Source organism: Nycticebus coucang, chromosome X (assembly GCF_027406575.1).
Source record: "Nycticebus coucang isolate mNycCou1 chromosome X, mNycCou1.pri, whole genome shotgun sequence".
In the NCBI taxonomy this organism is placed as follows: domain Eukaryota; kingdom Metazoa; phylum Chordata; class Mammalia; order Primates; family Lorisidae; genus Nycticebus; species Nycticebus coucang.
In genome coordinates, this window is record NC_069804.1 from 48,305,625 (window position 1) to 48,377,713 (window position 72,089).

The window sequence follows — 72,089 nt, forward strand, 5'->3', positions numbered from 1 at the left end:
TTAGGAGGCTGAGGCAAGAGAATCGCTTAAACCCAAGAGCTGGAAGTTGCTGTGAGCTGTGATGCCACAGCACTCTACTGAGGACAACAAAGTGAGACTCTGTCTCAAAAAAAAAAAAACCCAGAATGTAGATGGCTCTAAATCGTTACCCTGCACTGCCTTGTTCCATGCTATCCTGCCTCTAGTGTGAAGTGACTTAGCAGAAATAAAAGGGCTGACAAGGAAGGACAGTCTCTTATTTTCCATAGGCCAAAAAGATTTTGCCTGGTAGTGTTTTCATAAACTCATCTGGGGAAAAAAATTGTGTGAATCTTCAAACACAGATAATTGGAACAATTTGAGTTCTAATGAGAATAATAATTAAAAAATAAAAATACCCTTTCTCACTTTGTTGGTTGTTTCTCCTTTGTAGTAGATCACATTATGGTCACCATCCCCTTGCCATGTAATTTGGCAGTTCTTCCCGCTAGACACGAGGTTTTTTCTCTACTCCTAGAGTCTAAGCTTGGCCATGTGATTTGCTTTGACCAGAAGTTCATTAGCAAAAGTGATGCAATCTGGGCCTTGACATGTGTTTGCACAGCTAGGCTGCTTCCCTTTTGCTTGCCATTGCTTTGGGAATTACATATTTGGCAAGCTCGCTGGTCTAAGGATGATGAGCACCATGTGCGGCAGCCCTATATCCAGCCTGGGCTTTCAGCCAACCTCAGCTGATCCCCAGCCAACCTACCAAAGTGGGAGTGAAAATTAATGAATGTTGTTTTAATTTTCTGGGTTTTGAGGTGGTTTGTTTTACAAGAAGATTATGGCAATAACTGATGAATAACCCACTCCATTGCTTTCCTCTAATATTTTAGATACCAAGTCTTTCTACCCACAAATGTACCCTGACATACTTGCATGTTTAATTATAGCAAATCCCCACTGCCCTCTTTCCCTCTTCCATCATCTTTCTCCTTATTATAGCTTCATACTACCACATTCATCTATTTTTTTTTCTCCTTAGCCCTTTTGACACATTTCCATCTGATCCACAATGACCTCTGTGATTCTCTGTGCAAGGCAGGAGGATCAGTTGAGCTCAGGAATTGAGACCACTCTGAACAAGAAAAAGATGACATAGCTACAAAAATTACAAAGACTAATCAGGGGGGGCCACATGAAGCAGTGTGATTGTATTTGTTCCAGTTTTTTTTTTTTTTTTTTACTTTGAAATAAGCACACCTTTCATCCCAGCTACTCAGGAGACAGAGTCAGGAGAATTGCTCAAGTCCAGGTATTTGAAGTTGCAGTGAGCTCTGGTGGCTCCATGGCATTCTAGCTTGGGCAACAGAGCAAGGCTGTCTCAAAAAACTAAACTAATATGAAATAAAATGAGAAAATTTAATATTAGTGTAATGCTATACAATCTGTATTCAAATTTTGCCAACTGTCCCATTAATATCCTTTATGGCATTTCCCCCTTTCTTTAACTACATGGTCTGACAATTAAGTTTGGGAACTCATCCTAGAAAAAGTGCTAAATACGTCATTGCTGAATATCATGATAGACCCTTGGGAAGCTATGCACTAATGCCAGTGACTTATCCACCCTTTAAAGCAATTTTGGAATTCCTTTTCTGGAATGACCATCAGAGAAAAGGAGAATTGCACTATGCAATCTATATCTGAAGATGCTATTATTTTTCTGTGGTGTATTCATGGAGATCTAAAGGGAGAGTATACATTAATAAGAGCATACTCTAATTACTGTCATGCAGAAATTACAAGAAGATTTTGGCTTAATATAAAAACTTTCTAAATTTTAGAGCCACATAAAGAAGCCTTCAATTTTATGAAGTTGCTAACTCTGAGCAACTCAAGGACTGGACTAGATGACTTCTAAGTTTCTTTCTAACCCTGATCTGTGTTCCTGAAAGGTTAACATCTGAACTCACTCCAGCTTTCTTTCTTTCTTTTTTCCCCCACAACAGAAACAAGCTTTATTTGAACCAGACAAGTGAATTCTTCAATTAGCATCAACTTCTTCAAGACTTGAAGAGATGGAAATTAAAAATGGTGCTCAGAAGGCAGAGAAGGAAAGATCCATCGTGGAGTAATTATACCGTTCTTCAAAAATCCCTTTCAACAACCACAAGATCATTAGACCTCATGCGTTCCAATATTGGTACATGACCCTCATTTGAAAGTTAACTGTCAGTTTTAATGGAGTCTTTTAAAAGGAGAAAATATATAGATCAGTATCATAAATTATTTTTTAAATTTTAGAAACTGGGATTGAAGTACAATTTTCAGTTTAAAATATTAAAAATGAAAAACTTAAACATTATTATTTAAGATGTCTTGTTATAAAGTTTCTAGGTACATATATATACAAAACAAATAGATATTAATTACTACCTGACACCTCAAGCCATGACTTACCGTAAATCTCCTGATACGAATAATGCATCAACTGGGAGACTTTTCTCAGTTAGTTTCAAACTTCTTGCACAAGGATTTGCTGTCATTGATATGCTGAGCATGAATGAGGACACTTTATCATAGATTATTTAAATTTAACATAACCAAGCATAAAATAAGCGCAAACACACACTATATTTATAAGGGATAAGACAAAATTGCATATAATTTGCAACTTTTGCCAGACTTATTAAATCCATTAACACTTTCAAAGTCTTCCCTTCATAGGCATTTTCCAGCGCTTTAGATCTTATGCTTAACTTTGTATTGGGCCGGTCGGCACCCTGACTGATATAAACAATTACATCAAAGAAATGTTATGGGATGGGGAGGCAGACCATTGGAGGACATAAACAGGGGGAAGGATTTTCTTTTTTCTTAAGACATCCAAACAGGAAAACAAGACAAAGAAGGGCAAACAAACAAAGTGTTCACAGTAAAACAAGCCAGATTTGTAGTTTCATTTGAAACCAATAGCAAATCATGAAACGTTACGAAAAATATAAGCAAAGGTAAAATCTCCTAGAGTAATTACTAAATGAAGTTAAAATTACTACACAGATAAGTAAACTGCAGAAGAAAAGTGAACATCACTTATATATCAGGTCCTTTTAAACATTATACAACTTTTCAAAGTTAATGCATAAAATTGGTAGGTTTGGCCACACTGCACAAATTAAAAAAAAAAAAAGTATACAGAAAAAACTCTTATATTCCCCATTTTGAATCATTAGCTCAAAACCTAAGTAAAAGATCAGCTAGAAGGATTTTAAGTTATTTACAATTCCAGCAGGTGCTTCTGCCACAGTGACCTGGCTTCCATCCCATAGGGCCTTTCACCTTCCCAGCAGCAGTTTTCAGTTCTCTGTCCCCTCAGGAGGCTGTTCCCATGACTGCTCATCTCTTTGAATAGTTCCAACAGTGCCCCAACAGCTCCAAAATAACCCTCATGTTCCAAAAACAGAGCTTTTAGCTGTCCTTTGGACCAAAAATCCACGGCATATGCTAGGAGCTTTGTGGAGACCATATTGATTCTGAGAAAATTCCCAACAAACACAACTATATCTATATTCTCATTCAATGCACACATCCCAGCAATGGAGCCAACATTGTTGGTGATGGTGACCAATGTGGCCTGGGCAAGGTCTTTCTTGCTGATAGAATCTCACTTTTCTTTACTCATCATGTTGCCAAAGCTTGATGCTATAGCAGATCCTTGAAGGCCAAATCGTTCATAGTCTCCTCCGTAAATCTCCTTCACCAGCTTATCACATTGGTGCTGTCACCTGTAGCTGCCATTTCCAGAGCTTCTTCAAAGGTCTAACAACCAGTCAGCAAGCAATATAGGCCTAGGAATGTTTCACCTCCAAGACTGGTCCCTGTAACTCTTTTACAGTTGTCCTTGCAGTACACTGCTAGGATGCTGACACCAATGTTAAAATGAGCCCATGTTAACCAGCAACATAGGGTATGGATGTCAAGGCAGTATGGCTTATTTTGACACAATTCAGGATATGTGTGATTTTCAATCTAGGAACATTCAGGCTTGCCGTTGAAGCCAACAGAGTCGAAATAAAGCAGCCCCTGAAACAGACAGTCCAACTCGAACAAGATGGCGGACTGAAGCCAGCTTTCAACAGAGGCTCCCATCCAGAAGGAGAGTTAAGGGACAGGAATTTAGTAAGTATCCTGGTGGATATGAGCTGCACCAAGAGAGAAGGTTGAAGAACGCACATCAACACCGCTGAGGCAAGCTGTGATCACAAGGACACAAACAAAAGGTACAAAATCCACCACCAAGCTCATGGGAGTCCCCCTCCCCCATGAGATGGGCTCAAGAGCCCCACAATTAAACAAATGAGCAGAAATTAAAGGCCCTCCAACTACACTCCATGGGACAGACCTTCTAAAAACTGGACCTACCTCCCCTATTAGGGTGCCAGGGCATTCTCCTGCCAGGCATAAAACTGTATAAAACTTTAAAAATCCTTTGCTGGCAACCCTGAGCCCCCAAAACTCCCCTCCCACTCGCTGAGGATTGGAGGTCTGTCCCCCAGGAGTTCGGATTCTTGGGTGATTTCTCAAGGGTAGTGGACAGTCCCTGAGCTGCAACTGGTCAGCGCTGACTCTGAGGCACGCAAGCGAGGAGAGGGCACCCGGCTAAGGGGGAGTCATGCCTCGGTGGCGCTTCCCTGCGGTGCGGTGCAGCAGCCCTCCCCATGCATCAATATGGCCAGGCATAAAACTGAATGAAGCTCTAGCTTCCCTGCTGAGCTCTCAGCACTCCCCCCAACTCTCAATCAGGGTCTGGGGGCCTGTCCCTCAGGAGTTCAGATCCTTGGGTGATTTCTCGAGGGGAGTGCACAGTGCCCGAGCCGCGACTGGTCAGCGCTGACGCTGAGACACACGAGTGAGGAGAGGGCACTCAGCTGAGGGGGAGTCACGCCTTGGAGGCACTTCCCTGTGGTGCGGTGCAGCGGCCCACCCCGGGCATCAATACGGCCAGGCATAAAACTTAATGAAACTCTAGCTTTCCCCCACTCTCACTCGGGGGTCTGGGGGACTACCCCCCAGGAGTCCAGATTCTTGGGAGATCTCTCGAGGGGTGTGGACAGAGCATAAACTGTGACCACTCAGTGCTGACTCTGGGGTGTGAGACAGAGGAGAAAAGGGTCGGCTGGGTGCCCACACAGGAGCGGCAGTTCCTGGAGGCAGATCAACAGCCGTTTTTTCTTTAACAGCAAAACGGCTCACTTCTGGATATTCTTAAGCCACACCCCCTGTCTCCCTGGGCAACCAGAGAAGGCCACCAGTGAGCAAAGGATTTGCCTGACACTGCTCACAAACCCAGGAAGCTTCCAGGGCAGGGCTGACTCAGAGAGGTAATCAGACACAAACCTCCAGGAGCAAAGATGTTCGAACTCAGAACAGCCCATCTTCTGTAGGCGATTTTAGAAGAAACAGAGACAGAACCCCGCAAAGTTGGCTGTTCTGTTATGTTCTGTTAGCAACATCAATCAGGGACGGGGCTAAGCCTGAGTGAACACCTCCCTTCCACGACCTGCATCAAGCACTCAAAGACGTCAGGCCCCATCTCCTCCTGCTAGACAGCGGCAGACTGCGGGGGCCTGGCAGACTTCCTTGCAATTCAGGCAGGTGCAAACTCCTGGAGTATCTGTTCGCTACAAGCAACTGGGTTAGCCATCTGCAGAGATACCAGTGACTGGGTCTGACGGAGGGGCAAATTGGGGAAGGAGACATCAACCTTCCCAGACTAGGGAAGACATCAACCTTCCCAGACTATTTGCTAGGTGGCTCCTCCTGACTCCACGCAGCAATGGAGTAAGCCATATCAGAGGAGTCACCAGACCCCCGTGATCCAGGTCCCAGAGACCTCTTGAACTCTCCAACCTGAGACAGGTGCCGATTGAGACAATCAATTTGGACCTCTTGAACCGAACTAAGAGACTTAGGATTTTCCTGGCGGTGCCCTGGGTATGCGGTTGTAGGAAGGTTTGATTTTCCTTTTCCTTTTTAAATTGGTGCCAGAGGTGGGCGGGCTGGGTGACTTAATTGCTGGTTTTTCCACACAGCTGAGACTTCAAGCCAGAGTAAATGTTACAATAGGATCAAACAGAAACCAACTGAAAACAAGACAGAATAACATCGCCCCACCAAGCAAGACAGGGACCCAGTTTCTCAGGCCACAACACTGTACAGGCTCTCGATAAAGCCCCAGGGCAAAAATCAAAGGGAGTAAAAAAACATGGGGCAGAATCAGTGGAAAAATTCTGGTAACATGAATAACCAGAACAGATAAACTCCCCCAAGAAAAGATACAGCAGATGTGATTGAAGATCCCATTCATAAACAACTGGCTGAGATGTCAGAAATTGAATTCAGAATTTGGATTGCAGACAAGATTAATGAAATAGAATTACAAATTCAAGGAGAAATTCAAAAGTTGTCTCAAGAATTTAACGAATTTAAACATAAAACCACCAAAGATTTAGACACACTGAAGCAAGAATTTACACCGCTCAAACATATGAAAAATACAGTAGAATCCCTCAGCAACAGAATGGAGCAAGTAGAAGAAAGGATTTCTGACATTGAAGATAAAGTCTTCGAATGCTCCCAATCTTTCAAAGAGGAAGAGAAATGGAGAGCAAAAACGGATCACTCACTCAGAGAACTCTCGGATAATTTGAAGAAAAGCAATATACGAATAAATAGGATTTCTGAGAACGGTGAAGTGGCCTCAAAGGGCACAGAGACACTTCTGCATGAAATTATGAAAGAAAATTTTCCAGACATGCCTAGAGAATCTGAAATTCAGATAGCAGACAGCTTCAGAACCCCAGCACGATTCAACCCCAATAAGTCACCCCCCAGGCATATCATAATTAGCTTCACTAAAGTTAATATGAAAGAGAAGATTCTCAAAGCAGCACGGCTAAAGAAACCCATTACATACAAAGGAAAGTATATTAGAATAACTGCAGATCTCCCTGCTGAAATTTTCAAGCCAGAAGAGGGTGGTGATCGACTTTTAATTTCCTAAAGCAAAAAAACTTTCAACCCAGGATCTTCTATCCAGCTAAACTGAGTTTCATTTATGATGGAGAAATTAAATACTTCAATGACATTCATATATTGAAAAAATTTGCCGTAAGTAAATCAGCTTCTCAGGATATTCTCAGACCTATCCTACACAATGACCAAACCAAACCTATACCACAAAAGTAAACTCACTCACAAACTTCGGATCAAACTCCAACATCCACACTGGCGAAAGGATTAAAAATGTCCACTGGACCTTTGAAAAACTTGATACCCAAAGTTACACCAGACTTATCAATACTCTCCATAAATGCGAATGGCTTAAACTGTCCTCCACAGAGGAAGAGATTAGCTGACTGGATACAAAAACTCAAGCCAGATATTTGTTGCATACAAGAGTCACATCTTCACCTAAAAGACAAATACAGACTCACGGTGAAAGGGTGGTCATCCATATTTCGGGTAAATGGTAATGAGAAAAAAGCAGGTTTTGCAATTTTATTTGCAGATACAATAGGTTTAAACCATCAAAAGTAAGGAAGGACAAGAATGGTCACTTCATATTTGTTAAGGGTAATAATCAATATGATGAGATCTCAATTATTAAAATCTTTAAACCCAACCAGAATGCACCTCAATTTATAAGAGAAACTCTAACAGACATAAGTAACTTGATTTCCTCCAGCTCCATAATCATCGGAGATTTCAACACTCCTTTGGCAGTATTGGATCGATCCTCCAGTAAGAAGCTGAGCAAAGAAATCTTAGATTTAAACCTAACCATCCAATATTTAGATTTAGCAGACATCTACAGAACATTTCATCCCAACAAAACAGAATATACATACTTCTCATCAGCCCACGGAACTTACTGCAAAATTGACCACATTTTAGGTCACAAGTCTAACCTCAGTAAACTTAAAGGAATAGAAATTATTCCTTGCATCTTCTCGGACCATCATGGAATAAAACTTGAATTGAGTAACAACAGGAATCTGCATACTCATACAAAAACATGGAAGTTAAATAACCTTATGCTGAATGATAGCTGGGTCAGAGATGAGATTAAGAAAGAAGTCGCCAATTTTTTGGAACAAAACGAAAATGAAGACACAAACTATCAGAACCTCTGGGACACCGCAAAGGCAGTTCTAAGAGGGAAATTTACAGCACTGCAAGCCTTCCTCAAGAGAACTGAAAGAGAGGAAGTTAACGACTTAATAGGACATCTCAAGCAACTGGAAAACAAAGAACATTCCAACCCCAAACCCAGTAGAAGAAAAGAAATAACCACAATTAGAGCAGAATTAAATTAAATTGAAAACAAAAAAATAATACAAGAGATCAATAAATCAAAAAGCTGGTTTTTTTAAAAGGTCAATAAAATAGATATACCTCTGGCCAACCTTACAGAAAAAAAAGAGTAAAATCTCTAATATCATCAATCAGAAACAACAAAGACGAAATAACAACAGACTCATCAGAAATCCAAAAAATCCTTAATGAATATTACAAGAAAATTTATTCTCAGAAATATGAAAATCTGAAGGAAATTGACCGATACTTGGAAGCACGCCACCTTCCAAGACTTAACCAGAATCAAGTGGAAATGTTGAACAGACCCATATCAAGTTCAGAAATAGCATCAACTATACAAAACCTCCCTAAAAAGAAAAGCCCGAGACCAGATGGTTTCACGTCAGAATTCTACCAAACCTTTAAAGAGGAATTAGTACCTATATTACTCAACCTGTTCCAAAATGTAGAAAAAGAAGGAAGACTACCCAACACGTTCTATGAAGCAAACATCACACTGATCCCCAAACCAGGAACAGACCCAACAAGAAAAGAAAATTATACACGAATATCACTAATGAATATAGATGCAAAAATATTCCATAAGATATAACAAACAGAATCCAGTGAACACATCAAACAAATTATACATCATGACCAAGTTGGTTTTGTCCCGGAGTCTGAATGCTGGTTCAATATAAGTAAATCTATAATTGTAATTCAGCACATAAACAAATTAAAAAACAAAGACCATAAGATTATCTCAATTGATGCAGAAAAAGATTTTGATAATATCCAGCATCCCTTCATGATCAGAACACTCAAGAAAATTGGTCTAGAAGGGACTTTTCTTAAACTGATAGAGGCCATCTACAGCAAACCCACAGCGAATATCATATTGAATGGAGTTAAATTGGAATCATTTCCACTCAGATCAGCAACCAGACAAGGATGCCCATTGTCCCCATTGCTTTTTATCATTGTACTGGAAGTTTTAGCCACCGCAATTAGGGAAGAATAGCTGATCAAGGGTATCCATATAGGGTCAGAAGAGATCAAACTTTCGCTCTTCACAGATGATATGATTGTGTATCTGGAAAACACTAGGGACTCTACTACAAAAATCCTAGAAGTGATCAAGGAATACAGCAGCGTCTCAGGTTACATAATCAACATTCATAAATCGGTAGCCTTTATATACACCAACAACAGTCAAATTGAAAAAGCAGTTAAGGACTCTATCCCATTCACAATAGTGCCAAAGAAGATGAAATGTTTGGGAATTTACCTAACAAAAGACGTGAAAGATCTCTATAAAGAGAAGTATGAAACTCCAAGAAAATAAATAGCTGAAATTGTTAACGAATGGAAAAACATACCATGTTCATGGCTGGGAAGAATCAACATTATCAAAATGTCCATACTTCCCAAAGCAATATATACTTTCAACGCACTCCCTATTAAAGCTCCACTGTCATATTTTAAAGATCTTGAAAAAACATTACTTCGTTTTATATGGAATCAGAAAAAACCTCGAATAGCCAAGACATTACTCAGAAATAAAAACAAAACAGGAGGAATCACACTACCAGACCTCAGACTTTACTACAAATCGATAGTGATCAAAACAGCATGGTATTGGCACAAAAACAGAGAAGTAGATATCTGGAATAGAATAGAGAACCAACAGATGAATCCAGCTACTTACCGCTATTTGATTTTTGACAAGCCAATTAAAAACATTCAGTGGGGAAAAGATTCCCTATTTAACAAATGGTGCTGGGTGAACTGGCTGGCAACCTGCAGAAGACTGAAATTGGACCCACATCTTTCACCATTAACTAAGATAGACTCTCATTGGATTAAAGATTTAAACTTAAGACATGAAACTATAAAAATACTAGAGGACAGTGCAGGGAAAACCCTTGAAGAAATTGGTCTGGGTGAGTATTTCATGAGGAGAAACCCCCGGGCAATTGAAGCAGCTTCAAAAATACACTACTGGGACTTGATCAAACTAAAAAGCTTCTGCACAGCTAAGAACACAGTAAGCAGAGCCAGCAGACAGCCCTCAGAATGGGAGAAGATATTTGCAGGGTATAACTCTGACAAAGGTTTAATAACCAGAATCCACAGAGAACTCAAACGCATCAGCAAGAAAAAAACTAGGGATCCCATCGCAGGCTGGGCAAGGGATTTGAAGAGAAACTTCTCTGAAGAAGACAGGCGCACGGCCTTCAGACATATGAAAAAATGCTCATCATCTTTAATCATCAGAGAAATGCAAATCAAAACTACTTTGAGATATCATCTAACTCCAATGAGACTAGCCTATATCACAAAATCTCAAGACCAGAGATGTTGGCGTGGATGCGGAGAAAAGGGAACACTTCTGCACTGCTGGTGGGAATGCAAATTAATACATTCCTTTTGGAGGGATATATGGAGAACACTCAGAGATCTAAAAATAGATCTGCCATTCAATCCTGTAATTCCTCTGCTGGGCATATACCCAGAAGACCAAAAATCACAACATAACAAAGATATTTGTACCAGAATGTTTATTGCAGCCCAATTCATAATTGCTAAGTCATGGAAAAAGCCGAAGTGCCCATCGATCCACGAATGGATTAATAAATTGTGGTATATCTATACCATGGAATACTATGCAGCCTTAAAGAAAGATGGAGACTTTACCTCTTTCATGTTTACATGGATGGAGCTGGAACATATTCTTCTTAGTAAAGTATCCCAAGAATGGAAGAAAAAATACCCAATGTACACAGCCCTACTATGAAACTAATTTGGGACTCTCACATGAAAGCTATCACCCAGCTACAACTTAACAATAGGGGGAAGTGGGAAAGGGGGGGGTGGGTAGAGGGAGGGGAATCGGTGGGATCACACCTGTGGTGCATATTACAGGGGTATTTGCGAAACTTGGTAAATGTAGAATATAAATGTTTTGGCACAGTAACTGAGATAACGCCGGAAAGGCTATGTTAACCACTGGGATAAAAATGTGTCAAATGGTTTATGAAGTGAGTGTATGATGCCCCATAATCATATCATTGTATACACTTATGATTTAATAAAAAAATTAAAAAAAAAAAAAAGAAATAAAAACAAAACAGGAGGAATCACACTACCAGACTTCAGACTTTACTACAAATCGATAGTGATCAAAACAGCATGGTATTGGCACAAAAACAGAGAAGTAGATATCTGGAACAGAATAGAGAACCAAGAGAGGAATCCAGCTACTTACCGCTATTTGATTTTTGACAAGCCAATTAAAAACATTCAGTGGGAAATGATTCCCCATTTAACAAATGGTGCTGGGTGAACTGGCTGGCAACCTACAGAAGACTGAAATTGGACCCACACCTTTCACCATTAACTAAGATAGACTCTCATTGGATTCAAGATTTAAACTTAAGATGTGAAAGTATAAAAATACTAGAGGAGCATGCAGGGAAAACCCTTGAAGAAATTGGTCTGGGCGAGTATTTTCTGAGGAGAACCCCCTGGGCAATTGAAGCAGCTTCGAAAGTACACTACTGGGACTTGAGCAAATTAAAAAGCTTCTGCACAGCTAAGAACACAGTAAGTAAAGCAAGCAAACAGCCCGCAGAATGGGAGAAGATATTTGCAGGGTATATCTCTGACAAAGGTTTAATAACCAGAATGCACAGAGAACTCAAACGCATCAGGAAGAAAAAGACAAGGGATCCCATCGCAGGCTGGGCAAGGGATTTGAAGAGAAACTTCTCTGAAGAAGACAGGCGCATGATCCACGTATGGATTAATAAATTCTGGTATATGTACACCATGGAATATTATGCAGCCTTAAGGAAACATGGAGAATTTACATCTTTTTTTTTTTATTAAATCGTAACTATATACATTGATATGATCATGCGGCATCATACACTCGCTTCATAGACCATTTGACACATTTTTATCACATGGTTAACATAGCCTTTCCGGCGTTATCTCAGTTACTGTGCCAAAACATTTACATTCTACATTTACCAAGTTTCACAAATACCTCTGTAAGATGCACCACAGGTGTGATCCCACCGATCCCCTCCCACTACCTACCACCCCTTTCCCACTTCCCCCTATTGTTAGGTTTTAACTGGGTTATAGCTTTCATGTGAGAGCCCCAAATTAGTTTCATAGTAGGGCTGAGTACATTGGGTAGTTTTTCTTCCATTCTTGAGATACTTTACTATGAAGAATATGTTCCAGCTCCATCCATGTAAACATGAAAGAGGTAAAGTCTCCATCTTTCTTTAAGACTGCATAGTATTCCATGGTGTATATATACCACAATTTATTAATCCATTCGTGGATCGATGGGCACTTGGGCTTTTTCCATGACTTAGCAATTATGAATTGGGCTGCAATAAACATTCTGGTACAAATACCTTTGTTATGTTGTGATTTTTGGTCTTCTGGGTATATGCCCAGCAGAGGGATTACAGGATTGAATGGCAGATCTATTTTTAGATCTCTGAGTGTTCTCCATATCTCTTTCCAAAAGAAATGTATTAATTTGCATTCCCACCAGCAGTGCAGAAGTGTTCCCTTTTCTCCGCATCCACGCCAACATTTCGGGTCTTGAGATTTTGTGATATAGGCTAGTCTCAGTGGAGTTAGATTGTATATCAAAGTAGTTTTGATTAGCATTTCTCTGATGATTAAAGATGAGGAGCATTTTTTCATATGTCTGAAGGCCATGCGCCTGTCTTCTTCAGAGAAGTTTCTCTTCAAATCCCTTGCCCAGCCTGCGATGGGATCCCTTGATTTTTTCTTGCTGATGCGTTGAGTTCTCTGTGCATTCTGGTTATTAAACCTTTGTCAGAGATATACCCTGCAAATATCTTCTCCCATTCTGTTTGCTGTTTGTTTCCTTTACGTACACTGTTCTTTGCTGTGCAGAAGCTTTTTAGTTTGATCAAGTCCCAGTAGTGTATTTTTGAAGCTGCTTCAATAGCCCTTGGTGTTCTCCTCATGAAATACTCACCCAGACCAATTTCTTCAAGGGATTTCCCTGCATTCTCTTCTAGTATTTTTATAGTTTCATGTCTTAAGTTTAAATCTTTAATCCAAAGAGAGTCTAACTTAGATAATGGTGAAAGGTGTTGGTCCATTTTCAGCCTTCTGCAGGTTGCCAGCCAGTTCAGCCAGCACCATTTGTTAAATACGGTATCTTTTCCCCACTGAATGTTTTTAATTGGCTGGTCAATAATCAAATAGCGGTAAGCAGTTGTATTCATCTCTTGGTTCTCTATTCTATTCCAGATATCTACTTCTCTGTTTTTGTGCCAATACCATGCTGTTTTGATCACTATCGATTTGTAGTAAAGTCTGAGGTCAGGTAGTGTGATTCCTCCTTTTTTGTTTTTATTTCTGAGTAATGTCTTGGGTAATCGAGGTTTTTTCTGATTCCATATAAAACGAAGTATTGTTTTTTCAAGATCTTTAAAATATGACAGTGGAACTTTAATAGGGAGTGCGTTGAAATTATATATTGCTTTGGGTAGTATGGACATTTTGATAATGTTGATTCTTCCCAACCATGAGCATGGTATATTTTTCCATTTGTTAATATTTTCAGCTTTCCTTTTCTTAGAGTTTCATAGTTCTCTTTATAGAGATCTTTCACGTCTTTTGTTAGGTAAATTCCCAAATATTTCATCTTCTTTGGCACTACTGTGAATGGGATAGAGTCCTTAACTGCTTTTTCAACTTGACTGTTGTTGGTGTATATAAAGGCTACCGATTTATGGATGTGGATTTTGTAACCTGAGACGCTGCTGTATTCCTTGATCACTTCTAGGAGTTTTGTAGTAGAGTCCCTAGTGTTTTCCAGATACACAATCATATCATCTGTGAAGAGTGAAAGTTTGATCACTTCTGACCCTATAGGATACCCTTGATTGCCTTTTCTTCCCTAATTGCCATGGCTAAAACTTCCATTACAATGTTGAAAAGCAATGGAGACAATGGGCAGCCTTGTCTGGTTGCTGATATGAGTGGAAATGATTACAATCTAACTCCATTCAAGATGGTATTGGCTGTGGGTTTGCTGTAGATGGCCTCTATCAGTTTAAGAAAAGTCCCTTCTAGACCAATTTTCTTGAGGGTTCTGATCATGAAGAGATGCTGGATATTATCAAAAGCTTTTTCTGCATCAATTGAGAGAATCCTATGGTCTTTGTTTTTTAATTTGTTTATGTGCTAAATTACATTTATAGATTTACGTATATTGACCCAGCATTCAGACCCTGGGACAAAACCAACTTGGTCATGATGTATAATTTGTTTGATGTGTTTGCTGGATTCTGTTTGTTAGATCTTCTTGAATATTTTTGCATCCATATTGATTAGTGATATTCGTCTATAATTTTCTTTTCTTGTTGGGTCTTTTCCTGCTTTGGGGATCAGGGTGATGTTTGCTTCATAGAACGTGTTGGATAGTCTTCCTTCTTTTTCTACATTTTGGAACAGGTTGAGTAATATAGGTACTAATTCCTCTTTAAAGGTTTGGTAGAATTCTGACGTGAAACCATCTGGTCCCGGGCTTTTCTTTTTAGGGAGGTTTTGTATAGTTGATGCTATTTCTGAACTTGATATGGGTCTGTTCAACATTTCCACTTGATTCTGGATAAGTCTTGGAAGGTGGCGTGCTTCCAAGTATCGGTCTATTTCCTTCAGATTTTCATATTTCTGAGAATAAATTTTCTTGTAATATTCATTAAGGATTTTTTGGATTTCTGATCAGTCTGTGGTTATTTCGTCTTTGTTGTTTCTGATTGATGATATTAGAGATTTTACTCTTTTTTTCCTGATTAGGTTGGCCAGAGGTTTATCTATTTTATTGACCTTTTCAAAAAACCAGCTTTTTGATTTATTGATCTCTTGTATTATTCTTTTGTTTTCAATTTCATTTAATTCTGCTCTAATTTTGGTTATTTCTTTTCTTCTACTGGGTTTTTGGTTGGAATGTTCTTCCTTTTCCAGTTGCGTGAGATGTCCCATTAAGTTGTTAACTTCCTCTCTTTCCGTTCTCTTGAGGAAGGCTTGCAGTGCTATAAATTTCCCTCTTAGAACTGCCTTTGCAGTGTCCCAGAGGTTCTGATAGCTTGTGTTTTCATTGTCATTTTGTTCCAAAAAATTGGTGATTTCTCTCTTAATCTCATCTCCGACCCAGCTATCATTCAGCATAAGGTTATTTAACTTCCATGTTTTTGTATGGGTATGCATATTCCTGTTGTTACTCAATTCAAGTTTTATTCCATGATGGTCCTAGAAGATGCATGGAATAATTTCTATTCCTTTAAATTTACTGAGGTTAGACTTGTGACCTAAAATGTGATCAATTTTGGAGTAAGTCACGTGGGCTGATGAGAAGTATGTGTATTCAGTTTTGTTGGGATGAAATGTTCTGTAGATGTATGCTGAATCTAAATATTGGATGGTTAGGTTTAAATCTAAGATTTCTTTGCTCAGCTTCTTTCTGGAGGATCGATCCAACACTGCCAAGGGAGTGTTGAAATCTCCAACGATTATGGAGTTGGAGGAAATCAAGTTACTCATGTCTGTTAGAGTTTCTCTTATAAATTGAGGTGCATTCTGGTTGGGTGCATAGATATTAATAATTGAGATCTCGTCAAATTGAGTATTACCCTTAACAAATATGAAGTGACCATTCTTGTCCTTCCTTACTTTTGATGGTTTAAAGCCTACTGTATCTGCAAATAAAATTGCAACACCTCCTTTTTTATGATTACCATTTGCCTGAAATATGGATGACCATCCTTTCACCCTGAGTCTGTATTTGTCTTTTAAGTTGAGATGTGACTCTTGTATGCAACAAATATCTGGCTTGAGTTTTTGTATCCAGTCAGCTAACCTATGCCTCTTTAGAGGACAGTTTAAGCCATTCACATTGATGGAGAGTATTGATAAGTCTGGTGGAATTTTGGGTATCGAGTTTTTCAAATGTCCAGTGGACATTTTTAATCCTTTCGCCAGTGTGGAAGTTGGAGTTTGATCCGAAGTTTCTGAGTGAGTTTACTTTTGTGGTATAGGATTGGGTTGGTCATTGTGGAGGATATGTCTGAGAACATCCTAAAGAGCTGGTTTACTTATGGCAAATTTTTTCAACATATGAATGTCATTGAAGTATTTAATTTCTCCATCATAGTTGAAACTCAGTTTAGCTGGATACAAGATCCTGGGTTGAAAGTTTTTTTGCTTTAGGAGATTAAAAGTTGATGACCAGCCTCTTCTTGCTTGAGAAGTTTCAGCAGAGAGATCTGCAGTTATTCTAATATTCTTACCTTTGTACGTTATAGTTTTCTTTCGCCGGGCTGCTTTGAGAATCTTCTCTTTCATGTTAACTTTAGTGAAGCTAATTATGAAATGTCTGGGAGATGGCTTATTGGGGTTGAATCGTGCTGGGGTTCTGAAGCTGTCTGTTATCTGAATTTCAGATTCTCTAGGCATGTCTGGAAAATTTTCTTTCATAATTTCATGGAGAAGGGCCTCTGTGTCCTTGGCAGCCACTTCATCATTCTCCGAATTGCCTATAACCCTTATGTTGTTTTTTTTCGGATTATCTGAGAGCTCTCTGAGTGAGTGATCCGTTTTTGCTCTCCATTTCTCTTCCTCTTTGAGAGATTGGGAGCATTCGAAGACTTTATCTTCAATGTCAGAAATCCTTTCTTCTGCTTGCTCCATTCTGTTACTGAGGGATTCTACGGTATTTTTCATATCTTTGAGGGCTGTAAATTCTTGCTTCAGTGTGTCTAAGTCTTTGGTGGTTTTGTCTTTAAATTCGTTCAATTCTTGAGACAACTTTTGAATTTCTCCTCGAATTCCTAATTGCATTTTATTAATCTTGTCTGCAAACCAAATTCTGAATTCGACTTCTGACATCTCAGCCAGTTGTTTATGAATGGGGTCTTCAATCACATCTGCCGTATCTTTTCTTGGGGGGGTTGATTTTTCTGGTTATTCATGTTACCAGAGTTTTTCCGCTGATTCCGCCCCATGGTTTACTCCCTTTGGTTTTTCCCCTGGGGTTTTATCGAGGGCCCGTACAGTGTTGTGGCCTGAGAAACTGGGGCCCTGTCTGGTGTGGTGGAGCAAAGTGGTTCTGTCTTGTTTTCAGCTGGTTTCTGTTCGATCCTATTCCAACTTCTGCTCTGGTTGAAGTCTCAGCTACGTGGAAAAATCAGCAATTAAGTCACCCCGCCTGCCCACCTCTGGCCCCAGTTGGAAAAGGAGAATCAAACCTTCCTACAATCGCACACCCAGGGCACCGCCTGAAGAGTCCTCAGTCTATTAGCCCAGTTCAAAAGGTCCGAATCAACTGTCTCAATCGGCACTTGTCTCGGGTGGAAGGGTTCAAGAGGTCTCTGGGAACTGGATCACAGGGGCCTGGTGACTCCTCTGACACATCTCACCCCAGTGCAGCGCGGAGTCAGGAGGAGCCACCCAGCAAACAGAGCAGTCTGGGAAGGTTGACGTCTCCTTCCCCACTTTGCCCCTCCGTCGGACCCAGTCACTGGTATCTCTGCAGATGGCTAACCCAGTTGCCTGCAGTGAACAGACACTCCAGGGGTTTGCACCTGCCTGAATCGCAAGGAAGTCTGCCAGGCCCCCGCAGACTGCCGCTATCTAGCAGGAGGAGATGGGGCCTGACATCTTTGAGTGTTTGATGCAGGTGATGGGAAGTAGGTGTTCACTCAGGCTTAGCCCCGTCCCTGATGGATGCTGCTAACAGAGCAGAACAGAACAGACAACTTTGTGAGGTTCTGTCTCTGTTCCTGTCGTCCCCTACAGGAGACGGGCTGTTTTGAGTTCAAACGTCTTTGCTGCTGGAGAATTGCGACTGAACACTTCTCTGGGTCGGCCCCGCCCTGGAGGCTTCCGGGTTTGTGAGCCGTGTCACCGGTGGCCTCCTCTGGTTGCCCAGGGAGACAGGGGGTGTGGCCTCAAAATATCCAGAAGTGAGCGTTCTGCCGTTAAAGAAAAAACGGCTGTTAATCTACCTCCAGGGAACTGCGGCTCTGGTGTGGGCACTCAGGCGACCCTTTTCTCCTCTGTCTCGCGCCCCAGAGTCAACACTGAGCGGCCGCAGTTTGTGCTGGGTCCACACCCCTTAAGAGATCCCCCAAGAATCAGAACTCTTGGGGGATGGGCCCCCAGACCCGGATTGGGTGTGGGGCGGGGGGAAGCTGGAGTTTCATTCAGTTTCACGCAATACTACGGTCCGGGGAGGGCTCCTGCACTGCACCGCAGGGAAGTGCCGCCAAGGCTTGATTTCCCCTCAGCAGAGTGCCCTCTCCTCGCTCACGTGTCCCAGAGTCAGCGCTGACCTGACGCAGCTCAGGCACTGTGCACTCCCCTTGAGAAATCACCCAAGGAGCCAAACTCCTGGGGGATAGTCCCTCAGACCCCGAGTGAGAGTAGGGGTTCTCAGCTCTCAGCGGGGAGGCCAGAGTCTGATTCAGTCTTGGGCCCCGTATGCCCGGGGAGGGTTGCTGCACTGCACCGCAGGGAAGTGACGCGAGGCGTGACTCCCCCTCTGCCCGGTGCCCTCTCCTCACTCGGCGCGCCTCAGAGTCAATGCTGACCAGTCGCAACTCGGGGACTGTCCACTCCTCTTGAGAAATCACCCAAGGATCCCAAGTCCTGGGGGACAGGCCTCCAGACCTCAGTGGGCGGGAGGGGAGCGCCGGGAATTCAGGGTTGCCGGCAAAGGATTCCCAAAGTTTTATTCAGCCCTATGTCCGGCAGGAGAACGCCACGGCACCCCAGTAGGGGAGGTAGGTCCAGTTTTTAGAAGGTCTCTCCCGTGGAGTGTAGTGGGAGGGCCTTTAATTTCTGCCCGATTGTTCAATTGTGGGGCTCTAGAGCCGGTCTCATGGGGGAGGGGGCCTCCCGTCCGCTTGGTGGTGGATTTTGTACCTTTTGTTTGCGTCCTTGTGATCACAACTTGCCTCAGCGGTGTTGATGTGCGTTCTTCAGCCTTCTCTCTTGGTGAGGCTCAAGTCCACCAGGATACTTACTAAATTCCTGTCCCTTAACTCTCCTTCTGGACGGGAGCCTTTGTTGAAAGCTGGCTTCAGTCCGCCATCTTGTCTCCCCCCTCCAACTTCCATGTTTTTGTATGAGTATGCAGATTCCTGTTGTTACTCAATTCAAGTTTTATTCCATGATGGTCCGAGAAGATGCTTGGAATAATTTCTATTCCTTTAAATGTACTGAGTTTAGACTTGTGACCTAAAATATGGTCAATTTTGGAGTAAGTTCCGTGGGCTGATGAGAAGTATGTGTATTGAAGTTTGTTGGATGAAATGTTCTGTAGATGTGTGCTAAATCTAAATATTTTGGTGGTTAGGTTTAAATCTAAGATTTCTTTGCTCAGCTTCTTGCTGGGGGATCGATCCAACACTGTCAAAGGAGTGTTGAAATCTCCGACGATTATGGAGTTGGAGGAAATCAAGTTACTCATGTCTGTTAGAGTTTCTCTTATAAATTGAGGTGCATTCTGGTTGGTGCATAGATAGTAATAATTGTGATCTCATCATGTTGAGTATTACCCTTAACAAATATGAAGTGACCATTCTTGTCCTTCCTTACTTTTGATGGTTTAAAGCCTACTGTATCTGCAAATAAAATTGCAACACCTGCTTTTTTATGATTACCATTTGCCTGAAATATGGATGACCATCCTTTCACCCTGAGTCTGTATTTGTCTTTTAAGTTGAGATGTGACTCTTGTATGCAACAAATATCTGGCTTGAGTTTTTGTATCCAGTCAGCTAACCTATGCCTCTTTAGAGGACAGTTTAAGCCTTTCACATTGATGGAGAGTATTGATAAGTCTGGTGGAATTTTGGGTATCGAGTTTTTCAAAGGTCCAGTGGACATTTTTAATCCTTTCCCCCGTGTGGAAGTTGAAGTTGGTCCGAAGTTTCTGAGTGAGTTTACGTTTGTGGTATAAGATTGGGTTGGTCATTGTGGAGGATAGGTCAGAGAATATCCTGAAGAGCTGGTTTACTTATGGCAAATTTTTTTCAACATATGAATGTCATTGTAGTATTTAATTTCTCCATCATAGATGAAACTCAGTTTAGCTGGATACAAGATCCTGGGTTGAAAGTTATTTTGCTTTAGGAGATTAAAAGTTAAGACCACCCTCTTCTGCCTGGAAAATTTCAGCAGAGAGATCTGCAGTTATTCTAATATTCTTACCTTTGTACTTAATAGTTTTTTTCGCCGGGCTGCTTTGAGAATCTTCTCTTTCATGTTAACTTTAGTGAAGCTAATTATGATATGTCTGGGGGATGGCTTATTGGGGTTGAATCGTGCTGGGGTTCTGAAGCTGTCTGCTATCTGAATTTCAGATTCTCTATGCATGTCTGGAAAATTTTCTTTCATACTTTCATGCAGAAGGGCCTCTGTGCCCTTCGAGGCCACTTCTTCATTCTAAGAAATCCCAATAATTCATATGTTGCTTTATTTCCAATTATCTGAGATCCTCTGAGTGAGTGATCCGTTTTTGCTCTCCATTTCTCTTCCTCTTTGAGAGGTTTGGAGCGTTCGAAAACTTAATCTTCAATGTCAGAATTCCTTTCTTCTGCTTGCTCCATTCTGTTGCCTAGGGATTCTATTGTATTTTTCATATCTTTGAGGGCCGTAAATTCTTGCTTCAGTGTGTCTAAATCTTTGGTGGTTTTGTCTTTAAATTCGTTAAATTCTTGAGACCACTTTTGAATTTCTCCTCGAATTCCTAATTCCATTTTATTAACCTTGTCTGCAATCCAAATTCTGAATTTGATTTCTGACATCTCAGCCAGGTGTTTATGAATGGGATCTTCAATCACATCTGCCGTATCTTTTCTTGGGGGGGTTAATCTATTCTGGTTATTCATGTTACCAGAGTTTTTCCGCTGTTTCTGCCCCATGGTTATTTTACTCCCTTTGATTTTTCCCCTGGGGCTTTATCAAGGGCCCTTACACTGTTGTGGCCTGAGAAACTGGGGCCTGTTTTGTGTGTTGGAGCTAAGTGGTTCTGTCTTGTTTTCAGCTGGTTTCTGTTCGATCCTATTGCAACTTCTATTCTAGCTTGAAGTCTCAGCTCTGTGGAAAAATCAGCAATTAAGTCACTCCGCCCGCCCCCCTCTGGCCCCAGTTGGAAAAGGAGAATCAAACCTTCCTACAACCGCACACCCAGGGCACCGCCTGAAAAGTCCTCAGTCTATTAGCCCAGTTCAAAAGGTCCAAATCAACTGTCTCAATCGGCAGCTGTCTTGGGTGGGAGAGTTCAAGAGGTCTCTGGGAACTGGATCACAGGGCCCTGGTGACTCATCTGAAATGGCTCATCCCAGTGCAGTTTGGAGTCAGGACGAGCCACCCAGCAAACAGAGCAGTCTGGGAAGGTTGACGTCTCCTTCCCCACTTTGCCCCTCCTTTGGACCCAGTCACTGGTATCTCTGCAGATGGCTAACCCAGTTGCCTTCAGTGAACAGACTCTCCAGGGGTTTGCACCTGCCTGAATCACAAGGAAGTCTGCCAGGCCCCCGCAGACTGCCGCTATTTAGCAGGAGGAGATGGGGCCTGACATCTTTGAGTGCTTGATGCAGGTGATGGGAAGGAGGTGTTCACTCAGGCTTAGCCTCGTCATTGATTGATGCTGCTAACAGAACAGAACAGAACAGACAACACTGCGGGGTTCTGTCTCTGTTCCTGCCAAAATTGCCTACAGAAGACGGGCTGTTCTGAGTTCAAACGTCTTTGCTGCTGGAGGTTTGTGTCCTGTTTGCTGCTGAAGGTTTGCGTCCGATCACGTCTCTGGGTCGGCCCCACCCTGGAAGCTTCCCTGGTTTGTGAGCAGTGTCAGGAAATCCCCCGCTCACCCGTGGCCTCCTCTGGTTGCCCAGGGAGACAGGGGGTGTGGCCTCAGAATATCCAGAAGTGAGCCGTTCTGCCGTTAAAGAAAAAACGGCTGTTGCTCTGCCTCCAGGGAACTGCCGCTCTGGTTTGGGCACTCAGCTGACCCTTTTCTCCTCTGTCTCGTGCCCCAGAGTCATCACTGAGTGGCCGCAGTTTATGCTGGGTCCACACCCCTCGAGAGATCCCCCAAGAATCCGAACTCTTGGAGGACAGGCCCCCAGACCCCGAGTGGGAGTGGGCGGGAAGCTAGAGTTTCATTCAGTTTTATGCCCGGCCGTATTGTTGCCCGCCCGGGGAGGGCTGCTGCACCGCACCGCAGGAAAGTGCCACCAAGGCTTGATTTCCCCTCAGCAGAGTGCCCTCTCCTCACTCACGTGTCTCAGAGTTAGCACTGACTTGTCGCAGCTCGGGCACTGTGCACTCCCCTCGAGAAATCACCCAAGGATCCGAACTCCTGTGGGATAGGCCTCCAGACCCCGAGTGAGAGTAGGGGCCCTCAGCGGGGAAGCTAGAGTTTTATTCAGTTTTGTGCCCAGCCGTAATGTTGCCCCGGGAGGGCTGCTTCACCGCACCGCAGGGAAGTGCCGCCGAGGCGTGACTCCCCCTCAGCCCGGTGCCCTCTCCTCGCTCCCGTGTCTCAGAGTCAGCGCTGACCAGTCACAGCTCGGGCACTGTGCGCTCCCCTCGAGAAATCACCCAAGGATCCGAACTCCTGTGGGACAGGCCCCCAGACCCAGAGTGAGGGTGGGGGGGAAGCTAGGGTTTCATTCAGTTTTATGCCTGGCCGTATTGATGCACGGGGAGGGCTGCTGCACTGCACCACAGGGAAGTGCCGCAGAGGCGTGACTCCCCCTCAGCCCGGTGCCCTCTCCTCACTCACATGCCTCAGAGTCAATGCTGACCAGCCGCAACTTGGAGACTGTCCACTCCCCTTGAGAAATCACTCAAGAATCCGAACTCCTGGGGAACAGGCCTCCAGACCTCAGTGGGCGGGAGGGGATTGTTGGGGATTCAAGGTTGCCGGCAAAGGATTTTTAAAGTTTTATTCAGTTTTATGCCCGGCAGGAGAACGCCACAGCACCCCAGTAGGGGAGGTAGGTCCAGTTTTTAGAAGGTCTCTCCGGTGGAGTGTAGTGGGAGGGCCTTTAATTTCTGCCCGTTTGTTTAATTGTGGGGCTTCGGAGCAGGTTTCATGGGGGAAGAGGACTCCCGTCCCCTTGGTGGTGGATTTTGTACCTTTTGTTTGCGTCCTTGTGATCACAGCTTGCCTCAGCAGTGTTGATGTGCGTTCTTCAACCTTCTCTTTTGGTGTGGGTCAAGTCCACCAGGATACTTACTAAATTCCTGTCCCTTAACTCTCCTTCTGGATGGGAGCCTCTGTTGAAAGCTGGCTTCAGTCTGCCATCTTGTCTCCCTCCTTGTTTGTTTTCTTATTGTTGAGTTTTAAAAGTCCTCTTTATATTTTGGATAATAGTCCTTTATCACATGCATGTTTTATAAATATTTTCTCAAAGTCAGTGGCTTGTCTTCTTATTCTCTTGAAGTAATAGTTTTTGGAATTAGTGAACATAGTAGAGATATCTCAGAAGCCAAGTTAAGAAGTTTGGTGGGAACAGCCTATTTTCGACAGCCGACTTTACGTCTTTAATATTTACATGGATGGAGCTGGAACATATTCTTCTTAGTAAAGTATCTGAAGAATGGAAGAAAAAGTACCCAATGTACTCAGCCCTACTATGAAACTAATTTGGAGCTCTCATATGAAAGCTATAACCCAGTTACAACCTAACAATAGGGGGAAGTGGGAAAGGGAGGGGAGAGAGGGCGGTTGTGGGTAGAGGGAGGGGCATTGGGGGGATCATACCTGTGGTGCATCTTACAGGGTATTTGCCAAACTTGTTAAATGTAGAATGTAAATGTTTTGGCACAGTAACTGAGATAATGCCAGGAAGGGTATGTTAACCATTGTGATGAAAATTTGTCAAATGGTCTATGAAGTGAGTGTATGATGCCCCATGATCATTTAAATGTATACATTATGATTTAATTTAAAAAAATTAAAAAAAAAAGAGACAGTCCAGTTCATCCAGTTTATGGAGCTGCAGGTCAGAAATCATTCTCAAGTCCTCTTCGAACTTGAAAGCCTCACCTCCCTTGGCACCGAGGCCAGAAAATTTCTCTCTCCCCATCTGAATGAACCTGTGCAAGGCACAGCTGGGGAAGCGGATGAAGTGGAGGTTCCCTTTGCGGCCACACATGGTCAGGTTTTTCAGTTCCAGGTGGACGTCCCGGATCCCGGTTTTCCCATAAGCAGCGTTAGAAGTCAGATACTTCCGGACGCTCTTCAGGTTCTCTACCTCCTTCTGTTCCTCTTTGGCTGTAATATCCTTTGGTTCAAAGTAGACCAACTTAACCAGTGTTCCACCAATGTCCATGCCGAAACACTGGAACAGCGGCCTGTTCTTCCTCCCGAGTCCATCCTCCTCCGCAGCCGGCATTCCTTGGCTGGTGAGTCGTGCTGAGGGAGCAGCGAATGAGGCTGTTGTGGACAAGCGGAGACTGGACTGTCGGCGAGTGGAAGCCGTTGTGCAGAAGCCGGTTCACGGCGGCATCGCAGGTGCTTGGGGGTGCCTCTAGGGGGCCAAGTGATCCGGCTGCTTGCTGCGGTCGCCCATGCCAGAGGTTGGCGGGGCTGCGCGTGGGCACCGACTCATGCGGCCTCCTCACTCCAGCTTTCTACGTCTGGGCATGGATCTCACTCTTTGAATGAATAGGAAATTTTGTATTGTAAGAGTCTACATGTCATATGAAAAGATGCTCAATTTCACTCAAAATTAAAGAAATGTAAATTAAAACTATGCTGAGATACCATCTTTAACCTACAAATTGGGCAAAAACAAGTTTAATAACATGCTCTGTTGGTGAGGATGTGGGCAAACAGACATTCTTGTATATTACTGATGGGAATGCAAATTGATATATAAACTCTTTGGAAGGTAATTTAGCAATAGCCATCAAAATTATAAATTTATTTATCCTTAAATGAGCAATTAAATTTTAGGGAACTTATTCCATGGATGTACTTCCACTCATGGAAAATGATGTAAATACAAAGTTCCCCAAATGCAGCACTGTTTGTAACTACTAAAGATTGAAAACAAGCTCTGCGCCTGTAGCTCAGGGGCTAGGGCACCAGCCACATCCGCCAGAGCTGGTGGGTTGGAATCCAGCCTGGGCCTGCCAAACAACAATGACAACTACAACCAAAAAAAAAAAAAAAACCAGGCTTGGTGGTAGGCGCCTGTACTTCCAGCTATTTGGGAGGCTGAGGCAAGAGAATCACTTAAGGCAAGAGTTTGAGGTTGCTGCGACACCATGGCACTCTACCCAGAGCTACATAGTGTTAATATGTCTCAAAAAAAAAGAAAGATTGAAAACAATGCAAATGTCAGCAATAGGGAACTGGTGTACATATTCATCTAGTGGAATACCATGCAGATGGTAAAAAGCAAGAGGGAGGGATTGCTCTCTATGTTTTTTTAATCATTATTTTTTATTAAGTCTTTTGTACATAGATAATAATACCTTTATGCCATTTTCAATGTGTTGATTGTTTGTACAAATTGGAGTGCCTACATCATACTAATCAACATAGCTTTCACCTCATTTACCCTATTATAACATTAGGACATTTGTGTTCTACCCATGATAGATCCAACTTGTACTTGCAATGTCCTCCATAGGTGTGGATCCCCTACTACCCCTCCCTCTATCAACCCACCCACTCCCTTCTACTCTCTCTCCCTTCCCTCCTTCATCCTAGGCTATAATTGTGTTTCATTTTTCATATGCAAGTGTGAGTGATTATAAATTGGTTTCACAGTAATACTGAGTACATTGGATACTTTTTTTTCCATTCCTGAGATACTTTACTAAGAAGAATGTTTTCCAGCTCCATCCATATAAACATAAAAGAGGTAAAGTCTCCATTTTTTGACTGCTGCATAGTATTCCATAGTATACATTACCACATTTATTAATCCATTCATGGTCGATGGGCACTTGGGCTTCTTCCATGACTTGGCAATTATGAATTGAGTTGCAATGAACAATCTGGTGCAAATATCTTTATTGCCAAATGATTTTTGGACCTTTGGATATACACCTAGAAGAGGAATTGCAGGATGAAACAGCAGGTCTACATTTAGATCCCTGACAGTTCTCCAAACTTCCTTCCAAAAGGAATGTACTAGCTTGCATTCCCACAAGCAGTGCAGAAGTGTTCCCTTTTCTCCACATCCATGCCAACATCTGTGGTTTTGGGATTTTGTGATGTGGGCTACTCTTACTGGAGTTAGATGGTATCTCAGAGTAGTTTTGGTTTGCATTTCTCTGATGATTAAAGATGATGAGCATTTTTTCATGTGTCTGTAGGCCATGCACCTGTCTTCTTCAGAGAAGCTTCTGTTCATGTCTCTTGCCCACAATAAAATGGGATCACTTGTTTTTTGCTTAGTAATAAGTTTGAGTTCTCTGTGGATTCTGGTTATTAGACCTTTGTCAGAAGTATAACTTGCAAAAATCCTCTCCCATTCTGACGACTGTCTATTTGCTGTACTTAGTGTGTTCTTGGCAGTGCAGAGGCTTTTTAATTTGATCAGATCCCAGTAATGTATTTTTGATGTTGCTTCAATTGCCCGGGGTATCTTCCTCATGAAGCATTCTCCCAGGCCAATTTTTTCAAGTGTTTCCCCTGCACTGTCTCTGATATTTATAGTTTCATGTCTTAAGTTTAGGTCCTTGAACCAGTAAGAGTCAATTTTTGTTAGAGGAGAAAGGTGTAGGTCCAGTTTCAGTCTTCTACAAGTTGCCAGCCAATTCATCCAGCACCATTTATTGAAAAAAGAATCTTCCCCCAATTTATATTTTTAATAGACTTATCAAAAATCAAATGACAATAAGTGGGTTCACCTCTTGATCTTCAATTCTGTTCCATACATCTACCTCTCTATTTTTGTGCCAGTACAATGCTGTTTTGATCACTATCGATTTATAGTATAGTCTGATGTCTGGAAGCGTGATTCCTCTCAATTTGTTTTTATTTATGAGTAATGTCTTGGCTATTCAAGGTTTTTTCTGTTTCTATATAAAATGAAGTACTAATTTTTCCAGGTCTTTAAAATATGACAGAGATGCTTTAATAGGGATCGCGTTAAATCTGTAAATTGCTTTAGGTAGTATAGACATTTTAACAATGTTGATTCTTCCCAGCCATCAGCATGGTATATTTTTTCCATTTGTTAACATCTTCAGCTATTTCTTTTCTCAGAGTTTCATAGTTCTCTTTATAGAGATCTTTCACGTCCTTAGTTAGATACACTCCCAGATATTTCATCTTCTTTGGGACTATTGTAAAGAGAATAGAATCTTTGATTGTTTTTTCCCCTTGACTATTGTTAATGTATATAAAGGCTACAGATTTATGAGTGTTAATTTTGTATTCTGAGACGTTACTATATTCCTTGATCACTTCTAGGAGTTTTGTAGTTGATTACCTGGGGTTTTCTAGATATATAATCATATTGTCTGCGAAGAGCGACCATTTGATCTCCTCTGGTCCTATTTGGATCACCTTGATTGCCTTCTCTTGCCTGATTGTGGTGGCTAAGACTTCTATTACAATGTTCGAAAGCAGTGGGGACAGTGGGCATCCTTGCCTGGCTCCTGATCTGAGTGGAAATGATTTCAATTTTACTCCATTCACTATGATATTGACTGTGGGTTTGGTGTAGATGGCCTCTATCAGTTTAAGACATGTTCCTTCTATACACTTAAGAAATGTTCCTTCTTAAGCGTTCTGGTCAAGAAAGGATGCTGGATATTGTCAAAAGCTTTTTCTGCATCAATTGAGAGAATCATATGGTATTTGTTTTTTAATTTGTTTATGTGATGTATTATATTTATGGATTTATGTATATTGAACCATCCTTGGGACCCTGGGATGAAACCCACCTGGTCATGGTGTATAATTTGTTTGATGTGTTGTTGGATTCTGTTTGCTAGGATCTTATTGAATATTTTTGAATCAATATTCATTAGAGATATTGGTCTATAATTTTCTTTTCTTGTTGGGTCTTTTCCTGGTTTGGGTATCAGGGTGATATTTCCTTCATAGAATGGGTTGGGAAGTATTCCTTCTTTTTCTATGTTTTAGAAAAGATTAAGTAATATAGGTACTAGTTCCTCTTTAAAGGTTTGGTAGAATTCAGATGTGAAGCCATCTGGTTCTGGGCTTTTCTTTTTGGGGAGATTTCTTGTAGTTGATGCTATTTCAGAGCTTGTTATAGGCTTGTTCAACATTTCCACTTCTTTCTGGCTAAGTCTTGGAGGGTGTGTTTCCAAGTATTGATCTATTTCCTTCAGATTTTCATACTTCTGAGAGTAGAGTTTTATGTAGTATTCATTAAGGATTTTTTTAATTACTGAGGAGTCCATTGTTATTTGGCCTTTATCATTTCTGATTAATGAAATTAGGGATTTTATTCTTTTAATTCTGGTTAGGTTAGCCAAAGGTTTATCTATTTTATTGACATTTTCAAAAAACCAACTCTTTGATTGGTTGATCTGTTGTATGATTCTTTTGTTTTCAATTTCATTAGTTCTGCTCTAATTTTAGTCATTTCTTTTCTTCTGCTGGGTTTAGGGTTAGAAAGTTCTTCCTTTCCCAGTTGCCTGAGATGACCCATTAAGTTATTGACTTGCTCTCTTTCTGTTCTCTTGAGGAAGGCTTGCAATGCTACAAATTTTTCTGTTAGGACTGCCTTTGCTGTATCCCAGAGGTTCTGATAGTTCGTTTCTTCATTATTGTTTTGTTCGAAAAATTTGGTAATTTCCTTCTTAATCTCGTCTATGATACAGCTATCGTTCAGCATGAGGTTATTTAGTTTCCATGTTTTTGTATGCTTGTGGAGATTCCTGTTGTTACTGAGTTCAACTTTTATTCTGTGATGGTCTGAGAAAATACAAGGAATGATTTCTATTCTTTTAAATTTGCTGAGGTTAGACTTGTGACCTAAGATGTGATCAATTTTGGAGGATGATCCATGGGCTGATGAGAAGAATGTGTATTCAGTTTCATTAGGATGAAATGTTCTGTAGATGTCTATTAGATGTAAATGTTGAATGATTAAGTTTAGTTCTAAAATTTCTTTGCTTAGCTTTTTTTGAGGATGTATCCAACACTGCCAGAGGAGTGTTAAAGTCTCCAACAGTTATGGTGCTGGGGGAAATCAAGTTGTTCATGTCAGTTAGTTTCTCTTATAAATTGAGGTGCATTCTGGTTGGGTGCATAAATGTTGATAATTGAAATCTCATCATGTTGAGTGTTGCCCTTAACAAATATGAAGTGACCATCATTATCTTTTCTTACTTTAATTGGTTTAAAGCCTATTGTATCTGTGAATAAAATTGCAACACCTGCTTTTTTCTGATTTCCATTTGCCTGAATTACAGGTGACCATCCCTTCACCTGAGTCTATGTTTATCTTTTAAGATAAGGTGAGATTCTTGAATGCAGCAGATGTCTGGCCTGAGTTTTTGTATCCAGTCAGCCAACCTGTGTCTCTTTAGAGGGCAATTTAAGCCATTCACATTAATTGAGAGTATTGATAAGCCAGATAGAGTTTTGGGTATTGAATTTTTCAAAAGTCCAGTGGTCATTTTGCCACTATGGAAGTTGTGATTTGATCAAACATTTCTGAGTGAGTTTACTTTGGTGGTGGAGGATCATGTTGTTCATTATGGAGGATAGGTCTGAGAATATCCTGAAGAGCTGGTTTAGTTATGGCAAATTTCTTCAACATGTGAATGTCATTAAAGTATTTAATTTCTCCATCATAGATGAAACTCAGTTTAGCTGGATATAGGATCCTGGCTTGAAAGTTTAAGGAGATTAAAGGTCTGTGATCACCCTCTTCTGGCTTGAAAGGTTACAGCAGAGAGATATGCATTCTAATGTTCTTCCCCTTGTATGTTATGGTTTCCTTACATCTTACAGCTTGAAGAATTTTCTCCTTCATATTCACTGTAACAAAATTAATTATAATGTGTCTATGAGAATTTTTATTTGGGTTGAGTTGTGCCAGTGTTCTAAAACTGTCTACTATCTGAATTTCAGAATCTTTTGGCATGTCTGGAAAGTTCTCTTTAATTATTTCATGAAGCAAAGCATCTGTATCCTTTGCAGCAACCTCATCCCTTTCAGGTATTCCTATAAGGCAAATATCAGATCTCTTTGAATTATCCCAGAGCTCTCTGAGAGAATGATCCATTTTTGTTCTCCACTTTTTTTCCTCTTTGAGCATTTGGGAGCATTCAAAAGCTTTGTCTTCAATGTCAGAGATCCTTTCTTCTGCCTGCTCCATTCTTTTACTGAGGGATTCTACTGTATTTTTTAGATCTTTGAGGGCTGCAAAATCTTGCTTCAATGTGTCAAAATCTTTGGTCATTTTGTCTTTAAATTCATTGAATTCTTGAGACATCTTTTGAATTTCTGCTTTGAATTCTAATTCCATCATTTCCTCCATTCTGTTGATCTTATTTGCTATCCAAACTCTGAACTTGATTTCTGACATCTCAGCCATTTGTTTGTGAATGGGATCTTGTGCTGTGTCTGCTTTATTGTTTCTTAGGGAAGTTGATGTACTCTGATTATTCATGTTGCTAGAGTTTTTCCACTGATTCTGCCTCATGATTGTTTTTCACTGTAGGCTAGGTGGTCAGGTAAGGTGAAATTGGATTGGGGTTTCCTGGAGTTGTGGTTAACCAGCCCTTTGTTAAGTATCTGGGACTGATGACTGCAGCTTTCCCCCCTTTAGCTTTGCAAAGGACCTGTACAGTATTACAGTCTGAGGCTGAGGAAACCAGCTTGGTATGGTGGGTTAGATGGCTCTGTCTTATATTCAGCTGGTTCTTATCTGATCCTGGTGGATCAGTGACTCTGGTGAAGTCTTAGCTGAAGATTGTTTTCTTGGACTTACAGCTTGCCTCAGCAGAGGTGGCCTGCAGTTATCTCACTTCTCTCTCGGCTCGGCTCCCACTCTTCAGCTTAATTGGGTACTTTCTGGGCATTATCCTTCCCTCTGGACAGGAGATTCTGTCGGAGGCTACTTCCAGTCAGCCATCTTGCCCCCTCCCCAGACTGCTCTCTATGTATTAATGTAGAAAGTGTTCTAAAATATATTAAGTGAAGAAATGCAACAATTTTTATATGCAGAAGAGTTTTATACTATGCTATCTTTGGTATAAGAGGGGAGGGGAACTAAAAGCCTATATTCACATTTGCTTGTATCTCCACACATAAACTAAGAAGAGTAGTAAGAAAGATGTCTTGGCAGATGGGGGACAAGGATTAGCAAGAGGCTTTTTACCATACATCGTTTTGTACTTTCAGATTTTTGAATCATATGAATGTATTACCTGTTTAAAAAGTAAATTTAAAAAATAAATAAACATAATGAATAGAGAATGGTAAAATAAACCAAATGAGCAAGAATGTCTATCTTTCCCTTCCTATCTACCTGAAGTTATGAACTCCAGAGACAGCTTTGTAGCATTTGAATCTTTTTCTCTATTAAATGTGATAACATGAGCCACAGGTATCAAAACCACATTCTAATCCTCAGCAGTATGAGAGACACACACAGAGAAAAGCTAATTGTTTTTCTTCCTAGAAATCAAATCCCAGTGCATTTATAGAAGCATGGTGGAGCTCTACACAAATCTTCTTGGATCCCTCTTACATTTTCTGTGAGTTCCCACTCTCTAACTTCTGTGTGTTTTGCATATAAGGACCTGTACCTGTGGTATTCTTTGGAGGCCTGCCCTTGGGCTGTTAGAGCTAATTTGCCAACTTGTACAGGGAGTAAGAAACATCTGAGAGCTTGCTTCCCTTGGGGCAGCCTTAACCCATGACTGACCTACTAGCATAAGAGTGTGAAATCCTAGGTCCTTACTTTTGAAGTGCAGAGGTTCCAGAACTTTCCATGAGCCCAGGCTGAGCCCAGGACTTTGCTTAAAAGTGCATCCTTACTTACTTTTTCCCTTTCCATGCTTGCCTCTCCCACTCTCTACTAGTTTCTCCTGGGAGTACTTTCTTTTTCTTTTTCTTTCTTTCTTTCTTTTTCTTTTCTTTTCTTTTTTTTGTTGAGACAAAGTCTCACTTTGTCACCCTTGGTGGAGTGCTGTGACATCACAGCTCATAGCAGCCTCCAACTCTTGGGCTTAAGTGATTCTCTTGCCTCAGCCTCCCAAGTAGCTGGGACTACAGGTACCCACCACAATGCCAGCTATTTTTTGGTTTCAGTTGTCATTGTCTAGCAGGCCCAGGCCAGGCACCAAACCTGCCAGCCTCAGTGTATGTGGCTGGCGCCCTACTCACTGAGCTACAGGTGCCAAGCTGGAATACTTTCTTAATACATTATTTGTATATGAATCCAGGCCTTAGGATCCCCTTCTGGAAAACATGATCAAAGATATATGGTTTATTGGATTTGGAATAGCAGTAACATAATTCCAAAATTTTATTTTTCTTAAAAGGTATATTTAAGAAATTGGGGCATTGTTATTATAAGTTCCAACCCTATATTTCATGTATTGAAAATACTTCATATTATTCCTCATTACATATTTTATGATGCATAATGATTTTAATACCTTGCTTCTATGGGCAAATGGGCTTTACCACACATCTAATCGTATTACCAATTTAGTTAATGTAGGAGTCCTACCCCTAAGGTCTAGTACTTTAAAGGACTTTAAATGAAATCTACAATATTTCAAGTAGACTAATACCAAGATAGCAAAAGAAAACACTCCCGTATCATCTTGAGTTATCTGCTGACCATCTGAAGCATGAGATCAGATTACCCCATCATAATTTTTACCTGTCTAAAGACATCATTAAAGCTCAAAGTAGAACACAGATGATTTAACTACATATTTGTTAATCCTCTATAAAAGTTTGTTTTCTCAAATATAACCCATCTATGTTTTTACAAAAGGAAAAGTTTCCTGGGCAACATTTTCTACCCTGTTTCCCCAAAAATAAGACAGTGTCTTATTTTAAGGTGTGCTCCCAAAGATGAGCTAGGTCTTATTTTCAGGGGACATCTTATCTTTCCTGTAAGTAGGTCTTATTTTTGGAGGATGTCTTATTTTCGGGGAAACAGGGTATTTCCCCTAACCCCCTAACATCAATTTGATACCTGGAATCTTCCTACACATGAAGGATTTGGTCAAATGTTTGATCATTTAAGAAGTATCCATGATTGGGCAGCGCCTGTGGCTCAGTGGGTAGGCACTTTTCCCATATACCGAGGGTGGCGGGTTTGAAACTAGCCCCAGCCAAACTGCAACAAAAAATAGCTCGGCATTGTGACGGGTGCCTATAGTCCCAGCTATTTGGGAGGCTGAGGCAAAAGGATCACCTAAGCCCAGGAGTTGGAGGTTGCTGTGAGCTGTGATGCCACAGCACTCTACCAAGGGCAATAAAGTGAGACTCTCTCTCAAAAAAAAAAAGAAGTATCCATGATTCAGCAAAAGCTGTAGAGAACATTCTTATCCTTTTCAGACTTCCAGTCTGAGACAAGAGGCATTAAAATTTAGATTGGGGGTCTGCAAATGTCAGCCTATAAACCAAATCTAGCCCACTGCCTACTTTCGTACATGAACTCAGAAAAATTTTTACATATTTAAATCATTGAAAAAAACTGGAAAAATTTATTTTGTGACACATACAAATTATGTGAAATTCAAATTTCAGTGTTCATAAATACGGTTTTCTTGAAACACAGCTTTACTCATTCATTTACTTATTTTCTAGAGCTGTTGTCACCCTACAAGAGCCCCAACGAATAGTTGTGACAGAAACAGTATGGCCCTCTGTGGCAAGTAGAATAATGGCCCTTGTCTCTGAAATGTGTGAATATGTTACCTTACATGGCAAAAGGGATTTTGTAGATATGGTTAAGGTTCAGACCTTAAGATGTGAAGAGTATCCTGTATTATCCAGTTACGTGCAATCAATCTTATGAGCTCTTAAAAGCAGAGAACTTTCTCCAGCTGGAGTCAGAGAGATGTGGCAGAAGAGAAATCCAGAGACATCCAAAGCATGAGAAATATTTAATGCTGGTTTGAAGATTGAGGAGACAATTTGATAAGGAACTCTGGTTGCCTTAAGGAGCAGAGAGAAGCTGACAGCCAATAAGGAAGTGGGTGCCTCCAGCTGCACTGAACTTGATTCTGCCAGCTGTCTGGATGAGCTTGGAAGCAGATTCCTCCAGGCACATGGCCCCACCAACGCTTGGATTTAAGTGGGCCTTAACTCCAATGACATATGTCCTTATAAAAGAAAGGAAGAGGGAAGTTAGAAACAGAGAGCAGAAGGTGATATAAAGACAGAGGCAGAGACTGGAGTGATGCATGTACAAGCCAATGGCCCCCAAGGACTTGACTTTGGTGTTTTGAGACACTAACCAGGTGAGCCCCATAATGCTATACTTCCAACCAAAGAAGTCTGAGGTTATAAAGGGATGTTTGTTTTAAGCCACTAAGTTTGTAGTGATTTGTTGCAACAGCAATAGGAAACTAATACATCCTCAAAGCCTAAAACATATACTACCTGGCTCTTTCCAAATTTTACCAAACTCTGATCTGGTTCCTTGCAACTCAAATTGTAAGTCCTCAGACCAGCAGCATCAGTATGATCTTGAAACTTGTTAGAACTGCAGAACTCAGCCCTCACCAAGACCTACTGGACATGGAATCTGCATTTTTATCAAGCTCTTCAAGGAATTCTTTTGCACATTAAAATCTGAGAATCACTGGTCTGGAGTTCACCTTGCTGTTATCTTAGCTAAGAACCAAGATGTTCTTAGCTGCCTTTGTCTAGATAAAGACAGAGAGGCACACAGATACAGTTAAAGTAAGGGAAAGCTGGAAGTTTTCATCACAGTCACAGGCATCCTGATCTTCATCCTCGGCAGTACCACATTCATCACATCAAAGCAGCATCCAGCACAGGCTTTTGGTTTCCACCGGCACCATTGCAAATGCTTATTTAATACATTACTTGGTTCTGTCAGCTCCCCAGAAAGACCACTGTGTTAGTGTCCTAAGGCTACTGACACAAATTACCACAACTAGGTGGGTAAAAACAACAGATGTTTATTCTGTCACAGTTCTGGGGTCCAGAAGTCAGAAATTGGGTGTCCTCAGGTTTGGCTTATTTCGGGAGACTCTAAGGGAGAATACATTCCATGTCCCTCCCCTCACGATTCTTAGGGGTCTCTTGGCTTGTATATGAATCACTCCAGTCTCTGCCTGTGTCTCCATCTCACTTCCTTCTCTGTGTTTCTAATCCCCCTCTTCCTTTCTCTTATAAGGACACCTGTCACTAGAGTTAGGGTCCACTCTAAATCCAGAATAATCTCATCTCCAAATCCCTAATTATAACTGCAAAGAACCTTTTCCCAAATATCATATTCACGGGTTCCTGGCAGGGGGCTAGGGGAGGGGATAGAACTCTGTCATTCCCTTTGAAAGACTGCTATTCAATCTATTGCAACCACCATAAATACCATAAATCAATAAAGTGAAGCTAAGCTGACTCACTGCAATGAGGAAGAATACCACCTTGACAGAGTCTCTTCAGAGTGTCTCAAATGTGGAAATGAACAGAGGCTAATTAGAGAGTTTACAGCATGGAGGAGGTGATTTGGAGAGAAGTCTTTCAAGGCAGAGTATTGGTTGGGATTAAGCAGAGTCCCTGATATAATAAATCTGGACTAGACAGCACAGGGAGGAGTGCTTGGGTGAGCTAGCTGGTCACTTCACAGCCTGTGTTTCCACAAAGGTAAGCCTCCTCTAGACTTCACACTCTGCCTTCTGTGCAATGAAATCTTTGCTGACAGGCCTACAGATGTGGCCATTCTAGTCACTTGTACCTCAACAGTAATGGGTTTGTCTGATAGGGAAAAATGAGCTGGAACCAGGGGCTCATGGCCCTGGTTCAAGGGCCTAATTCTGTATTTGGTTATTCAGCCTAGCTATGTCTTTCCCTGCGGTGCAGCAAAATTCCTGCCTCCCATTCTTCAGTTGACACAACTAATATATTAGATATAACTACAGAAAAATAATATATGCTCTATCTACTCATTTATAGGCACCACTCTATAAACATGTTATTAATTTGTTTACTTATTTATGATCCATTTTTTTCCTATTATTCTTCTTGGTGAGAGACTTTGTCTTATTCATCATTCCATCCCTAGAACTGTGTCTGCCACAAATTAATTGCTTTATAAATATTTGTATTGCCATTTGGACAACTACATGAAACTACTGTAGGATATACTACATACATATATGGATTTAGCAGTCAAGCAGATAGTCTCCTTCTCATTTATAACTCGCTGGTCAAATAAGTCAATTTCTAGATAAGATCTATGAAAATCCCACTGATTGTGATAGGGATTCTGTGGAAGCTAAAGGTGGTAAAAAGAAATTTGAAATAGAAAGCTATAATTTGGTTATTTTATTCTTAGAAGATTCAAGGTGTGGAGCACTGTAACAGCATCTAAACTGCAGGATAAAGATAAACCTTTGGAACCAAATAATAAAATTTATGATACAAGCTATTCTTCACAACAGAAAATGAAGGCTACTTTGCATGTTACTCTTTGAAGCAGCCATAACATTAAGGCAGAGAAAGCTATTATAATGCTTGATTTTAATTTGGTGTAACTGTCTTTAATAAATGAAATATTTCTTAAAGGAAATCTTAAATATCTTAGAGAGGTTGTCAAGAGAGGAGAGAGCTAAGCTTTGCAGAAAACAAGATAGAATGATGTCCTTGTGGGGAATTCTGAAGAGTATTAAAATTGAGTAATTCATTAGAAGAGCCTTTTGTGAGCTTATTACAAGTTCTTCATTATTGTATGCCTTCGAAAAGAGCTTAGATGATTTTTTAATGTAAAATAAACAGTACATCTTGCTTCAATGTTTCCCAAATACCTGACCTTTGAAAACAGAATAAGTAGGCATAAAATACATACATATTTTCAGTTTTCCCATTGATATTAAGTTATTTTGTAAAATTCAGATAGTTCATCAGTTTATTGTTATTTTATTTTCTTCGGTAAAACATCTCATACACAAAATATTTTATTAGTATATGCAAACATGCTTTATTAACTTTCAAATACTCTAATTTTACAAAGCAATTATGTCCTTATGTCCTTCTATTAGCACGGATTATACTTCCCAGACCTATTTTTTATTATTTTTAATATGTAAATTTGTTTTTTTATTAATATTAAATCATAGCTGTGTATATTAATGAGATCATGGAGCGCAATACACTGGTTTTATAAACAGTTTCACACATTTTCATCACACTGGTTAACATAGCTTTCCGGGCATTTTTTAGTTATTGTATTAAGACAATTATATTCTACATTTATGAAGTTTTACATGTACCCTTGTAAGATGCACCGCAGGTGTAATCCCACTAATCACCCTCCCTCCACCTATCCTCCACCCTCCCTCCTCTCCCTCTCCACCTTCCCCATATTCTTAGGTTATAACTGGGTGATAGCTTTCATATGAAAGTCATAAATTAGTTTCATAGTAGGGCTGAATACATTGGATACTTATTCTTCCATTCTTGCGAAACTTTACTAAGAAGAATGTGTTCCAGCTCCGTCCATGTAAACATGAAAGAGGTAAAGTCGGAAGAGAGACAAGATGGCGGACTGAAGCCAGGTTTCAACAGAGGCTCCCGTCCAGAAGGAGAGTTAAGGGACAGGAATTTAGTAAGTATCCTGGTGGACTTGAGCCTCACCAAGAGAGAAGGTTGAAGAATGCACATCAACACCGCTGAGGCAAGCTGCAATCACAAGGAAGAAAACAAAAGGTACAAAATCAACCACCAAGCGGACGGGAGTCCCCCTCCCCAATGGGACCGGCTCAAGAGCCCCACAATTAAACAAATGGGCAGAAATTAAAGGCCCTCCCACTACACTCCACGGGAGAGACCTTCTAAAAACTGGACATACCCCCCCTACTGGGGTGCCGTGGCGTTCTCCTGCCAGGCATAAAACGGAATAAAACTTTGGGAATCCTTCGCTGGCAACCCTGCAGGCGCTCCCCTCCAGCCCACTGAGGTCTGGAGGCCTGTCCCCCAGGAGTTTGGATCCTTGGGTGATTTCTCAAGGGGAGTGGACAGTCCCCGAGTTGCGACTGGTCAGCATTGACTCTGAGGCGTGCGAGTGAGGAGAGGGCACGGGGCTGAGGGGGAGTCACGCCTTGTGGCACTTCCCTGCGGTAAAGTGCAGCAACCCTCCCCGGGCACAAGACTGAATAAGACTCTAGCTTCCCCGCTGAGAGCTGAGAGCCCCTACTCTCACTCAGGGTCTGAGGGCCTATCCCCCAGGAGTTCGGATCCTTGGGTGATTTCTCGAGGGGAGTGCACAGTGCCTGAGCTGCATCAGGTCAGCGCTGACTCTGGGACACGTGAGCGAGGAGAGGGCACTCTGCTGAGGGGAAATCAAGCCTTGGCGGCACTTCCCTGTGGTGCAGTGCAGGAGTCCTCCCCGGGCCGTATTGTTGCCTAAAACTGAATGAAACTCTAGCTTCCGCCCCCCCACTCCCATTCGGGGTCTGGGGGCCTATCCCCCAAGAGTTCTGATTCTTGGGGGATCTCTTGAGGGGTGTGGACCCAGCACAAACTGCGGCCGCTCAGTGCTGCCTCTGGGGCGTGAGACAGAAGAGAAAAGGGTCGCCTGAGTGCCCACACCAGAGCAGCAGTTCCCTGGAGGTAGATCAACAGCCGTTTTTTCTTTAACCGCAGAACGCTCACTTCTGGATATTCTGAGGCCACACCCCCTGTCTCCCTGGGCAACCAGAGGAGGCCACCGGTGAGCAGGGGATTTCCTGACACTGCTCACAAACCCGGGAAGCTTCCAGGGCGGGGCTGAACCAGAGAGGTGATCGGACTCAAACCTCCAACACCAAAGACGTTTGAACTCAAAACAGCTCGTCTTCTGTAGGCGATATCGACAGGAACAGAGACAGAACCCCGCAAAGTTGTCTGTTCTGTTCTGTTCTGTTAGCAGCATCCATCAGGGACGGGGCTAAGCCTGAGTGAAGACCTCCCTCCCATCACCTGCATCAAACACTCATAGATGTCAGGCCCCATCTCCTCCTGCTAGATAGCGGCAGTCTGCGGGGGCCTGGCAGACTTCCTTGCGATTCAGGCAGGTGCAAACCCCTGGAGTGTCTGTTCACTGCAGGCAACTGGGTTAGCCATCTGCAGAGATACCAGTGCCTGGGTGTGATGGAGGGGCAAAGTGGGAAAGGAGACGTCAACCTTCCTAGACTGCTCTGTTTGCTGGGTGGCTCCTCCTGACTCCATGCTGCACTGGGGTGAGCCGTGTCAGAGGAGTCACCAGGCCCTTGTGATCCAGTTCCCAGAGACCTCTTGAACTCTCTCACCAGAGACAAGTGCCGATTGAGACAGTTGATTCGGACCTTTTGAACTGGGCTAATAGACTGAGGACTTTTCAGGCGGTGCACTGGGTGTATGCTTGTAGGAAGGTTGATTCTCCATTTCCAACTGGGGCCAGAGGTGGGCAGGCAGAGTGACTTAATTGCTGATTTTTCCACACAGCTGAGACTTCATGCCAGAGTAGAAATTGCAATAGGATCGATCAGAAACCAGCTGAAAATAAGACAGAACCACTTTGCTCCACCACAACAGACAGGGCCCCAGTTTCTCAGGCCACAACACTGTACGGGCCCTCGATAAAACCCCAGGGGAAAAACCAAAGGGAGTAAAATAACCACGGGGCGGAATCAGCGGGAAAACTCTGGTAACATGAATAACCAGAATAGATCAATCCCAACAAGAAAAGATACGGTAGATGTGATTGAAGATCCCATTCATAAACAACTGGCAGAGATGTCAGAAATCGAATTCAGAATTTGGATGGCAGACAAGATTAATAAAATGAAATTAGGAATCCGAAGAGAAATTCAAAAATTGTCTCAAGAATTTAACGAATTTAAAGACAAAACCACCAAAGACTTAGACACACTGAAGCAAGAACTTACAGCCCTCAAAGATATGAAAAATACAGTAGAATCCCTCAGTAACAGAATGGAGCAAGCAGAAGAAAGGATTTCTGACATTGAAGATAAAGTCTTCGAACGCTTCCAATCTCTCAAAGAGGAAGAGAAATGGAGAGCAAAAACGGATCACTCACTCAGAGAACTCTCACATAATTCAAAAAAAAGCAACATAAGGATTATAGGAATTTCTGAGAACGATGATGTGGCCTCCAAGGGCACAGAGGCCCTTCTGCATGAAATTATGAAAGAAAATTTTCCAGACATGCCTAGAGAACCTGAAATGCAGATAGCAGACAGCTTCAGAACCCCAGCACGATTCAAACCAAATAAGTCATCCCCCAGACATATCATAATCAGCTTCACTAAAGTTATGAAAGAGAAGATTCTCAAAGCAGCCCGGCGAAAGAAAACTATAACGTACAAAGGTAAGAATAATAGAATAACTGCAGATATCTCTGCTGAAACTTTTCAAGCCAGACGAGGGTGGTCATCAACTTTTAATCTCTTAAAGCAAAAAAACTTTCAACCCAGGATCTTGTATCCAGCTAAACGGAGTTTCATCTATGATGGAGAAATTAAATACTTCAATGACATTCATATGTTGAAAAAATTTGCCATAAGTAAACCAGCTCTTCAGGATATTCTCAGACCTATCCTCCACAATGACCAACCCAATCCTACACCACAAAAGTAAACTCACTCAGAAACTTCGGATCGAACTCCAACTTCCACACTGGCGAAAGGATTAAAAATGTCCACTGGACCTTTGAAAAACTCGATACCCAAAATTCCACCAGACTTATCAATACTCTCCATCAATGTGAATGGCTTAAACTGTCCTCTAAAGAGGCATACATTAGCTGACTGGATACAAAAACTCAAGCCAGATATTTGTTGCATACAAGAGTCACATCTCAACTTAATAGACAAATACAGACTCAGGGTGAAAGGATGGTCATCCATATTTCAGGCAAATGGTAATCAGAAAAAAGCAGATGTTGCAATTTATTTGCAGATACAGTAGGCTTTAAACCATCAAAAGTAAGGAAGGACAAGAATGGTCACTTCATGTTTGTTAAGGGTAATACTCAATATGATGAGATCTCAATTATTAATATCTATGCACCCAACCAGAATGCACCTCAATTTATAAGAGAAACTCTAACAGACATGAGTAACTTGATTTCCTCCAGCTCCATAATCGTTGGAGATTTCAACACTCCCTTGGCAGTGTTGGATTGATCCTCCAGAAAGAAGCTGAGCAAAGAAATCTTAGATTTAAACCTAACCATCCAATATTTAGATTTAGCAGACATCTACAGAACATTTCATCCCAACAAAACTGAATACACATACTTCTCACCAGCCCACGGAAGTTACTCCAAAATTGACCATATTTTAGGTCACAAGTCTAACCTCAGTAAATTTAAAGGAATAGAAATTATTCCATGCATCTTCTCGGACCATCATGGAATAAAACTTGAATTGAGTAACAACAGGTATCTGCATACCCATACAAAAACATGGAAGTTTAATAAACTTATGCTGAATGATAGCTGGGTCAGAGATGAGATTAAGAAAGAAATCGCAAATTTTTTTGAACAAAATGACAATGAAGACACAAACTATCAGAACTTCTGGGATACCGCAAAGGCAGTTCTAAGAGGGAAATTTATAGCACTGCCAGCCTTCCTCAAGAGAACGGAAAGAGAGGAAGTTAACAACTTAATGGGACATCTCACGCAACTGGAAAAGGAAGAACATTCCAACCCCAAACCCAGTGGAAGAAAAGAAATAACCAAAATTAGAGCAGAATTAAATGAAATTGAAAACAAAAGAATAATACAAGAGATCAATAAATCAAAAAGCTGGTTTTTTAAAAGGTCAATAAAATAGATAAACCTCTGATCAAGCTAATCATAAAAAAAGAGTAAAATCTCTAATATCATCAATCAGAAAGAACAAAGATGAAATAACCACAGACTCATCAGAAATCCAAAAAATCCTTAATGAATATTACAAGAAACTTTATTCTCAGAAATATGAAAATCTGAAGGAAATAGACTGATACTTGGAAGCACGCCACCTTCCAAGACTCAAGCAGAATCAAGTGGAAATGTTGAACAGACCCATATCAAGTTCAGAAATAGGATCAACTATACAAAACCTCCCTAAAAAGAAAAGCCCGGCACCAGACGGTTTCACGTCAGAATTCTACCAAACCTTTGAAGAGGAATTAGTACCTATATTACACAACCTGTTCCAAAATGTAGAGAAAGAAGGAAGACTACCCAACACGTTCTATGAAGCAGACATCACCCTGATCCCCAAACCAGGAAAAGACCCAACAAGAAAAGAAAATTATAGACCAATATCACTAATGAATGTAGATGAAAAATATTCAACAAGATCCTAACAAACAGAATCCAGCAACACATCAAACAAATTATACATCATGACCAAGTTGGTGTTATCCCAGGGTCTCAAGGCTGGTTCAATATACGTAAATCTATAAATGTAATTCAGCACATAAACAAATTAAAAAACAAAGACCATATGATTCTCTCAATTGCTGCAGAAAAAGCTCTTGATAATATCCAGTATCCCTTCATGATCAGAACACTCAAGAAAATTGGTCTAGAGGGGACTTTTCTTTAACTGATAGAGGCTATCTACAGCAAACCCACAGCCAATATCATATTGAATGGAGTTAAATTGGAATCATTTCCACTCAGATCAGGAACCAGACAAGGCTGCCCATTGTCTCCATTGCTTTTCAACATTGTAATGGAAGTTTTAGCCACCGCAATTAGGGAAGAAAAGGCGATCAAGGGTATCCATATAGGGTCAGAAGAGATCAAACTCTCACTCTTCGCAGATGATATGATTGTGTATCTGGAAAACACTAGGGACTCTATTACAAAACTCCTAGAAGTGATCAAGGAATACAGCAGCGTCTCAGGTTACAAAATCAACATTCATAAATCGGTAGCCTTTATATACACCAACAACTGTCAAATTGAAAAAGCAGTTAAGGACTCTATCGCATTCACAGTAGTACCAATGAAGATGAAATATTTGGGAATTTACCTAACAAAAGACGTGAAAGATCTCTATAAAGAGAACTATGAAACTCTAAGAAAAGAAATAGGTGAAAATGTTAACAAATGGAAAAACATACCATGCTCATGGCTGGGAAGAATCAACGTTATCAAAATGTCCATTCTACCGAAAGCAATATATAATTTCAACGCACTCCCTATTAAAGCTCCACTGTCATAATTTAAAGATCTTGAAAAAACATTACTTCGTTTTATATGGAATCAGAAAATACATCGAATAGCCAAGACATTACTCAGAAATAAAAACAAAACAGGAGGAATCACACTACCAGACCTCAGACTTTACTACAAATCGATAGTCATCAAAACAGCATGGTATTGGCACAAAAACAGAGAAGTAGATATCTGGAACAGAATAGAGAACCAAGAGATGAATCCAGCTACTTACCGCTATTTGATTTTTGACAAGCCAATTAAAAACATTCAGTGGGGAAAAGATACCCTATTTAACAAATGGTGCTGGGTGAACTGGCTGGCAACCTGCGAAAGACTGAAATTTGACCCACACCTTTCACCATTAACTAAGATAGACTCTCATTGGATTAAAGATTTAAACTTAAGACAAGAAACTATAAAAATACTAGAGGAGAATGCAGGGATAACCCTTGAAGAAATTGGTCTGGGTGAGTATTTCATGAGGAGAACCCCCCGGGCAATTGAAGCAGCTTCAAAAATACACTACTGGGACTTGATCAAACTAAAAACTTCTGCACAGCTAAGAACACAGTAAGCAAAGCGAGCAGACAGCCCTCAGAATGGGAGAAGATATTTGCAGGGTATATCTCTGACAAAGGTTTAATAACCAGAATCCACAGAGAACTCAAATGCATCAGCAAGAATAAAACAAGGGATCCCATCGCAGGCTGGGCAAGGGATTTGAAGAGAAACTTCTCTGAAGAAGACAGGCGCAAGGCCTTCAGACATATGAAAAAATGCTCATCATCTTTAATCATCAGAGAAATGCAAATCAAAACTACTTTGAGATATCATCTAACTCCACTGAGACTAGCCTATATCACAAAATCTCAAGACCAGAGATGTTGGCGTGGATGCGGAGAAAAGGGAACACTTCTGCACTGCTGGTGGGAATGGAAATTAATACATTCCTTTTGGAAAGATATATGGAGAACACTCAGAGATCTAAAAATAGATCTGCCATTCAATCCTGTAATTGCTCTGCTGGGAATATACCCAGAAGACCAAAAATCACAACATAACAAAGATATTTGTACCAGAATGTTTATTGCAGCCCAATTCATAATAGCTAAGTCATGGAAAAAGCCCAAGTGCCCATCGATCCACGAATGGATTAATAAATTGTGGTATATGTATAACATGGAATACTATGCAGCCTTAAAGAAAGATGGAGACTTTACCTCTTTCATGTTTTTTTTTTTTTTCTTTTTTTTTTTTTTTTAATTTTTTTATTAAATCATAAGTGTATACAATGATATGATTATGGGGCATCATACACTCACTTCATAAACCATTTGACACATTTTTATCCCAGTGGTTAACATAGCCTTTCCGGCGTTATCTCAGTTACTGTGCCAAAACATTTATATTCTACATTTACCAAGTTTCGCAAATACCCCTGTAATATGCACCACAGGTGTGATCCCACCGATTCCCCTCCCTCTACCCACCCCCCCCCTTTCCCACTTCCCCCTATTGTTAAGTTGTAGCTGGGTTATAGCTTTCATGTGAGAGTCCCAAATTAGTTTCATAGTAGGGCTGTGTACATTGGATATTTTTTCTTCCATTCTTGGGATACTTTACTAAGAAGAATATGTTCCAGCTCCATCCATGTAAACATGAAAGAGGTAAAGTCTCCATCTTTCTTTAAGGCTGCATAGTATTCCATGGTATACATATACCACAATTTATTAATCCATTCGTGGATCGATGGGCACTTCGGCTTTTTCCATGACTTAGCAATTATGAATTGGGCTGCAATAAACATTCTGGTACAAATATCTTTGTTATGTTGTGATTTTTGGTCTTCTGGGTATATGCCCAGCAGAGGAATTACAGGATTGAATGGCAGATCTATTTTTAGATCTCTGAGTGTTCTCCATATATCCCTCCAAAAGGAATGTATTAATTTGCATTCCCACCAGCAGTGCAGAAGTGTTCCCTTTTCTCCGCATCCACGCCAACATCTCTGGTCTTGAGATTTTGTGATATAGGCTAGTCTCATTGGAGTTAGATGATATCTCAAAGTAGTTTTGATTTGCATTTCTCTGATGATTAAAGATGATGAGCATTTTTTCATATGTCTGAAGGCCGTGCGCCTGTCTTCTTCAGAGAAGTTTCTCTTCAAATCCCTTGCCCAGCCTGCGATGGGATCCCTTGTTTTTTTCTTGCTGATGCGTTTGAGTTCTCTGTGGATTCTGGTTATTAAACCTTTGTCAGAGTTATACCCTGCAAATATCTTCTCCCATTCTGAGGGCTGTCTGCTTGCTCTGCTTACTGTGTTCTTAGCTGTGCAGAAGCTTTTTAGTTTGATCAAGTCCCAGTAGTGTATTTTTGAAGCTGCTTCAATTGCCCGGGGGGTTCTCCTCATGAAATACTCACCCAGACCAATTTCTTCAAGGGTTTTCCCTGCATTCTCCTCTAGTATTTTTATAGTTTCATGTCTTAAGTTTAAATCTTTAATCCAATGAGAGTCTATCTTAGTTAATAGTGAAAGGTGTGGGTCTAATTTCAGTCTTCTGCAGGTTGCCAGCCAGTTCACCCAGCACCATTTGTTAAATAGGGAATCTTTTCCCCACTGAATGTTTTTAATTGGCTTGTCAAAAATCAAATAGCGGTAAGTAGCTGGATTCATCTCTTGGTTCTCTATTCTATTCCAGATATCTACTTCTCTGTTTTTGTGCCAATACCATGCTGTTTTGATCACTATCGATTTGTAGTAAAGTCTGAGGTCTGGTAGTGTGATTCCTCCTGTTTTGTTTTTATTTCTGAGTAATGTCTTGGCTATTCGAGGTTTTTTCTGATTCCATATAAAACGAAGTAATGTTTTTTCAAGATCTTTAAAATATGACAGTGGAGCTTTAATAGGGAGTGCGTTGAAAGTATATATTGCTTTGGGTAGTATGGACATTTTGATAATGTTGATTCTTCCTAGCCATGAGCATGGTATGTTTTTCCATTTGTTAACATTTTCAGCTATTTCTTTTCTTAGAGTTTCATAGTTCTCTTTATAGAGATCTTTCACGTCTTTTGTTAGGTAAATTCCCAAATATTTCATCTTCTTTGGCACTACTGTGAATGGGATAGAGTCCTTAACTGCTTTTTCAATTTGACTGTTGTTGGTGTATATAAAGGCTACCGATTTATGAATGTTGATTTTGTAACCTGAGACGCTGCTGTATTCCTTGATCACTTCTAGGAGTTTTGTAGTAGAGTCCCTAGTGTTTTCCAGATACACAATCATATCATCTGCGAAGAGCGAGAGTTTGATCTCTTCTGACCCTATATGGATACCCTTGATCGCCTTTTCTTCCCTAATTGCGGTGGCTAAAACTTCCATTACAATGTTGAAAAGCAATGGAGACAATGGGCAGCCTTGTCTGGTTCCTGATCTGAGTGGAAATGATTCCAATTTAACTCCATTCAATATGATATTGGCTGTGGGTTTGCTGTAGATAGCCTCTATCAGTTTAAGAAAAGTCCCTTCTAGACCAATTTTCTTGAGTGTTCTGATCATGAAGGGATGCTGGATATTATCAAAAGCTTTTTCTGCATCAATTGAGAGAATCATATGGTCTTTGTTTTTTAATTTGTTTATGTGCTGAATTACATTTATAGATTTACGTATATTGAACCAGCCTTGAGACCCTGGGATAAAACCAACTTGGTCATGATGTATAATTTGTTTGATGTGTTGCTGGATTCTGTTTGTTAGGATCTTGTTGAATATTTTTGCATCTATATTCATTAGTGATATTGGTCTATAATTTTCTTTTCTTGTTGGGTCTTTTCCTGGTTTGGGGATCAGGGTGATATTTGCTTCATAGAACGTGTTGGGTAGTCTTCCTTCTTTTTCTACATTTTGGAACAGGTTGAGTAATATAGGTACTAATTCCTCTTTAAAGGTTTGGTAGAATTCTGACGTGAAACCATCTGGTCCCGGGCTTTTCTTTTTAGGGAGGTTTTGTATAGTTGATGCTATTTCTGAACTTGATATGGGTCTGTTCAACATTTCCACTTGATTCTGGTTAAGTCTTGGAAGGTGGCGTGCTTCCAAGTATCGGTCTATTTCCTTCAGATTTTCATATTTCTGAGAATAAAGTTTCTTGTAATATTCATTAAGGATTTTTTGGATTTCTGATGAGTCTGTGGTTATTTTGTCTTTGTTGTTTCTGATTGATGATATTAGAGATTTTACTCTTTTTTTCCTGATTAGGTTGGCCAGAGGTTTATCTATTTTATTGACCTTTTCAAAAAACCAGCTTTTTGATTTATTGATCTGTTGTATTATTCTTTTGTTTTCAATTTCATTTAATTCTGCTCTAATTTTGGTTATTTCTTTTCTTCTACTGGGTTTGGGGTTGGAATGTTCTTCCTTTTCCAGTTGCGTGAGATGTCCCATTAAGTTGTTAACTTCCTGTCTTTCCGTTCTCTTGAGGAAGGCTTGCAGTGCTATAAATTTCCCTCTTAGAACTGCCTTTGCAGTGTCCCAGAGGTTCTGATAGCTTGTGTCTTCATTGTCATTTTGTTCCAAAAAATTGGTGATTTCTTTCTTAATCTCATCTCTGACCCAGCTATCATTCAGCATAAGGTTATTTAACTTCCATGTTTTTGTATGGGTATGCAGATTCCTGTTGTTACTCAATTCAAGTTTTATTCCATGATGGTCCGAGAAGATGCACGGAATAATTTCTATTCCTTTAAATTTACTGAGGTTAGACTTGTGACCTAAAATGTGATCAATTTTGGAGTAAGTTCCGTGGGCTGATGAGAAGTATGTGTATTCAGTTTTGTTGGGATGAAATGTTCTGTAGATGTCTGCTAAATCTAAATATTGGATGGTTAGGTTTAAATCTAAGATTTCTTTGCTCAGCTTCTTTCTGGAGGATCGATCCAACACTGCCAAGGGAGTGTTGAAATCTCCAACGATTATGGAGCTGGAGGAAATCAAGTTACTCATGTCTGTTAGAGTTTCTCTTATAAATTGAGGTGCATTCTGGTTGGGTGCATAGATATTAATAATTGAGATCTCGTCATATTGAGTATTACCCTTAACAAATATGAAGTGACCATTCTTGTCCTTCCTTACTTTTGATGGTTTAAAGCCTACCGTATCTGCAAATAAAATTGCAACACCTGCTTTTTTCTGATTACCATTTGCCTGAAATATGGATGACCATCCTTTCACCCTGAGTCTGTATTTGTCTTTTAAGTTGAGATGTGACTCTTGTATGCAACAAATATCTGGCTTAAGTTTTTGTATCCAGTCAGCTAACCTATGCCTCTTTAGAGGACAGTTTAAGCCATTCACATTGATGGAGAGTAAGGATAAGTCTGGTGGAATTTTGGGTATCGAGTTTTTCAAAGGTCCAATGGACATTTTTAATCCTTTCGCCAGTGTGGAAGTTGGAGTTTGATCCGAAGTTTCTGAGTGAGTTTACTTTTGTGGTATAGGATTGGGTTGGTCATTGTGGAGGATAGGTCTGAGAACATCCTGAAGAGCTGGTTTACTTATGGCAAATTTTTTCAACATATGAATGTCATTGAAGTATTTAATTTCTCCATCGTAGATGAAACTCAGTTTAGCTGGATACAAGATCCTGGGTTGAAAGTTTTTTTGCTTTAGGAGATTAAAAGTTGATGACCAGCCTCTTCTTGCTTGAAAAGTTTCAGCAGAGAGATCTGCAGTTATTCTAATATTCTTACCTTTGTACGTTATAGTTTTCTTTCGCCGGGCTGCTTTGAGAATCTTCTCTTTCATGTTAACTTTAGTGAAGCTAATTATGATATGTCTGGGAGATGGCTTTTTGGGGTTGAATCGTGCTGGGGTTCTGAAGCTGTCTGCTATCTGAATTTCAGATTCTCTAGGCATGTCTGGAAAATTTTCTTTCATAATTTCATGTAGAAGGGCCTCTGTGCCCTTGGCTGCCACGTCATCAGCCTCCGAAATTCCTATAACCCTTATGTTATGTTTTTTCGAATTATCTGAGAGCTCTCTGAGTGAGTGATCCGTTTTTGCTCTCCATTTCTCTTCCTCTTTGAGAGATTGGGAGCGTTCGAAGACTTTATCTTCAATGTCAGAAATCCTTTCTTCTGCTTGCTCCATTCTGTTACTGAGGGATTCTACTGTATTTTTCATATCTTTGAGGGCTGTAAGTTCTTGTTTCAGTGTGTCTAAGTCTTTGGTGGTTTTGTCTTTAAATTCGTTAAATTCTTGAGACAGTTTTTGAATTTCTCCACGAATTCCTAATTCCATTTTATTAATCTTGTCTGCAAACCAAATTCTGAATTCGCCTTCTGACATCTCAGCCAGTTGTTTATGAATGGGATCTTCAATCACATCTGCCGTATCTTTTCTTGGGGGGGTTGATCTATTCTGGTTATTCATGTTACCAGAGTTTTTCCGCTGATTCCGCCCCATGGTTTACTCCCTTTGGTTTTTCCCCTGGGGTTTTATCGAGGGCCCGTACAGTGTTGTGGCCTGAGAAACTGGGGCCCTGTCTGGTGTGGTGGAGCAAAGTGGTTCTGTCTTGTTTTCAGCTGGTTTCTGTTCTATCCTATTGCAACTTCTACTCTGGCTTGAAGTCTCAGTTGTGTGGAAAAATCAGCAATTAAGTCACCCCGCCTGCCCACCTCTGGCCCCAGTTGGAAAAGGAGAATCAAACCTTCCTACAATCGCACACCCAGGGCACCACCTGAAAAGTCCTCAGTCTATTAGCCCAGTTCAAAAGGTCCGAATCAACTGTCTCAATCGGCACTTGTCTCAGGTGGAAGGGTTCAAGAGGTCTCTGGGAACTGGATCACAGGGGCCTGGTGACTCCTCTGAGACAGCTCACTCCAGTGCAGCGTGGAGTCAGGAGGAGCCACCCCGCAAACAGAGCAGTCTGGGAAGGTTAACGTCTCCTTCCCCACTTTGCCCCTCCGTCGGACCCAGTCACTGGTATCTCTGCAGATGGCTAACCCAGTTGCCTGCAGTGAACAGACACTCCAGGGGTTTGCACCTGCCTGAATCGCGAGGAAGTCTGCCAGGCCCCCGCAGACTGCCGCTATCTAGCAGGAGGAGATGGGGCCTGACATCTTTGAGTGTTTGATGCAGGTGATGGGAAGGAGGTGTTCACTCAGGCTTAGCCCCGTCCCTGATGGATGCTGCTAACAGAACAGAACAGAACAGACAACTTTGTGAGGTTCTGTCTCTGTTCCTGTCGTCGCCTACAGGAGACGGGCTGTTTTGAGTTCAAACGTCTTTGCTGCTGGAGAATTGCGTCTGAACACCTCTCTGGGTCGGCCCCGCCCTGGAGGCTTCTGGGTTTGTGAGTCGTGACACAGGTGGCCTCCTCTGGTTGCCCAGGGAGACAGGGGGTGTGGCCTCAGAATATCCAGAAGTGAGCGTTCTGCCGTTAAAGAAAAAACGGCTGTTGATCTACCTCCAGGGAACTGCTGCTCTGGTGTGGGCACTCAGGCGACCCTTTTCTCCTCTGTCCCGCGCCCCAGAGTCAGCACTGAGCGGCCGCAGTTTGTGCTGGGTCCACACCCCTTAAGAGATCCCCCAAGAATCAGAACTCTTGGGGGATGGGCGCCCAGACCCGGATTGGGAGTGGGGCGGGGGGAAGCTAGAGTTTCATTCAGTTTCACGCAATACTACGGTCCGGGGAGGGCTCCTGCACTGCACTGCAGGGAAGTGCCGCCAAGGCTTGATTTCCCCTCAGCGGAGTGCCCTCTCCTCGCTCACGTATCCCAGAGTGAGCGCTGACCTGACGCAGCTCCGGCACTGTGCACTCCCCTCGAGAAATCACCCAAGGAGCCGAACTCCGGAGGGATAGGCCCTCAGACCCCGAGTGAGAGTAGGGGCTCTCAGCTCTCAGCGGGGAGGCCAGAGTCTTATTCAGTCTTGTGCCCGGGGAGGGCTCCTGCACTGCACTGCAGGGAAGTGCCTCCAAGGCTTGATTTCCCCTCAGCGGAGTGCCCTCTCCTCGCTCACGTATCCCAGAGTCAGCGCTGACCTGACGCAGCTCAGGCACTGTGCACTCCCCTCGAGAAATCACCCAAGGAGCCGAACTCCTGGGGGATAGGCCCTCAGACCCCGAGTGAGAGTAGGGGTTCTCAGCTCTCAGCGGGGAGGCCAGAGTCTGATTCAGTCTTGGGCCCCGTATGCCCGGGGAGGGTTGGTGCACTGCACCGCAGGGAAGTGCCGCGAGGCGTGACTCCCCCTCAGCCCGGTGCCCTCTCCTCACTCGGCGCGCCTCAGAGTCAATGCTGACCAGACGCAACTCGGGGACTGTCCACTCCCCTTGAGAAATCACCCAAGGATCCGAAGTCCTGGGGGACAGGCCTCCAGACCTCAGTGGGCGGGAGGGGAGCGCCGGGGATTCAGGGTTGCCGGCAAAGGATTCCCAAAGTTTTATTCAGCCCTATGTCCGGCAGGAGAACGCCACGGCACCCCAGTAGGGGAGGTAGGTCCAGTTTTTAGAAGGTCTCTCCCGTGGAGTGTAGTGGGAGGGGCTTTAATTTCTGCCCACTTGTTCAATTGTGGGGCTACAGAGCCGGTCTCATGGGGGAGGGGGACTCCCGTCCGCTTGGTGGTGGATTTTGTACCTTTTGTTTGCGTCCTTGTGATCACAACTTGCCTCAGCGGTGTTGATGTGCGTTCTTCAGCCTTCTCTCTTGGTGAGGCTCAAGTCCACCAGGATACTTACTAAATTCCTGTCCCTTAACTCTCCTTCTGGACGGGAGCCTTTGTTGAAAGCTGGCTTCAGTCCGCCATCTTGTCTCTCCTCTACCTCTTTCATGTTTACATGGATGGAGCTGGAACATATTCTTCTTAGTAAAGTATCTCAAGAATGGAAGAAAAAGTACCCAATGTGCACAGTCCTACTATGAAACTAATTTGGGACTCTCAGATGAAAGCTATAACCCAGCTACAACTTAACAATAGGGGGAAGTGGGAATGGAAGGGGGGTGGGTAGTGGGAGGGGGATCGGTGGGATCACACCTGTGGTGCATATTACAGGGGTATTTGCGAAACTTGGTAAAGGTAGAATGTAAATGTTTTGGCACAGTAACTGAGATAACGCCGGAAAGGCTATGTTAACCTCTGTGATAAAAATGTGTCAAATGGTTTATGAAGCGAGTGTATGATACCCCATGATCATATCAATGTATACAGTTATGATTTAATAAAAAAATAAATAAATAAAACTATGAGAAAATTAAAAAAAATTAATTAATTAATTAATCGAAAAAAAAAAAGAAAGAGGTAAAGTCTCCATCTTTCTTTAAGGCTGCATAATATTTCATGGTATACATATACCACAATTTATTAATCCATTCGTGGATCGATGGGCACTTGGGCTTTTTCCATGATTTAGCAATTATGAATAGGGCTGCAATAAACATTCTGGTACAAATATCTTTGTTATAATGTGATTTGGGTTCTTCTGAGTAAATACCTAGGAGAGGAATTATAGGATTGATTGGCAGATCTATTTTTAGATCTCTAAGTGTTCTCCAAACATCTTTCCAAAAGGAATGTATTAATTTGCATTCCCACCAGCAGTGTAGAAGTGTTCCCTTTTCTCTGCATCCACGCCAACATCTCTGTTCTAGGGATTTTGTGATATGGGCTAATCTTACTGGAGTTAGATGGTATCTCAAGGTAGTTTTGATTTGCATTTCTCTAATGATTAAAGATGATGAGCATTTTTTCATATGTCTGTAGGCCATGCACCTGTCTTCTTCAGAGAAGTTTCTCTTCAGATCTCTTGCCCAGCCTGCGATGGAATCACTTGTTCTTTTCTTGCTTATACGTTTGAGTTCTGTATGGATTCTTGTTATTAAACCTTTGTGGGAGACATAACCTGCAAATATCTTCTCCTATTCTCAGGGCTGTCTGCTTGCTTTACTTACTGTGTTCTTGGCTGTGCAGAAGATTTTTAGTTTGATCAAGTCCTAGTAGTGTATTTTTGAAGCTGTGTCAATTGCCCGGGAGTGTCCTCCTCATACAATACTCGCCAAGACCGATTTCTTCAAAGGTTTTCCCTACACTCTCTTCTAGTATTTTTATATTTTCATGTCTTAAGGTTAAATCTTTAATCCAGTGAGTGTCTATCTTAGTTAATGCTGAAAGGTGTGGGTCTAGTTTCAGTCTTCTACAGGTTGCCAGCCAGTTCACACAGCACCATTTGTTAAATAGGGAATCTTTTCACCACTGAACGTTTTAATTGGCTTGTCAAAGATCAAATAATGGTAAGTAGCTGGATTTATCTCTTGGTTCTCTATTCTGTTCCAGACATCTAGTTCTCTGTTTTTGTGCCAGTACCATGCTGTTTTGATCAATATGAATTTATAGTATAGTCTGAGGTCTGGTAGCGTGATTCCTCCTGCTTTGTTTTTATTTCTGAGTAGTATCTTGGCTATTGGAGGTATTTTCTGATTCCATATAAAATGAAGTATTTTTTTTCAAGATCTTTAAAGTATGACAGTGGAGCTTTAATAGGGATTGCATTAAAATTGTATATTGCTTGGGTAGTATGAACATTTTAACAATGTTGATTCTTCCCATCCATGAGCATGGTATGTTTTCCCATTTGTTAACATTTTCAGCTATTTCTTTTCTTAGTGTTTCATAGTTCTCTTTATAGAGATCTCTCACATCTTTTGTTAGATAAACTCCCAAATATTTCATCTCTTTGGCATTACTGTGAACGGAATAGAGTCCTTAACTGTTTTTTCAGCTTGACTATTGTTATATATAAAGGCTAATGATTTATGAATGTTGATTTTGTAACCTGAGACGTTTTGTAGTAGAATCCCTGGTGTTTTCCAGATATGCAATAATATCACCTGCAAAGAGCGAAAGTTTGATCTCTTCTGATCCTATATGGATGTCCTTGATCGCCTTATCTTCCCTAATTGTGGTGGCTAAAACTGCCATTACAATGTTAAAGAGCAGTGGAGACAATGAGAAGCCTTGTCTGGTTCCTGATCTGAGTGGAAATGATTTCAATTTAACTCCATTCAATATGATATTGTCTGTGGATGTAGATGGCCTCTATCAGTTTAAGAAATGTCCCTTCTATACCAATTTTCTTAAGTTTTCTGATCATGAAGGGATGCTGGTTATTATCAAAAGCTTTTTCTGCATGAATTGAGAGAATCATATGTTCTTTGGTTTTTAATTTGTTTATGTGCTGAATTATACTTATAGATTTATGTATATTGAACCAGCCTTGAGACCCTGGGATAAAACCAATTGGTTATGATGTATAATTTGTTTGATGTGTTGCTTGATTCTATTTGTTAGGATCTTGTTAAATATTTTTGCATCTATATTCATTAGTGATTATTGGTCCATAGTTTTCTTTTCTTGTTGGATCTTTTCCTGGTTTGGGGATCATAGTGATGTTTGCTTCATAGAACATTTTGGGTAGTCTTCCTTCTTTTTTCTACATTTGGGAACAGGTTGAGTAATATACATGCTAGTTCCTCTTTAAATGTTTGGTAGAATTCTGATGTGAAGCCATCTGGTCGTGGGCTTTTCTTTTTAGGGAGATTTTGTATTGTTGATACTAGTTCAGAGCTTGATATAGATCTGTTCAACATTTCCACTTGACGTGCTTCCAAGTGTTGGTCAATTTCCTTCAGATTTTCATATTTCTGAGAATAAAGTTTCTTGTAATATTCATTAAGGATTTTTTGAATTTCTGAGGAGTCTGTTGTCATTTCATCTTTGTCATGTCTGATTGGTGAGATTAGAGATTTTACTCTTTTTTTCCTGGTGAGGTTAGCCAAACGTTTATCTATTTTATTGACCTTTTCAAAAAACCCACTTTTTGATTTCTTGATCTGTTGTATAATTCTTTATTTTTCAATTTCATTTACTTCTACTCTAATTTTGGTTATTTCTTTTCTTCTACTGGGGTTTGGGGTTTGAATGTTCTTCCTTTTCCAGTTGCTTGAGATGTGCCATTAAGTTGTTCACTTCCTCTCTTTCCATTCTCTTGAGGAAGGCTTGCAGTGCTATAAATTTCCCTCTTAGGACTGCCTTTGCGGTATCCCAGAGGTTATGATAATTTGTGTCTTCATTGTCATTTTGTTCCAGAAATTTGGCAATTTCCTTCTTAATCTCATCTCTGACCCAGCTATCATTCAGCATAAGGTTATTTAACTTCCATGTTTTTGTATGAGTATGCAGATTCCTGTTGTTACTGAGTTCAAATTTCATTCCACGGTGTTTCTAGAAGATGCAAGGAATAATTTCTATTCCTTTCAATTTACTGAGGTTTAAATTGTGACCTAAGATGTGATCGATTTTGGAGTATGTTCCCTGGGCTAATGAGAAGTATGTGTATTCAGTTTTTGGGGGATGAAATGTTCTGTAGATGTCTGCTAAAACTAAATGTTGGATGGTTAGGTTTAAATCTAAAATTTCTTCGCTCAGCTACTTTTTGGGGTATCGATCCAACACTGCCAAAGGAGTGTTGAAATCTCCAACTATTACGGAGCTAGAGGAAATCAAGTTGCTCATGTTTGTTAGAGTTTCTCTCTCTCTTTTTTTTCAATAAATTATTTTTTTTTGTTAAATCATAGCTGTGTACATTAGTGCAATCAAGGGTTACAATGTGCTGGTTTCATTTACAATCGGAAATATACTCATCAAACTGTTCAACGTAGCCTTCATGGCATTTTCTCAGTTATTGTACGTAGGCATGTCTATTCTGCATTTAGTAAGTTTCCCCTGTACCTATTCTAAGATGCACCGTAGGTGTGGCCCCACCCATTACCCTCCATCCACCCTAACCTCCCCGTTCCCTTCCCTTCCTTGGCCCTTTTTCCATAGACTTGTGCTATAGGTGGGTTATAGCCTTCATGTGAAAGCTATAATTTAGCTTCATAGTACAGCTGAGTACATTGGATACTTTTTCTTCTATTCCTGAGATACTTTGTTCCAGCTCCATCCACGTAAACATGAAAGAGGTAAAGTCTCCATCTGTCTTTAAGTCTGCATAGTATTCCATGGTATACATGTACCACAATTTGCTAGTCCATTCGTGGGTCGATGGGCACTTGGGCTTCTTCCATGACTTAGCAATTATGAATTGGGCTGCAATAAACATTCTGGTACAGATGTCTTTGTTATATTGTGACTTTTGGTCTTCTGGGTATAAACCAAGTAAAGGAATTATAGGATCAAATGGCAGGTCTATTTTTAGGTCTCTAAGTATTTTCCAAACATCCTTACAGAAGGAACATATTAGTGTGCGTTCCCACCAGCAGTGTGGAAGTGTGCCCTTTTCTCCACATCCACGGCAACATCTCTGGTTTTGGGATTTTGTTATGTGGGCTACCCTTACTGGGGTTAGGTGATATCTGAAAGTAGTTTTGATTTGCATTTCTCTGATGATTAAGGATGATGAGCTTTTTTTCATGTGTTTGTAGATCGTGCATCGATTTTCTTTAGAGAAGTTTCTCTTTAAGTCCCTTGCCCACCCTGAGATGGGGTCACGTGTTTTTTTCTTGCTAATACGTTTGAGTTCTCTGTGGATTCTGATTATTAGACCTTTATTGGAGGTATAACCTGCAAATATTTTCTTCCATTCTGAAGGCTGTCTGCTTGCTTTACTTACGATGTTCTTGGCTGTGCTGAAGCTTTTTAGTTTGATCAGGTCCCAGTAGTGTATTTTTGATAGTGCTTCAATTGCCTGGGGAGTCCTCCTCATAAAATATTCACCCAGTCCAATTCCTTCAAGATTTTTCCCAGCACTTTGTTCAAGTATTTTTATAGTTTCATGTCTTAAGTTTAAATCTTTCATCCAGTGAGAGTCTATCTTAGTTAATGGTGAAAGATGGGTGTCCAGTTTCAATCTTCTACAGGTTGCCAGCCAGTTCACCCAGCACCATTTGTTAAATAGGGATTCTTTTCCCCACTGAATGTTTTTAATTGGCTTGTCAAAGATTAAATAACGGTAAGTAGCTGGATTCATCTCTTGGTTCTCTGTTCAGTTCCAGACATCTACTTCTCTGTTTTTGTGCAGTACCATGCTGTTTTGATCACTATTGATTTACAGTACAGTCTCAGGTCTGGTAGCGTGATTCCTCCCACTTTGTTTTTATTGCAGACTAATGTTTTGGCTATTTGAGGTTTTTTCTGTTTCCATATAGCACGAAGTAGTAATTTTTCAACATCTTTAAAATATGAGAATGGATATTTAATAGGAATTGCATTAAAATTATATATTGCTTTGGGTAGTATAGACATTTTAACTATGTTGATTCTTGCCAGCTATGAGCACAGTATGTTTTTCCATTTGTTAACATCTTCAGCTATTTTTCTTCTTAAAGTTTCATAGTTCTCTTTGTAGAGATCTTTCACGTCCTTTGTTTGGTATCCTCCCAAATGTTTCATCTTCTTTGGCACTACTGTGAAAAAAATAGAGTCCTTGGCTGTTTTTTCGGGTTCATTATTGTTGGTATATATAAAGGCTACAGATATATGGGTGTTGATTTTGTAGTCTGAGACATTGCTGTATTCCTTGATCACTTCCAGAAGTTTTGTAGTAGAATCCCTAGTGTTTTCCAGATATGCTATCATATCATCCTCAAAGAGTGGAAGTTTGATCTCTTCTGACCCTATGTGGATACCCTTGATCACCTTTTCTTTCCAAATTGCAATGGCGAAAAATTCCACTAGAATGTTAAAGAGCAATGAAGACAATGAGCAGCCTTGCCTGGTTCCTGATCTAAGTGGAAATGATTTGAATTTAACTCCAGTCAATACCATATTGGCTGTGGGATTGCTGTCGATGGCCTCTATTGGTTTAAGAAATGTCCCTTCTATACCAATTTTCTTAAGTGTTCTGATCATGAAGGAATGCTGGATATTATCAAAAGGTTTTTCTGCATCAATTGAAAGAATCACCTGGTCTTTATTTTTTTTTATTAAATCATAACTGTATACATTGATATGATCATGGGGCATAATATACTCGCTTCATAAACCATTTGACACATTTTTATCACAGTGGTTAACATAGTCTTTCCAGCGTTATCTCAGTTACTGTGCCAAAACATATACATTCTACATTTACCAAGTTTCGCAAATACCCCTGTAATATGCACCACAGGTGTGATACCACCGATCCCCCTCCTCTACCCCCCCCTTTCCTACTTCTCCCTATTGTTAAGTTGTAGCTGGGTTATACCTATCATGTGAGAGTCCCAAATTAGTTTCATAGTAGGGCTGTGTACATTGGGTACTTTTTCTTCCATTCTTGACATACTTTACTAAGAAGAATATGTTCCAGCTCCATCCATGTAAACATGAAAGAGGTAAAGTCTCCATCTTTCTTTAAGGCTGCATAGTATTCCATGGTATACATATACCACAATTTATTAATCCATTCGTGGATCGATGGGCACTTGGGCTTTTTCCATGACTTAGCTATTATGAATTGGGCTGCAATAAACATTCTGGTACAAATATCTTTGTTATGTTGTGATTTTTGGTCTTCTGGGTATATGCCCAGCAGAGGGATTACAGGATTGAATGGCAGATCTATTTTTAGATCTCTGAGTGTTCTCCATATATCTTTCCAAAAGGAATGTATTAATTTGTATTCCCACCAGCAGTGCAGAAGTGTTCCCTTTTCTCCGCATCCACGCCAACATCTCTGGTCTTGAGATTTTGTGATATAGGCTAGTCTCATTGGAGTTAGATGATATCTCAAAGTAGTTTTGATTTGCATTTCTCTGATGATTAAAGATGATGAGCATTTTTTCATATGTCTGAAGGCCTTGCGCCTGTCTTCTTCAGAGAAGTATCTCTTCAAATCCCTTGCCCAGACTGCGATGGGATCCCTAGTTTTTTTCTTGCTGATGCGTTTGAGTTCTCTGTGGATTCTGGTTATTAAACCTTTGTCAGAGATATACCCTGCAAATATCTTCTCCCAATCTGAGGGCTGTCTGCTTGCTTTGCTTACTGTGTTCTTAGCTGTGCAGGAGCTTTTTAGTTTGATCAAGTCCCAGTAGTGTATTTTTGAAGCTGCTTCAATTGCCCGGGGGGTTCTCCTCATGAAATACTCACCCAGACCAATTTCCTCAAGGGTTATCCCTGCATTCTCCTCTAGTACTTTTATAGTTTCTTGTCTTAAGTTTAAATCTTTAATCCAATGAGAGTCTATCTTAGTTAATGGTGAAAGGTGTGGGTCCAATTTCAGTCTTCCGCAGGTTGCCAGCCAGTTCACCCAGCACCATTTGTTAAATAGGGAATCTTTTCCCCACTGAATGTTTTTAATTGGCTTGTCAAAAATCAAATAGCGGTAAGTAGCTGGATTCATCTCTTGGTTCTCTATTCTGTTCCAGATATCTACTTCTCTGTTTTTGTGCCAATACCATGCTGTTTTGATGACTATCGATTTGTAGTAAAGTCTGAAGTCTGGTAGTGTGATTCCTCCTGTTTTGTTTTTATTTCTGAGTAATGTCTTGGCTATTTGAGGTTTTTTCTGATTCAATATAAAACGAAATAATGTGTTTTCAAGATCTTTAAAATATGACAGTGGAGCTTTAATAGGGAGTGCGTTGAAATTACATATTGCTTTGGATAGTACGGACATTTTGATAATGTTGATTCTTCCCAGCCAGGAGCATGGTATGTTTTTCCATTTGTTAACATTTTCAGCTATTCCTTTTCGTATAGTTTCATGGTTCTCTTTATAGAGATCTTTCACGTCTTTTGTTAGGTAAATTCCCAAATATTTCATCTTCTTTGGCACTACTGTGAATGGGATAGAGTCCTTAACTGCTTTTTCAATTTGACAGTTGCTGGTGTATATAAAGGCTACCGATTTATGAATGTTGATTTTGTAACCTGAGACGCTGCTGTATTCCTTGATCACTTCTAGGAGTTTTGTAGTAGAGTCCCTAGTGTTTTCCAGATACACAATCATATCATCTGCGAAGAGCGAGAGTTTGATCTCTTCTGCCACTATATGGACACCCTTGATCGCCTTTTCTTCCCTAATTGCGGTGGCTAAAACTTCCATTACAATGTTGAAAAGCAATGGAGACAATGGGCAGCCTTGTCTGGTTCCTGATCTGAGTGGAAGTGATTCCAATATAACTCCATTCAATATGATATTGGCTGTGGGTTTGCTGTAGATAGCCTCTATCAGTTTAAGAAAAGTCCCTTCTAGACCAATTTTCTTGAGTGTTCTGATAATGAAGGGATGCTGGATATTATCAAGAGCTTTTTCTGCATCAATTGAGAGAATCATATGGTCTTTGTTTTTTAATTTGTTTATGTGCTGAACTACATTTATAGATTTACGTATATTGAACCAGCCTTGAGACCCTGGGATAAAACCAACTTGGTCATGATGTATAATTTGTTTGATGTGTTGCTGGATTCTGTTTGTTAGGATCTTGTTGAATATTTTTGCGTCTATATTCATTAGTAATATTGGTCTATAATTTTTTTTCTTGTTGGGTCTTTTCCTGGTTTGGGGATCAGGGTGATGTTTGCTTCATAGAACGTGTTGGGTAGTCTTCCTTCTTTTTCTACCTTTTGGAAGAGGTTGAGTAATATAGGTACTAATTCCTCTTTAAAGGTTTGGTAGAATTCTGACGTGAAAACATCTGGTCCCGGGCTTTTCTTTTTAGGGAGGTTTTGTATAGTTGATGCTATTTCTGAACTTGATATGGGTCTGTTCAACATTTCCACTTGATTCTGGTTAAGTCTTGGAAGGTGGCGTGCTTCCAAGTATCGGTCTATTTCCTTCAGATTTTCATATTTCTGAGAATAAAGTTTCTTGTAATATTCATTAAGGATTTTTTGGGTTTCTGATGAGTGTGTGGTTATTTCATCTTTGTTGTTTCTGATTGATGATATTAGAGATTTTACTCTTTTTTTCCTGATTAGGTTGGCCAGAGGTTTATCTATTTTATTGACCTTTTCAAAAAACCAGCTTTTTGATTTATTGATCTGTTGTATTATTCTTTTGTTTTCAATTTCATTTAATTCTGCTCTAATTTTGGTTATTTCATTTCTTCTACTGGGTTTGGGGTTGGAATGTTCTTCCTTTTCCAGTTGCGTGAGATGTCCCATTAAGTTGTTAACTTCCTCTCTTTCCGTTCTCTTGAGGAAGGCTTGCAGTGCTATAAATTTCCCTCTTAGAACTGCCTTTGCAGTGTCCCAGAGGTTCTGATAGTTTGTGTCTTCATTGTCATTTTGTTCAAAAAAATTGGCGATTTCTTTCTTAATCTCATCTCTGACCCAGCTATCATTCAGCATAAAGTTATTTAACTTCCATGTTTTTGTATGGGTATGCAGATTCCTGTTGTTACTCAATTCAAGTTTTATTCCATGATGGTCCGAGAAGATGCATGGAATAATTTCTATTCCTTTAAATTTACTGAGGTTAGACTTGTGACCTAAAATGTGGTCAATTTTGGAGTAAGTTCCGGGGGCTGATGAGAAGTATGTGTATTCAGTTTTGTTGGGATGAAATGTTCTGTAGATGTCTGCTAAATATAAATATTGGATGGTTAGGTTTAAATCTAAGATTTCTTTGCTCAGCTTCTTTCTGGAGGATCGATCCAACACTGCCAAGGGAGTGTTGAAATCTCCGACGATTATGGAGCTGGAGGAAATCAAGTTACTCATGTCTGTTAGAGTTTCTCTTATAAATGGAGGTGCATTCTGGTTGGGTGCATAAATATTAATAATTGAGATCTCATCATATTGAGTATTACCCTTAACATATATGAGGTGACCATTCTTGTCCTTCCTTACTTTTGATGGTTTAAAGCCTACTGTATCTGCAAATAAAATTGCAACACCTGCTTTTTTCTGATTACCATTTGCCTGAAATATGGATGACCATCCTTTCACCCTGAGTCTGTATTTGTCTTTTACGTTGAGATGTGACTCTTGTATGCAACAAATATCTGGCTTGAGTTTTTGTATCCAGTCAGCTAACCTATGCCTCTTTAGAGGACAGTTTAAGCCATTCACATTGATGGAGAGTATTGCTAAGTCTGGTGGAATTTTGGATATCGAGTTTTGCAAAGGTCCAGTCGACATTTTTAATCCTTTTACCAGTGTGGAAGTTGGAGTTTGATCCGAAGTTTCTGAGTGAGTTTACTTTTGTGGTATAAGATTGGGTTGGTCATTGTGGAGGATAGGTCTGAGAATATCCTGAAGAGCTTGTTTACTTATGGCAAATTTTTTCGACATATGAATGTCATTGAAGTATTTAATTTCTCCATCATAGATGAAACTCAGTTTAGCTGGATACAAGATCCTGGGTTGAAAGTTTTCTTGCTTTAGGAGATTAAAAGTTGATGACCAGCCTCTTCTTGCTTGAAAAGTTTCAGCAGAGAGTTCTGCAGTTATTCTAATATTCTTACCTTTGTACGTTATAGTTTTCTTTCACCAGGCTGCTTTGAGAATCTTCTCTTTCATGTTAACTTTAGTGAAGCTGATTTTGATATGTCGGGGGATGACTTATTGGGGTTGAATCGTGCTGGGGTTCTGAAGCTGTGTGCTATCTGAATTTCAGCTTCTCTAGGCATGTCTGGAAAATTTTCTTTCATAATTTCATGCAGAAGGGCCTCTGTGCTCTTGGAGGCCACTTCATCGTTCTCAGAAATCCCTATAATCCTTATGTTGCTTTTTTTCGAATTATGTGAGAGTTCTCTGAGTGAGTGATCCGTTTTTGCTCTCCATTTCTCTTCCTCTTTGAGAGATTGGGAGCGTTCAAAGACTTTATCTTCAATGTCAGAAATCCTTTCTTCTACTTTCTCCATTCTGTTACTGAGGGATTCTACTGTATTTTTCATATCTTTGAGGGCTGTAAGTTCTTGCTTCAGTGTGTCTAAGTCTTTGGTGGTTTTGTCTTTCAATTCGTTTAATTCTTGAGACAATTTTTGAATTTCTCCTCTGATTCCTAATTCCATTTTATTAATCTTGTCTGGAATCCAAATTCTGAATTCGACTTCTGACATCTCAGCCAGTTGTTTATGAATGGGATCTTCAATCACATCTGCCGCATCTTTTCTAGGGGGGGTTGATCTATTCTGGTTATTCATGTTACCAGAGTTTTTCCTCTAATTCCGCCCCATGGTTATTTTACTCCCTTTGGTTTTTCCCCTGGGGTTTTATCGAGGGCCCGTACAGTGTTGTGGCCTGAGAAACTGAGGCCCTGTCTGGTGTGGTGGAGCAAAGTGGTTCTGTCTTGTTTTCAGCTGGTTTCTGTTCGATCCTATTGCAACTTCTACTCTGGCTTGAAGTCTCAGCTGTGTGGAAAAATCAGCAATTACGTCACCCTGCCTGCCCACCTCTGCCCCCAGTTGGAAAAGGAGAATCAACCTTTCTACAACCGTACACCCAGGGCACCGCCTGAAAAGTCCTCAGTCTATCAGCCCAGTTCAAAAGGTCCACATCAACTGTCTCAATTGGCACTTGTCTCGGGTTAGAGAGTTCAAGAGGTCTCTGGGGACTGGATCACAGGGGCCTGGTGACTCCTCTGACACGGCTCACCCCAGTGCAGCATGGAGTCAGGAGGAGCCACCCAGTAAACAGAGCAGTCTGGGAAGTTTGACGTCTCCTTTCCCACTTTGCCCCTCCATCACACCCAGTCACTGGTATCTCTGCAGATGGCTAACCCAGTTGCCTGCAGTGAACAGACACTCCGGGGGTTTGCACCTGCCTGAATCGCAAGGAAGTCTGCCAGGTCTCCACAGACTGCCGCTATCTAGCAGGAGAAGATGGGGCCTGACATCTATGAGTGTTTGATGCAGGTGATGGGAGGGAGGTGTTCACTCAGGCTTAGCCCCGTCCCTGATGGATGCTGCTAACAGAACAGAACAGAACAGACAACTTTGCGGGGTTCTGTCTCTGTTCCTGTCGAAATCGCCTACAGAAGACGAGCTGTTTTGAGTTCAAACGTCTTTGGTGTTGGAGGTTTGAGTCCGATCACCTCTCTTGGTAGGCCCCGCTCTGGAAACTTCCTGGGTTTGGGTTTGTGAGCAGTGTCAGGAAATCCCCCGCTCCCCAGTGGCCTCCTCTGGTTGCCCAGGGAGACAAGGGGTGTGGCCTCACAATATCCAGAAGTGAGCGTTCTGCCGTTAAAGAAAAAACGGCTGTTGATCTACCACCAGGGAACTGCTGCTCTGGTGTGGGCACTCAGGCGACCCTTTTCTCTTCTGTCTCGCGCCCCAGAGTCAGCATTTAGCGGCCGGAATTTGTGCTGGGTCCACACCCCTCAAGAGATCCCCCAAGAATCAGAACTCTTGGGGGATAGGCCCCCAGACCCCGAATGGGAGTGGGGGGGCGGAAGCTAGAGTTTCATTCAGTTTTAGGCAATAATACGGCCCGGGGAGGTCTCCTGTACTGCACCACAGGGAAGTGCCGCCAAGGCTTGATTTCCCCTCAGCAGAGTGCCCTCTCCTCGCTCACGTGTCCCAGAGTCAGCGCTGACCTGACGCAGCTCAGCACTGTGCACTCCCCTCGAGAAATCACCCAAGGATCCGAACTCCTTGGGGATAGGCCCTCAGACCCCGAGTGAGAGTAGGGGCTCTCAGCTCTCAGTGGGGAAGCTAGAGTCTTATTCAGTCTTGTGCCCGGGGAGGGTTGCTGCACTGCACCGCAGGGAAGTGCCGCGAGACGTGACTCCCCCTCAGCCCGGTGCCCTCTCCTCCCTTGCGCACCTCAGAGTCAATGCTGACCAGTCGCAACTTGGGGACTGTCCACTCCCCTTGAGAAATCACCCAAGGATCCGAACTCCTGGGGGACAGGCCTCCAGACCTCAGTGGGCGGGAGGGGAGCGCCGGGAGGGTTGCCGGCTAAGGATTCCCAAAGTTTTATTCCGTTTTATGCCTGGCAGGAGAACGCCACGGCACCCCAGTAGGGGAGGTAGGTCCAGTTTTTAGAAGGTCTCTCCCGTGGAGTGTAGTGGGAGGGCCTTTAATTTCTGCCCGCTTGTTTAATTGTGGGGCTCTTGAGCTGGTCCCATGAGGGAGGGGGACTCCCGTCCGCTTGGTGGTGGATTTTGTACCTTTTGTTTGCGTCCTTGTGATCACAGCTTGCCTCAGCGGTGTTGATGTGCGTTCTTCAACCTTCTCTCTTGGTGAGGCTCAAGTCCAACAGGATACTTACTAAATTCCTGTCCCTTAACTCTCCTTCTTTGCGGGAGCCTCTGTTGAAAGCTGGCTTCATTCCGCCATCCTGTCTCTCTCCCTCGGAAGCATTTTCTTGACAGACGTTGAGAATCTTTTATTCATTATACAAATCAGTCTTTTCTTCAAGTACGTGTGTGTTTACAGTGGAACCTCCATAGTTGATCATCTCCTTCAGCTGACCTTATCTTCACAGACCAGACATGCACCACAACCAAGACAGCGATCCTTCTTCGCGAGTCCTCAAAAAAGGTAGGTGATGTGCGATTTCTCGTTGGTCTCTTCAGAAACCACAGGCTGGCAAGGACCCATGTGGACAGCAGGCTGAGAGCCAGATCAGCGTCCACGTTCTGAAGGTGATGTAGGTCTTTATTTTTTAGTTGTTTATGTGCTGAATTACATTTTTGGATTTATGTATATTAAACTAGCCTTGAGACACTGGGTAAATCTCAGTTGTTCATGGTATATAATTTTTTGATGTGTTGTTGGTTTCTGTTTGTTAGGATCTTATTGAGTATTTTATTTTTTATTTTTTATTTATGAACATGATCAAATGCATATTAATCAATTTCTTAACAGAGTACCCCATTGTTTTAATTCTGAAATTTTATTTTATTTTATTTTATTTTATTTTTTTTTTTTTTATTGTTGGGGATTCATTGAGGGTACAATAAGCCAGGTTACACTGATTGCAATTGTTAGGTAAAGTCCCTCTTGCAATCATGTTTTGCCCCCATAAAGTGTGACACACACCAAGGCCCCACCCACCTCAGTCCTTCCCTCTTTCTGTTTCCCCCCCCATAACCATAATTGTCATTAATTGTCCTCATATCAAAATTGAGTACATAGGATTCATGCTTCCCCATTCTTGTGATGCTTTACTAAGAATAATATCTTCCACGTCCATCCAGGTTAATACGAAGGATGTAAAGTCTCCATTTTTTTTAATGGCTGAATAGTATTCCATGGTATACATATACCACAGCTTGTTAATCCATTCCTGGGTTGGTGGGCATTTAGGCTGTTTCCACATTTTGGCGACTGTAAATTGAGCTGCAATAAACAGTCTAGTACAAGTGTCCTTATGATAAAAGGATTTCTTTCATTCTGGGTAGATGCCCAGTAATGGGATTGCAGGATCAAATGGGAGGTCTAGCTTGAGTGCTTTGAGGATTCTCCATACTTCCTTCCAGAAAGGTTGTACTAGTTTGCAGTCCCACCAGCAGTGTAAAAGTGTTCCCTTCTCTCCACATCCACGCCAGCATCTGCAGTTTTGAGATTTTGTGATGTGGGCCATTCTCACTGGGGTTAGATGATATCTCAGGGTTGTTTTGATTTGCATTTCTCTAATATATAGAGATGATGAACATTTTTTCATGTGTTTGTTAGCCATTCGTCTGTCGTCTTTAGAGAAAGTTCTATTCATGTCTCTTGCCCATTGATATAAGGGATTGTTGGCTTTTTTCATGTGGATTAATTTGAGTTCTCTATAGATCCTAGTTATCAAGCTTTTGTCTGATTGAAAATATGCAAATATCCTTTCCCATTGTGTAGGTTGTCTCTTTGCTTTGGTTATTGTCTCCTTAGCTGTACAGAAGCTTTTCAGTTTAATGAAGTCCCATTTGTTTATTTTTGTTGTTGTTGCAATTGCCATGGCAGTCTTCCTCATGAAGTCTTTCCCCAGTCCAATATCTTCCAGTGTTTTTCCTATGCTTTCTTGGAGGGTTTTTATTGTTTCATGCCTTAAGTTTAAGTCCTTTATCCATCTTGAATCAATTTTTGTGAGTGGGGAAAGGTGTGGGTCCAGTTTCAGTCTTTTACATGTGGACATCCAGTTCTCCCAACACCATTTATTGAATAGGGAGTCTTTTCCCCAGGGTATGTTCTTGCTTGGTTTATCAAAGATTAGGTGGTTGTAAGATGTTTGTTTCATTTCTTGGTTTTCCATTCGATTCCAAGTGTCTATGTCTCTGTTTTTGTGCCAGTACCATGCTGTCTTGAGCACTATGGCTTTGTAGTACAGACTAAAATCTGGTATGCTGATGCCCCCAGCTTTATTTTTATTACAGAGAACTGCCTTAGCTATACGGGGTTTTTTCCAGTTCCATACAAAACGCAGAATCATTTTTTCCAAATCTTGAAAGTATGATGTTGGTATTTTGATAGGAATGGCATTGAATAGGTAGATTGCTTTGGGAAGTATGGACATTTTAACAATGTTGACTCTTCCCATCCATGAGCATGGTATGTTCTTCCATTTGTTAATATCCTCTGCTATTTCCTTTCTGAGGATTTCATAGTTTTCTTTATACAGGTCCTTCACCTCCTTCGTTAGGTATATTCCTAGGTATTTGATTTTCCTTGAGACTATGGTGAAGGGAGTTGTGTCCTTAATTAGCTTCTCATCTTCACTGTTATTGGTGTACACAAAGGCTACTGACTTGTGGACATTGATTTTATATCCTGAAACATTACTGTATTTTTTGATGACTTCTAGGAATCTTGTGGTTGAGTCTTTGGGGTTCTCTAAGTATAAGATCATGTCGTCAGCAAAGAGGGAGAGTTTGACCTCCTCTGCTCCCATTTGGATTCCCTTTATTTCCTTGTCTTGCCTAATTGTGTTGGCTAGAACTTCCAGCACTATGTTGAATAGTAAAGGTGACAGAGGACAACCTTGTCTGGTTCCAGTTCTAAGAGGAAAAGCTTTCAGTTTTACTCCATTCAGTAAAATATTGGCTGTGGGTTTGTCATAGATAGCTTCAATCAGTTTTAGAAATGTGCCACCTATGCCTATACTCTTCAGAGTTCTAATTAGAAAAGGATGCTGGATTTTATCAAATGCTTTTTCTGCATCTATTGAGAGGACCATGTGATCTTTATTTTTGCCTCTGTTAATATGGTGGATAACGTTTATAGACTTGCGTATGTTAAACCAGCCTTGCATCCCTGGGATGAAGCCTACTTGATCATGATGAATGACTTTTTTGATGATAAGCTGTAATCTATTGGCTAGGATTTTGTTGAGAATTTTTGCGTCTATGTTCATGAGTGAGATTGGTCTGAAATTCTCTTTTTTGTTTGGGTCTTTTCCTGGTTTTGGTATCAGGGTGATGTTTGCTTCATAGAATGTGTTGGGGAAGATTCCTTCTTCCTCAATTTTTTGGAATAATTTCTGCAGTACAGGAATAAGCTCTTCCTTGAAGGTTTGATAGAATTCTGGAGTGAAGCCATCTGGACCAGGGCATTTTTTGGTTGGAAGCTTTTTTATTGTTTCTTTGATCTCAGTGCTTGAAATTGGTCTGTTCAGGAGCTCTATTTCTTCCTGGCTAAGTCTAGGGAGAGGGTGTGATTCCAAATATTGATCCATTTCTTTCACATTGTCAAATTTCTGGGCATAGAGTTTCTGGTAGTATTCAGAGATGATCTCTTGTATCTCTGTGGGATCAGTTTTTATTTCCCCTTTATCATTTCTGATTGAGGTTACTAGAGATTTTACTTTTCTATTCCTTGTTAGTCTGGCCAATGGTTTATCTATTTTATTTATTTTTTTAAAAAACCAACTCTTTGTTTCATTAATTTTCTGAATGATTCTTTTGTTTTCAATTTCATTGATCTCTGATTTGATTTTGGATATTTCTTTTCTTCTACTGAGTTTAGGCTTAGATTGTTCTTCTTTTTCCAATTCCATAAGATCTCTTGTGAGATTGTTGATGTGCTCTCTTTCAGTTTTTCGAATGTAGGCATCTAAAGCGATGAATTTTCCTCTCAAAACTGCTTTTGCAGTATCCCACAGGTTTTGGTAGCTTGTGTCTTCATTGTTGTTATGCTCAAGGAAGATAATGATTTCCTGTTTTATTTCTTCCTGCACCCATCTGTTATTCAACAGAAGATTGTTTAATTTCCATGCCTTTGGGTGGGGTCGAGCATTTTTGTTAGAGTTGAGTTCCACCTTTAGTGCTTTATGGTCTGAGAAGATACAAGGTAAAATTTCAATTCTTTTGATTCTGTTGATATTTGTTTTGTGTCCCAGGATATGATCAATTTTGGAGAATGTTCCATGGGGTGATGAGAAGAATGTATATTCTTTATCTTTGGGGTGGAGTGTTCTATATGCGTCTATCAAGCACAGTTGTTCTAGAGTCTCATTTATGTCTTTTATATCCTTGTTTAATTTCTGTTTAGAGGATCTGTCCAGCTCTGTAAGAGGAGTGTTAAAGTCCCCTGTTATGATGGTATTATCAGATATCATATTGCTCAGACTGAGTAAGGTCTGCTTCAAGAATCTGGGAGCATTTAAATTGGGTGCATAAATATTTAGAATTGAAATGTCTTCTTTTTTTTTTTTAATTTTTTATTAAATCATAACTGTATACAATGATATGATTATGGGGCATCATACATTCACTTCATAAACCATTTGACACATTTTTATCACAGTGGTTAACATAGCCTTTCCGGCGTTATCTCAGTTAGTGTGCCAAAACATTTATATTCTACATTTACCAAGTTTCGCAAATACCCCTGTAATATGCACCACAGGTGTGATCCCACCGATTCCCCTCCCTCTACCCACCCCCCCCTTTCCCACTTCCCCCTGTTGATAAGTTGTAGCTGGGTTATAGCTTTCATGTGAGAGTCCCAAATTAGTTTCATAGTAGGGCTGTGTACATTGGGTATTTTTTCTTCCATTCTTGGGATACTTTACTAAGAAGAATATGTTCCAGCTCCATCCATGTAAACATGAAAGAGGTAAAGTCTCCATCTTTCTTTAAGGCTGCATAGTATTCCATGGTATACATATACCACAATTTATTAATCCATTCGTGGATCGATGGGCACTTCGGCTTTTTCCATGACTTAGCAATTATGAATTGGGCTGCAATAAACATTCTGGTACAAATATCTTTGTTATGTTGTGATTTTTGGTCTTCTGGGTATATGCCCAGCAGAGGAATTACAGGATTGAATGGCAGATCTATTTTTAGATCTCTGAGTGTTCTCCATATATCTTTCCAAAAGGAATGTATTAATTTGCATTCCCACCAGCAGTGCAGAAGTGTTCCCTTTTCTCCGCATCCACGCCAACATCTCTGGTCTAGAGATTTTGTGATATAGGCTAGTCTCATTGGAGTTAGATGATATCTCAAAGTAGTTTTGATTTGCATTTCTCTGATGATTAAAGATGATGAGCATTTTTTCATATGTCTGAAGGCCGTGCGCCTGTCTTCTTCAGAGAAGTTTCTCTTCAAATCCCTTGGCCCAGCCTGCGATGGGATCCTTGTTTTTTTTCTTGCTGATGCGTTTGAGTTCTCTGTGGATTCTGGTTATTAAACCTTTGTCAGAGTTATACCCTGCAAATATCTTCTCCATTCTGAGGGCTGTCTGCTTGCTCTGCTTACTGTGTTCTTAGCTGTGCAGAAGCTTTTTAGTTTGATCAAGTCCCAGTAGTGTATTTTTGAAGCTGCTTCAATTGCCCGGGGGGTTCTCCTCATGAAATACTCACCCAGACCAATTTCTTCAAGGGTTTTCCCTGCATTCTCCTCTAGTATTTTTCTAGTTTCATGTCTTAAGTTTAAATCTTTAATCCAATGAGAGTCCATCTTAGTTAATGGTGAAAGGTGTGGGTCCAATTCAGTCTTCTGCAGGTTGCCAGCCAGTTCACCAGCACCATTTGTTAAAATAGGGAATCTTTTCCCCACTGAATGTTTTTAATTGGCTTGTCAAAAATCAAATAGCGGTAAGGAGCTGGATTCATCTCTTGGTTCTCTATTCTATTCCAGATATCTACTTCTCTGTTTTTGTGCCAATACCATGCTGTTTTGATCACTATCGATTTGTAGTAAAGTCTGAGGTCTGGTAGTGTGATTCCTCCTGTTTTGTTTTTATTCTGAGTAATGTCTTGGCTATTCGATTTTTTTCTGATTCCATATAAAACGAAGTAATGTTTTTTCAAGATCTTTAAAATATGACAGTGGAGCTTTAATAGGGAGTGCGTTGAAATTATATATTGCTTTGGGTAGTATGGACATTTTGATAATGTTGATTCTTCCTAGCATGAGCATGGTATGTTTTTCCATTTGTTAACATTTTCAGCTATTTCTTTTCTTAGCG

At 40.9% G+C, this 72,089-nt stretch overlaps 1 pseudogene; it reads right to left on the reverse strand.

Moving 5' to 3' along the window:
* Positions 1-3,241: 3,241 nt before the first annotated feature.
* On the reverse strand, positions 3,242-34,649 carry LOC128576791 (pantothenate kinase 1-like; annotated as a pseudogene).
* Between the last annotated feature and the right edge of the window lie 37,440 nt (positions 34,650-72,089).